Source organism: Pituophis catenifer, unplaced genomic scaffold, assembly GCF_029215685.1.
Source record: "Pituophis catenifer annectens isolate HBS135680 unplaced genomic scaffold, rPitCat1.0.hap2 SCAF_13, whole genome shotgun sequence".
NCBI lineage: Eukaryota > Metazoa > Chordata > Lepidosauria > Squamata > Colubridae > Pituophis > Pituophis catenifer.
In genome coordinates this window covers 7,139,009-7,197,350 of record NW_027256893.1, presented here as the reverse complement: position 1 = coordinate 7,197,350, position 58,342 = coordinate 7,139,009, and the positions used below count along the sequence as shown (strand labels likewise).

Below are 58,342 nucleotides of genomic sequence, written 5' to 3'. Positions count from 1 at the left end.
GCCTGTTTGTGCGGCTGGCTATACTTCTATATCTCCTTCCCGATGGTAGGAGGGTAAAGAAGGGCTGACCAGGGTGTGAGTTGTCCCTGAGGATTTTCCTCTCTCTTCTAAGGCAGCGAACCGATGCGATCTCGTCTAGTAGTATCGGGGGGGGGAGGCAGCCCACAATGTTTTGTGCTGGGCTCACCAGTGGTGAAATTCAATTTTTTTTACCTACCGGTTTCGTGGGTGTGGCTTGGTTGGCGTGGCAGGGGAAAGAATACTGCAAAATCTCCATTCCCACCCTGCTCCTGGGGGAAGGATACTGCAAAATCTCCATTCCCAGAGGACCCAGATTGTTGGCTGATTCTGTAAATCGCTTAGAGAGGGCTGTAAAACACTGTAAAGCAGTATATAAGTCTAAGAGCTATTGCTATTGCCCTTCCTTCCTTGCCTTCCTCCCTCCCTCCTATAGTGGTGCTGTTAGAATGCAGCATTGCAGGCTGACTCTGCCGACTGCCAGGGGTTCAATTCTCACCGGCTCAAGGTTGACTCAGCCTTCCATCCTTCCGAGGTCAGTAAAATGAGGATCCAAATTGTTGGGGGGCAATAGGTATGTGAAGCGGTATATAAGTCTAAGTGCTATTGCTATTGCTATAGGCTTTGGATAACCTTTACCTAAGCAGCTGAAACTGCCAATTAGCTTAGTGAAGGACCTATCTTAGATTGCTGTCAATCAAAATTCAGACGCTTGGCAAATGACTCATAGTTATGACGGTTGCAGTGTCCCAGGGTTATGTTTGTGACCTTCTGGCAAGCAAAGTTAATGGGGAAGCCAGATTCGTTTACCAATTGTGCAGCGATTCATTTAACAACAGTGGCAAGCGAAGTCATAAAATGGGGGCGGGGGGGGAATTCACTTAACTGTCTCACTTAGCAACAGAAAACTGGGGATCAATCGTGGTCATAAGTCAAGGACTATCTTGTCATCCAAGAAGCTTCTTCGGTTCTGAGCGCTATTGCTAATAAACAAGGTTTGCCTTCTAATAGATGGGTGCTTTGTGATGAGTAGCAGCCTTTAGTCCAGCTTTCCACTCCTGATTACCAGGGGGGTGGATGGGTGGGTGTTGAAGAATCTCCTCCCTCAAGATTTACACGGAGTGTGGTCCAGATGATACACCTTCTCGGTGGTGGCACCCTCTCTTTGCAACGCCTTCCCCAGGGAGAGCATTCAACCCCCACCTTTCCTGGTATCCTGCAAGCAATCAAACGGCAAGGATCCCAGCATGACTTTGGCTCTGGTTGACTGATTCTGAGCAACCATCACAGGAATTTTGAAAATGACCTTCTTTATGGCTCCGTGAACTATTTGTGTTCTGCCACCCAGAATCTATCAGGTTTGGGGGCAAATTAAATAACTGTCTTTGCCAAGTTGTGCTTGAAATGTGTCGATTCCCCCCATTCCCACCAATAAATCCATAAGTCTGATGGACTAGGCCCATGATGGCGAACCTGTGGCACGCATGCCACAGGTGGCACGTGTAGCAATATCAATGGGCACGCCAGCTCAGCTCTGGTGCACATGCGCGCACCAGCCAGCTGATTTTTGGGCCTTCTGGGCCCACCAGGGAACCAGGCTGTTTCCTGCCTCCCGAGGGCCTGGAGGGGTGGGGAAGGCCCGTTTTTTTTTCTCACCAGGCTCCAGATCCTCTCTTTGCATCTCTGTAGGAGTCTCTGGAGGCTGGGGACAGCAAAAAAGTCATTTCCTGTCCCACTGGGAATTGGGAAATGGGCCGTTTCAGGCCTCCGAGGGAGTGGGGAAGGCTGTTTTCGCCCTCCCCAGATGCATAGAGAGGATCTGGAGCCAGGTGAGAAAGAAAAACGGGCCTACCTGGCCATTGTGTGCCAGGAGCGGGGGGGGAGGGGATTGCGAGTGCATGTGCAGGGCAGGGCGCATAGAATTGTGGGTGTGGGCACGCACATGCGCGAACCTCCCCCGCCCCGCCCCCCCCCCCGGCATGCGATGGCAAAAAGGTTAGCCATCACTGGACTAGGTCTATCTTTTTTCTCTGGCTCTGAAATTGGGCAGCTTAGCTGGTCTGATTTCTCTCACACTGGCACTCAGCAGAACCCAGTCAGATCATTTTCAACAAAATCGGTCTGTCGAATGCCTTAAATCAATTCTGACTGACTTTTAAACTAAATGGCTGATGGGCAAAGGAGTTGGGAAGTTGCAATCTAAAACTCTGATGGGGCTCAAGTCGCTTACCTCAACGGTGGCCCACTTCTTGTGTTCTGACCTAGGCTTCCCCAGCAGCACGAAGCCGAGTCCTTCTCCCGATAAACCCCTTTTATTTAATTTACAGTGAATTCCTCTCCAGCAAAAGTCTTTCCTCTCCCATAGTCTTTCAAGATAGTTCACAATTACCGACCTTTATCAGGCGTGGAGAGTGGCCAGGCTGATATGTTTCAGACACCACCAATACTTGGCAAGAATGCAATAATGAGCTAATTGTCTCCTGCAAACTCCACTCCCCTTTCGCTCCTCTTTTATTCCCTCTGGGAGGGGCCCTTCATCGTCCATCTGTGGCCTTACTCCCAAGTTGACCCTTGTTCTTTAGCTGTTCCCTTCGTCTGGCAACTCTGTGCATGCACACACTGGGAACAGGCTCCAGCTGTTCGTCGGCCTCACTGATGTCTGCCTCCAAAGGCAGCTGATAACTGGCATATGGTCCTGGCCCCCCTTCTACCTCCGACGCAGACCTCTCGTCAGAGCCTTCCCCAAACTCCAGGACTGGCCCATGTTCCTCCCCAACCTCCTCACTGTCCGAACCGGCTGCCAGATCTGCTGGCGGGCCACAACATCTTGACCCCTGGAGCCCACCCCTTCAAAAAGTTGCAGATGTATTAAATCTGTCTGTGGATGTATTTATTGATCAAGCTAAAAGGGAAACAAATGTTTGTTTGTTTTTTCATATCCCAACAAGAGGCTACTATATTAAATCAAATGTTTAAAGTACATGTGAAGCTCTCCTGTCGCTGGGTTGAAGCTTACAGCGTAGGCAACTGCTGAGGCAGCACTGGCAGCAGAATTTGGTTCGAGAGCCGAATTGAAGAAATACACAGCTTGCTTGCAGTGAGGAGTCCACTGACAATAGTCCTGTACAGAGAAGAAGCGAGAACCATCAGGTGGAAAAGTAAGTGAAGGGCTCAAACATCCACAGCGGTCGTTTTTCTTCTTCTTGTGTGTCAACATTTCTTGCTTTGACAAAAGAGAGGAGTGGCTGTTTCCAGTTTGAATTCTAATGAGAATAGAATAGAATAGAATAGAATAGAATAGAATGGAATGGAATGGAATGGAATGGAATGGAATGGAATGGAATGGAATGGAATGGAATGGAATAGAATAGAAGAATAAAGAATAGAATAGAATAGAATAGAATAGAATAGAATAGAATAGAATAGAATAGAATAGAATAGAATAGAATAGAATAGAATTAGAGAATAGAAAATAGAAAATAGAAAATAGAATAAAGAATGGAATGGAATGGAATGGAATGGAATGGAATAGAATAGAGTAGAGTAGAGTAGAGTAGAGTAGAGTAGAGTAGAGTAGAGTAGAGTAGAATAGAATAGAATAGAATAGAATAGAATAACAAGAGTCGGAAGGGACCTTGGAGGTCTTCTAGTCCAACCTCCTGCTTAAGCAGGAAACCCTACACCACCATGGTTATCCAACATCTTCTTAAAAAACTTCCAGTGTTGGAGCATCCACAACTTCTGGAGGCAAGTTGTTCCACTGATTAATTGTTCTAACTGTCAGAAAATTTCTCCTTAGTTCTAAGTTGCTTCTCTCCTTGGTTAGTTTCCACCCATTGCTTCTTGTCCTGCCCTCAGGTGCTTTGGAGAATAGCTTGACTCCCTCTTCTTTGGGGCAGCCCCTGAGATATTGGAACACGGCTATCATGTCACCCCTAGTCCTTCTTTTCATTAAATTAGACATACCCAGTTCCTGCAACCGTTCTTCGTATGTTTTAGCCTCCAGTCCCCTAATCATCTAATCATTTCTGCCTTTGATCAACAGCACTGTCCGTAGAAATTCTAAAGTGGGATTCTCAATTATTTGATTATCTACAAGACTTCTAAGGACGCCGTTCTCAATTCTGAAGCAGCCAAGCCAGCACATGCATATAAAGCAGAAGGAATTCATATCTAGGGACCCGGGTTTGAATTCCAACTTATGGACGAATGTTGCCACTTCTTTAGCAAACAAGAGCTAGGAGAGAATGTTATTCGGATCTTTTTTTTTTTTTAAAAAATAAAAACTTTATTGAAAGTGGAAAATCCAACCAGGACGAGCGAATCTATTAAAGGAGAAGCAGACCTTGACTTATGACCACAGTTGAGCCCAAAACCTAGGTTGCTAAGTGAGACATTTTTGAAGGGAGGTTTTCCCCCATTTTACGACCTTTCTCGCCACCATGGTGAAGTGAATCGCTGCGGTTGTTAAGTTGGCCACATGGTCTGTTAGGTTCAGCTTGTAGCTTACTCCTAACTTGTTGGTCAGGCAATATATCTGTTTCTTTAAGAAACAACTGAGCCACGTAATCAGGGTTTGCTGAACCCTGTAATTAAGCTACAGTGCATACATAAGCAGCGCAGAGAAGCGTTCTTTGTTTCCTGATTGTTCCTGTTCCTGTTGCTTCCTGCGTCTTTCTGCTGATTCGTGTTAGACTGGATTGTTATATGGTACTGTATACCGAGAGTTACTAAAGTCTGTTTGCTTTGGTAAGGGAAGATACTTACTGGACTGATATTACTGGTTATGACCTTGGACTGTTTTACCTACACCGAGACTGCTTATTATCTTGTATATAAAGTATTTTTCTCACACGAGCTGCACGTTTATCTCCTTCCCTGTGTGTTTCTGCTCTGCTCGTTGCACAAGCAACAAATACTTTTTACACACACCCTAACATGGTCGTTAACTGAATCTGGCTTCCTCCCATTGATGTTGCTTGTCAGACGGTCGCAAAAGGGGATCAGGTGCCGCCGTCATAAATATGAGTCAGTTGCCAGGCATCTGAATTTTTGATCACGTGACCATGGGGCAACGGTCGTAAGCGTGAAAGAAGGTCATAAGTCACTCTTTTCGGTGCCGTTGTAGCTTGGAACGGTCGGTCACTAAACGAGCTGTTGTACGTTGGGGATTACCTGTACAAGACGTGGTCTAGGGTACAACTAGGAGCCTTGGTAGTACAGGGGTTTAATGCACCCTGTTATTAACACGGCTGCCTGCAACTTCTGCAGGTTCGAATCTCGCCAGGCTCAAGGTTGACTCAGCCTTCCATCCTTTCTAAGGTAGGTGAAATGAGGACCCAGTTTGTGGGGACAATAAGCTGACTTTGTATGAATATACAAAAGTATGAAGGCTATTGCTTAACACATTGTAAGCCGCCCTGAGTCTCCGGAGAAGGGCGGCATATAAAATCAAATTAAAAAAAAAAACTAGTCCTCAATTTACGATCCTAATTGGGACCAGAACGTCTACTGCTAAAGCAAGGCGGTTGCTAAGAGAGTTGCACCCAGTTTCACAGCCTTTGACCTATTTATTTATGAAATTCATTTGCCGCCATCTTGTAGCCAACGATTCTGGGTGGGTTGTCACGACTGTTAAATGGATCACTGTGAATGCGGCTTCCTTCGTTGACTTTGGCTTGTTGGGAGCCAGTTGGAAAGGTTGCAGATGGCAGTCATGAGATGTGACAACTGTTGTAAATTACAGGCCCGGTTGCCAAAGCAATGGAATTTCAAGCATGTGACTGCGGGGATGCTGCAATGTTTGTTAAGCGTGAGGACCAGTCGTAAGTCAGTAATCGTGAGCGGGATCTCGGAGTCTTAGTGGACAACCAATTAAATATGAGCCAGTAGTGTACGGCGGCAGCCATAAAAGCCAATGCAATCCTAACTTGCATTAACAGAGGGATACAATCAAGATCAACGGAGGTACTAATACCACTCTATAAAGCCTTAGTAAGACCACACCTAGAACACTGCATCCAGTTGTGGTCACCACACTATAAAAAAGATGTTGAGATTCTGGGAAAAGTGCAGAGAAGAGCAACCAAGACGATTGGGGGACTGGAGGCTAAAACATAGGATGAACGGTTGCAGGAACTGGGCCTGGCTAGTCTAGTGAAGAGAAGAACCAGGGGAGACAGGATAGCAGTCTTCCAATATTTGAGGGGCTGCCCCAGAGAGGAGGGGGGTCAAGTTGTTTTCCAAAGCACCTGAAGGCCAGACAAGGAATAATGGATGGAAGCTGATCAGGAAGAGATTCAACCTGAAAATAAGGAGGAATTTTCTGACAGTGAGAACAATCAACCCATGGAACAGAAGTTGCCTGAGCTTCATCACTGGAGGCTTTCAAGAAGAGACTGGACTGCCATTTGTTAGAAATGGTGTAGGGTCTCCTGCTTGAGCCGAGGGTTGGACTAGATGACCTACATGGTCCCTTCCAACTCTGTTAATCTGTTAAAGTCAGTTTGTTCAGTGCTGTCTTTTAGTGAACGGTGGCTAAATGAATGGTTATAGGCTGAAGACATTATGACTTGACTTGTTGACTGCAATGACGTATAACCAACATTCCAGGCTCAATTGTGTTTATATTTAAAATTCCAATGATTATATTGCAACTTACTATATTTTGCATAGCGCGTTTATAGCATAAAGGTATTTTTGGTTCACTTTAAATCCCAGAATTGCTCGTGAAGCCTCCAAGCAGTTCGATTGAAATGAGTCCCAGTTCAACTTTACGTTCCATCAACTCCAATCTACATCTGTAGTAAATCCTGTTCTCTGTTGTAGGTCCTTAGTAAGCCTGTCCATCCTAACCACACTGCACAATACGCTTTGCAGGAGCTTCCAATTGCATGCACTCCGTTTAATTATAACGGCAGATTCACCGCCATTAATTATGAAATCTGTCTCCTGCGTTATTTCCGGCAACTACTACAATTGAATCCGTTCCAAAAGTGCTCAAAATTAGGCACTGGAACGGAGTGGAATTGATGGCTTTTTTTCCCCCCTTTTCTTTTTTATACAGCAATTCAATATGATGGCTGTCCCAGCTTGCCAACTCCTTGTGCAGCAGAGTTGAAACAGAACATAACTAACCTTTTCATTGGAATCCTGCACAAGTCCTGTGCTGATGGAAATGTTAGGTGCCAGATGGTATTCCATCCACAGAACAGCTCCGTGACTCTTCGCACATCTGCAAAATTATATATTTATTTTATTTATTTTTATTAGTCCTATTTCTATGCCGCCCACTCTCCGAGGACTCTGGGCGGCTTACACCAAAGACAGTATACTAAATAGCATATTGCCCCCAACAATCTGGGTCCTCATTTTACCCACCTCGGAAGGATGGAAGGCTGAGTCAACCTTGAGCCGGTGAGATTTGATCCGCTGATCTGCTGAACTAGCAGTCAGCTGAAGGAGCTGCAGTACTGCACTCTAACCACTGCGCCACCTTGCGCAGATATCCTTAAATATCGATTTCCCGCAAACCCTGAAGAATACCGATGGACCAACACATGCATGATGTAATGTACAAACTCCTTTTGAAATATGAACAATATTTTCCTGTATCTAGAAAAACACTATTTTCTAGATAAAAGGGCAAAGATGAGCCTACTTTGAGGGCAAACACATGCTGAAAGAACCATTTAAAATGACTTATGGTTTACGGTGGCTCAATGACTAAGACGCTGAGCTTGTCGATCGAAAGGTCAGCAGTTCAGCAGTTCGAATCCCTAGTGCCGCCTAATGGGGTGAGCTCGTTACTTGTCCCAGCTTCTGCCAACCTAGCAGTTCAAAAGCAGGTAAAAAAATGCAAGTAGAAAAATAGGGACCACCTCTGGTGGGAAGGTAACAGCGTTCCGTGCGCATTTGGCACTGAGTCATGCCGGCCACATGACCATGGAGACATCTTCGGACAGCGCTGGCTCTTTGGCTTTGAAATAGAGATGAGCATCGCCCCCTAGAGTCAGGAACCACTAGCACATATGTGCGAGGGGGAATCTTTATCTTTACTATTCTTAAATATCGATTTCCTGCAAACCCTGAAAAATACTGATGGACCAACACATGCATTATGTAGTGTACAAACTCCTTTTGAAATATGAATGTTATTTTCCTTTATCAGAAATCTATATAAAAGGGCAAAGAGGAGCCTACTTTGAGGGCAAACACACGCTGAAAGAACCATTTAAAATGACTTATGGTTTACTTTCCCATTATGTGAAATGCTAAATCTTAATCAGGACCAAACACTGTATGCACTCTGCCAGAAAAACAAAACTGTCTAGTTTTCAGAACTGAAAACTAGAGTTCCAGAGAAATCTTGATGAAGGGGGAAAAACAAGCTTCTTGGATAAGAAGCGAAATATTTTTTTTAAAAAAAACCCAAGGAAGTCTAGTTGCTTTTTGGAAAAGCACGTTTGGAAAAAAACATGACCTGGATGACTGAGAATCTCCACAAGATGTTTGCATTCCTTCTACTTTGCATGAAATGCTTGGTTGTTTCCAGATAAAGTGGTTTGACTACCAAAAGGAAATTCTTCCTCGCTTGATTTCTAGGAAAAACAATCTCAAAAAAAAAAAGAATCTTAAAACGCCCAACGTTTTGCCACGATGAATTTACGGGATATTTTCTCAAAAAAAAAAGTACATTTGATGTTTAAATAAGGACCGCTCTGCAGGCAAATATTGATTTTTTACGGCATATTCTACCGTTTTACAGCTGGTGCAGCAATAACACCATAATTGGGTGCAATGATAACCCCACAGACTCTGTATATGTTTGAGAAAGAAATGTTCAGCCAGGCAACAGATGGCTGTATTTGGAAAGGAGAAATAAACATCGTTATAAATCAAATCATTCATATGGTACCAGATAATTTATACATTATTCATTAAGAACAATATGTTGCCTCATATGTGAGAGATTGTTTTCATTAAGCTATGACACTGCAAAACTACCCTATTTTTAAGGAAGAGTTCCTCTAAAGCACGGGTCTGCAACCTTAAATGCTCAAAGAGCCATTTGGATCCGTTTCCCATAGAAAAGAAAACACCGGGAGCCACAAAATCCTTCCAGTGCCTGACTATTTCTTGAGCGGCCACAAAATTAGCATATGTAGTTGAATTAAACATTCTGTTTTCTTCTGAAACTTTTCTTTTCTTAGATTTATCCATGGTTGGCCTACTGGGGGTTGAAAAGCTCAATAAATCGCGTGCCGGCAGGTGTTACACATGGGCGTTGGGATGCATATTTTGAGTGACAGGGAGCTGCAGCACAGGGGTGAAAGAGCCACATGCAGCTCCAGAGCCGCAGGTTACTGACCCCTGCTCTAAAGGCTCAACGTCCCTTTTTATTTCAGTTGCTTCACTTTAAACAGCCTGCTTTACTTTCATTTTCGTTTTCAGATAGCTTGGTTAGCACAAGAAAAAAAATCTGCTCCCAGCAATTTACCTCCTTGCAGCAAACAGCAGAGGCCTGCGCAAAACAGCTGAGAGCAAAACAGCTGACAGTCGGGAGGCCGATCCAATCAACTTGTACTAATTAGGCTGTGCTGAAGCTGTTTCTTCTTGCTGCTTGCTGCAAGGACATAAACTGCTGGGAGGCAGAGGCCAAAAGGTGGGGGCCAGTGGGTGGGCAGGGCTACATTCAGTATATAAGATGCACCTAAATTTTCACCCCATTTTAGGGGGGGGAAAGGTGCGTCTTATACGCCGAAAAATACAGTAACTTAGAGCAGGGTTTCCCAAACTGTGAAAATCCCAGCTGGCTGGACTTGCAACTCCCAGAATTCAAAGCAAAGGCCACCGTGAGTGAGAAACTCTAGGAGTTGAAGTCCACATCAGCGGAAGTCATCCCAGTTCGGAAAAAGTGTCTTGTGGAACATCCTGTAAAACATTAAATATTGCAGTTTAGTTTTCCCCCCCAGGATACTGACCGTGACACGTTTAGGATGCCTTCTTCCCTGAGAGGATGTTCTGGTAAAGCTTGTTGGAAGTCAAACGTCAGAACCGTGAGAGGATCAGAGGTGGATTTGCATGGGTATTCCCAAAGTGGATGGGGCTCAGCTTCCCTCGATTCTCGGAAGTCTAAGGAATTCTAAAAGACGTGGCGAGAAAAATTGGGTCAGCAATGCAGAATTTAGAAAGAAGCACTTCTTTGAAATTCCAAAGTATTGAGGAAGTACAATAGTGGCAAAAATTGTGGAAACCTCTTGGGAAAAGTGTATTTTTGAGATTTGATGGCCAATAACACTTTTTTTTTTTTTTTTGAGTTTCAAGATAATCATATTCTACTGCTGGAATGGCCTGGGAATAGCCCAGACCTTCACCCAATTGAAAATCTATGGAGCTGACTAAAGAAATTTGTTAGTCCCAGCAATAAAACCCAGTTAATAGAAGCCATCATTCAATCTTGGTTTCACGTTATAGCAGCTGTAGAGCTAAAAGACTTGGTTCACTCCATGGGAAGACCTTGTAAGGCCGTCATTCATGCTAAAGGTTACCCAACTAAGTATTAACTGACATGCTGATCATTTTTGTATATCTCGTTTTTTCTACGTGTTTCACTTTTCTTCTTTATACTATAACTGCTATTCTAATAGCAAATCCTTCATAAAAGTTATTGCATTACATTCTTGATTAAATTATCTTTCCATTGATATATAATTTTATGGTACTACTCCAAAAAAGAGTGGTGTTTGCCTTCAGAGGTTGTGAATGCTCCAACACTGGAAGTTTTTAAGAAGAGATTAGATAACCATTTGTCTGAAGTGGTGTAGGGTTTCCTTCCTAAGCGGGTGGTTAGACTAGAAGACCTCCAAAGTTTCGTCTCTTCTCTTCTCTTCTCTTCTCTTCTCTTCTCTTCTCTTCTCTTCTTCTCTTCTCTCCTCTATTCTAGTCTTTCTGTTCTCTATTGTTCTCTATTCTTTTCTATATTCTATTCTATTCTATTCTATTCTATTCTATTCTATTCTATTCTATTCTATTCTATTCTATTCTCTATTCAGTTCAATTAATTCTATTCTATTCTATTCTTTCTATTTTCAATTCAATTAATTCTATCCTATTCTATTCTATTATTTCTGTTCTCTATTCTGTTTTCTGTTCCGTTCCATTCCATTCCTATTCTGCATTCTATTCTATTCTATTCCTGTGAATGCCAATGGGACAGGTTGACACTACCTGCTCCTCCTCTAAAGCCAGGAAGACAAAAAAAAAGCCCATCCCGGCTGGGTTCACACATTGGGTCAGACCTCAGGGGTCAAGTGGTTTGTTTAATTTCGGCCGAATGCAAATTTAACAAAAACGTACAACCCAGGTTTGACCTAATATGCAGCCCAAGTGAACCTGTGGCATAGGCACTGGTCCAAAGCAGGGGGCATTACGAGGAAACCCGGAAAGGATTTGTCTTCATTAATCAGGGAAGGGCTCCGTGTTTGTGCCCTTTTCACAGCAGATTTTGCTACACCCTCACAGCTGCTAATGTGACTCATTAAAGCCATCATCCCAGACATTTCTAAGTAGTACTTTCCAATAACTACACATTTTTGCAATTAAGTTAATTGGCCCTATGCTCTCCAACAATGAGGGTGGAGAACTTGCAAACCCCTTATTATCACGAAAAGGATGTGGCACAAAGGTCCTTGTGGGAGTAACTCGGTATTTTAAGCAACATCGTTGAACTTTCGTTTCTTGGCTTAAGAGTTTTGGCTGCGGCAAAGATTTCGATTACCACGGCTGCTTTGTATTGTTTGCTTGGGATTGTTATACAATTGCCCCACTGCAGAGCTTCGTAATTATTTTTTAATAGATTAGTACTATTTTTTAAAGGCATGGAAGTGTTGCTGTTCTTACATTATTAGACTTTTTTCTGGTTTTTGTTGTTGAGACTCTAGAAAGAGTGCAGAGAAGAGTTAACTGCGTATGCGCAGAAGCGCGCGCTACCATTGCAAACCGGTAGTAAAGGTAAGTAGAACCCATCCCTGCCCTACATGTGATGATTCATTTGGCCTTTCACCAGGTGATAACTCACCTTTATCATGTCATCCATAATGCGCATATCAAAACCTTCACAGGTGCCACAAGGGCTTCGGATTCGCCACAAATCCTAGTGGAGGAAGAAACAAGAAGCCTTTCTCAGCATTGTAAATTCTAGTATATGATTTGACATTGCAGACTTCTTATACTGTGAACTAATTCTTGGTTCATAGCATTAGAAGTCTGCAGTGTCAAATCATATACTAGAAACTTTATATTTGGCAGACGTTCTCGGCCATAGTGTGACTAGTTATATAACTGAGAAGAGTAGGTTTGCATAAATACACTGAAAGATTTCTATAATTATACAACACATGTAAATGGAGTGAAAGTCTGTAATGAAATGACTTCAGATACTTAAGAAGAGGCAGTTTATTTAGGGGAAATTTCTGGTAAGCGAAAGAAAGGAAGGAAGGAAGGAAGGAAGAAAGCTCTCCTTAACAATGGAAATGTTGGGTTCAATTGTAGTTGTAAGTCGAGAGCTACCTATAACTTCATAGATAGATAGATGATAGATAATTGCTAGATAGATGATATAGACAGATAGATATATGATATAGAGATGATAGATACATAAATACCATAGATAGATAAATAGATAGATAGCTAGATAGATAGATAGATAGAGATAGCTAGATAGATATAGATAGAAGAGGGAGAGAGAACATAGAAGTTCATAGATATTAATTTGAGCAATAATCCTCTGCTTTCCTACCCCATAGGACAATCAAGGAGCTCAGCAAAATGTTCAGCTGGAGGTATAAAATACATTCCTCAGACAAAAGAAGTTTGAAACCAAAACAAATTATTACAGGAAATGTCCTCACCTTGAATTCCACAGTCATCAGGTGGAGAGAAGCCGATTGGGGAAGGACAGTCACATCACTGGTGAGATGACTATCCAATGCCGTCCGGGCGTACCAGAAAAACAGATTATGCCACGGCAGCAAGCTCGTAGAGAAAAAGGGCTCAGCAATTAAAAGGGATATCTCAGGGAAAGAGAAAGGGGGAAAAAAGGAGATGAATATTTGAACCTGGCCTATGTGGGTAGAAAAACCCAGAAAAACTCAATTTTCATCATCAGCCACAGCCATCTTTCAACGTGTAAATCAACTATTACTTGGTCAATCTCTTCCTACCCTGCAAAGCGGCACAATTTTAAATATTCTCCTTGTGGCTAAAAGGAAAATTGTGGCTGCAGTCTCATTCATTCATTCATTCATTCTGTCAGCATTCTGATGCTGCCATAAAAAGGAGGAGACGAGGCTTGACTTTTCACCTACTTATTTTCCCTGTAGATAATATCCCCTAGGAGATGGGATGGGAGGGGGGACATTCCTGTGGGTTGAGGTCAGAACCTGGGGAGACTGACTTGGAAGATGGCCAATGAGAAGATGGGAACTGGGGAACGGAAAGGGAAGGGTTTGGGGGTCAGAGGGTTAGTATCGGCTACGACGAAGTCGAGGCCAGATCTATTATACTCAATAAATGGAATATTTCAGCAAAGATTAATTGTTTGGGAGTGCAATTTATTTGAGATGACATCAAAACCTGACACATTCATTCATTCATTATCTTGAATTGAATTATGGCCCCTGCATTCACTTCTTCCAGAACACAGAAATGATCTTCAGGAGAAGGAAACGCAACCGGAGACTGAGATTGTAACCAATTCTCCCAGAAAGCCTCTTTGGCTCACATTTTCCAAGTCTGGGAAATCCAAATTTAGGAAAATCCCTAAATTGCTGGGCTGAAGATCAAAAGGATCCCTCCCAACCCTGGTCCCTAATGATGGAAAAGCACATCATTAGCACCTCCATTCCCCAACTGGAATTGCCTGCTCAGATGTCTTACCTTTCTGTCTTCAAAATCGGAGGGGGTTAACAATTCCGGGTGTTTCTCTAGAATTGTAATTTTATCTTCCAAACGGTTGGCCCTAAAAATCTTTAGGGGGGGAGGGAAAGAAAAACAAAAGAAAAACTGTTAATGCTCTTGTGAATAATTTTTTTTTAAAAAAGCGATGGGGGCAGGAAAAGCATTGACAGTAAATATTGACACTTATCAAATTTTGATACTGTCCATGGCACTCAAAAGATGGGGAAGAAATGGAGGTAGTGAGAGGTTTTATTTTCCTGGGCTCCAAGATCACCGCAGATGAGGACTGAAGCCAAGAAAGTAAAAGACGCTTGCTCCTGGGGAGGAAAGCCATGGCAAATCTAGGCAGCATACTAAAAAGCAGAGACATCACCCTGCCAACAAAAGTGCATACAGTCAAGGCTATGGTTTTCCCACTTGCAATGGATGGCTGTGAAAGTTGGACCATAAGGAAGGCTGAGCGCCAAAGAACTGAGGCCTTTGAACTCTGGTGCCAGAGAAGGACTCCTGCGAGTCCCTTGGACTGCAAGGCGATCCAACCGGTCAGTCCTAGAGGAGATCAACCCTGACTGCTCTTTAGAAGGCCAGATCCTGAAGAGGAAACTCAAATACTTTGGCCACCTAATGAGAAGGACGGACTCCCTGGAGAAGAGCCTAATGCTGGGAAAGATTGAGGGCAAAAGAAGAAAGGGACAGCAGAGAACGAGGTGGCTGGATGGAGTCACTGAAGCAGACTCCAGAGGATGGTAGAGGACAGGAAGGCCTGGAGGAACGCTGTCCATGAAGTCGCGATGGGCACAACTTCGTAACTAACAACGTCACTCAGTTTTGATTTTTGTAAAATATACATATCTACTATAAAATATAAGTAGATTTGATGTTTATATAAAACATAAAGACAAAACAGGAGGATTGTTCTTTTGTTCTTGTAAATCTTTTGTTCTTGTAAATCAGTAGGAGCAACAAATCATTTCCCTGGCAATGGGAGACTCTGTCACCTGGAATGCAATTTCCAATGAAAAGTGTTGCAATTTTCAGGTGATTTTTATTCTTGGAATATTACAGGAAGTCCTTAATTTACACAGCCATTTGTTTAGCAACCGTCTGAAGTTACAAAGGCACCGGAAAAGCAACTCACAGCCAGGTCCTCAAATTTATAGCTGTCCCAGCACTACAATCTCATGATCAAAAATTCAAGCGCCTGTCATCCAGTATGTATGTATGAGAGCTGCGAGGCCCTGAGCTCAAGCTTCTGACAGACAAAGTCAACGGGGAAGGCAGATTCACTTAACAGTTGTATTATTCACTTAAAGTGCTGCAGTGCCCAAAACCAGCTGCAACTCACTTAACAATCGCTTTGTTTGGCAATGGAAATTCTGATCTCCGTTGAAGTCAAAAGTCGAGGACTACCAGTATTGATTTATTTCGGGATCTGACTGTCAAGACTAACTCGAACATTCACCTTATATGCCGCTTGGCTCGCAGCTTGACAAAGAATAAGGGGTGTGTTGTGTTTTGGAATGCAAAGGTGGGGCGAACAGCCTCCCAGCATCGTTGGTTCTCGTGAGACATTGCTCCCCCCTCAAGGACACCCAGAGCAGATGCCACAGCATAATCGGCTGGTTCCCAAAACAGAATGAACTGAAGGGATTGGTGGACGTAATGGACTGTGGGTGGCCCGTGGGGAAAAGCGGGAATGATCTATGCGTGGGACCCTCACAGCCGGTTTTGCTTCTTCTGTGCCAATGTGGATTTATTCAGTAAAGTTTATACTCCCGGTAAAAATAATGTCCCAGGAGTTTCTTTTTCTGGATTCGCCAACTGGACAGTTGACATTAAACCAGCTGAGCTTTCCGTGCAAATGCACGCATAGTTAATTTCCCCTTTCGCCACGGGCCGCCCACAGTCCATTTACTCTCGATAAAATAGCAGTCCCAGGAGTTTCTTTTTCTGGATTCGCCAACTGGACAGTGGACATTTCTTACTGCTAAGAATAGCAAGAAGTTAAGCCCAGCATGGAAGATAAATATAGGCTGCTAATGTTTCATGACCAAACCATGGTGGGAAAATAATGAGTCAATGGGAGTTCACCTAGGAGAGAACAGTATGCTGTATTTTTCGGACTATAACACGCACCGGAGTATAAGACGCATCAAGATTTCGAAGAGGAAAACAAGAAGAAAAAGTTTTGGGCCTCTGTGTGTCCGGTTTTTGCCCTCCTCAGTCCCCAGGAGCACTCTGGAGGCCTCCCAAACCCTCTGCGCCAGTGGTGGGTTGCCCCCAGTTTGGACCTGTTCTACAGAACCGGTAGTAAAACCGGTGGGAGGCTCCGCCCACTGACCCTGATGTCATCAGAAGCGATCTGCGCAGGCAGATCGCACCCATCCCTGCTCTGTGTGTCCCATTTTTGCAAGAATGGGACACACAGGGCGGGGTTTCGGAAGGCCAAAAATGACCGTATTCGATGTGCAAAGTGCACTGACATTTCCACCCTCTTTTGGAGTGGGGGGAGTGCATCTTATACTCCGAAAAGTACGGTACTGAAGACACAGTGACTTTGAGAAACAACACTCTATGTTTGCAAAGTCTTGACCAAAAAAAACCCATATTACTTACTTTCTGCATGAGTGAGCGAGAAAGCGAAGAACCCTCCAGCGTAAACACCTAAAATGAAGAAGATTGTGAGGCTGGCTTCATTATTCTAAACCGGTTCAGAAGTCCTGGGATGGGGTTAGAATGCTTTGCTCAGCATCCTGGCTAGGGAATTCTGGGAGTTGAAGTCCACACATCTTAAAGCTGCCAAGTTTGAAAAAAGCCGGGTGACAGCAAATGAACTATATTGCCAACAGAAATGATTTATTCCCTTCCACATTATGGTGGGGACATTCTGAGACTCTTCCTAGCAATTTCCCGTGCTCCACCAGTCTTTTGACTGGTTGCAAAGAAGCTTCCAGCTGGCTGTGCATAGAAAAGTACCCTCAGCTGTTCTCGGGTTGGGAATCAACCATGACACAAAGTCACAGCTCTCCGGAGAACATCCTTTCAGGACATTCTGAGTCTGGCGTAGAGCAAAACGGCTGTTTGTGGGCTGGGACACATTTTCCAAGATTGCCATGTACTCTTGAGAAACCTCACAAAGAACACCAGCTGTGAGCTCACCCCATTCGGGCACAAGCATCTGCTTCACAGGAGCTGATTAATTAAACCAACAAGACTGTGTCACTGCAGAATGTAGTGGAAGATGCTCTCTTGGATAGCTGGGACTTTGTGTCATGGTTGGCACGCACGCACACACACACACGTAAAAAATATGAATATATATAGATGCGTGGGTGGGTGTATATCTACCTATCATTCTATCTATCTATCTATCATCTATCTATCTATCTATCTATCTATCTATCATCTATCTATCTAACTATCTATCTATCTATATCTATCATCTCTCTCTATCATCTCTCTCTCTTTCATCTATTAATCTATCTATCCTCTCTCTCTATCATCTCTTTCTCTCTCTCATCCATCTATATCTATCTATCATCTATCTATCTATCTATCATCTATCTATCTATCTATCTATCTATCTATCTATCTATCTATCTATCTATCTATCTATCTATCTATCTATCTCTCTATCATCTATCTATCATTTCTCTCTCTATCATCTCTCTCTCTTTCATCTATCAATCTATCTATCCTCTCTCTCTCTCTCTCATCCATCGATATCTATCTATCTATCTATCTATCTATCTATCTATCTATCTATCTATCTATCTATGATCTATATCAGAGGTCTTCAAACCAGGGGTGAAATCCAGAAGGTTCTGACGAACTGGTAGCGGACATTTTTAGTAGTTCGGAGAACCGGCAAATACCACCTCTGGCTGGCCCCAGAGTGGGGTGGGAATGGAGATTTTGCAATATCCTTCCCCCCCAGGGGTGGGGAGGGAATGGGGATTTTGCAGTATCCTTCCCCTGGAGTGGGGTGGGAATGGAGATTTTGCAGTATCCTTCCCTTGCCATGCCCACAAAGCCACACCACACCCACCAGGCCACGCCCACAGAACTGGTAGTAAAAAAATTTGGGTTTCACCACTGCTTCAAATTTGGCAGTTTTAAGACTTGTGGTCTTCAACTTCCAGAATTCTCTAGCCAACTATGCTGACTGGAAAATTCTGGGAGTTGAAGTCCACAAGTCTTAAAGCTGCCATGTTTGGGGACCCCTGATCAATATCTTTACCTCTCTCTCTCTCCCTCCCTCTAATCTATCTATAGATATATACCTATATCTGTATCCATTTATCTATCTATATCTAAGTCTGAAAAACAGTTATAACTCGCTTTTTTCAGTGCCGTTCAGTGGTGGGTTTCTACCGGTTCGGGCAAATCAGTAGTGGCGGTGGCGGGAGGCTCCGCCTACCTACCCGGATGTCATCACTGATGCGCTGCACATGTGCAGAAGGTTCTGCGCATGCGCAGAAGCACCGTGTGCGAATGAAGCAAGCACGCATACGCGCTCACAGTTCTGAACCGGTAGCGAAGGTAAGTGAAATCTATTACTGGTGCCGTTGTATCATGGAACTGTCACTAGAAGAATTGTTGTAAGTCGAGGACTACCTGTATACTATATTGATACTGTAAAAAAGGAAATGAAACAGGGTAGCTTTGTACCTTTTCTGCTCCAAGGTGATGAGCTAAGATCGGGAGAAGGCTACCGTCACTCATGCTCAAGCAGACGCTGTTCGGCTTAAGAACCTGCCAAGAAAACAGGAGCATCTTAGTAGTTTCAACCCAAGGAAAAGTCTGCAGCGTTGATGGGCATGACTACAGGTGGCTCTTATCTGATGGCTGTCTAAAGCTCTCTCATCCATCAAGCAGCACTTAAGGTATTTCAAGGAAACAAACAGATGCATTACTTACAGTAAGCAGGCAGCTTACCTGCAAGAAAAATCCATATACAGTATCTTGGGAGCCGATTTCAGAAACTTTTTATTTATTTATTTATTTTGGCTTGAGGGTTTGACCCATTAACTTTTTGCAAAACAAGATTGATTGACAATAGGGCCATTCGTTCAAACAACTTCCCCTCCCAGGTAAATAAGCAGGTAGATTTCTGAGAGGCAGAGTCAGATTGGCTTCAAGCTACCCTGTTTCCCCCCAAAATAAGAGATCCCCTGATAATAAGCCCAATTGGGCTTTTGAGCGCATGGTAATAAGGCCAAGCGCTTATTTCAGGGTTCAAAAAAATATAAGAACAGGGTCTTATTTTTGGGTAAACACGGTATCTATCTATCTATCTATCTATCTATCTATCTATCTATCTATCTATCTATCTATCTATCTATCCATCCATCCATCCATCCATCCATCCATCCATCCATCCATCCATCTCTATCATCTATCCATCTATCCAGATCTTTCTCTCTCTCTATCATCTATCGATCTATCGATCTATCATCTATCTAGAGTGCGCTTCAAGGTGTTGGTTCTCATCTTCAAAGCGCTCCATGGCTTAGGACCCGGTTATTTACGAGACCACTTTCTGCCTCCGATAACCTCCCACCGGCCAACACGCTCCCACAGAGAGGGTCTCCTCAGGGTGCCGTCTGTCAGGCAATGTCGACTGGCGACCCCCCCGGGGAAGAGCCTTCTCTGTGGGGGCACCCGCCCTCTGGAATGAGCTACCCCCAGGGATACGACTGATCCTGGACCTCCGGACCTTCCGCCGGGCCCTGAAGACTTTTTTATTTCAGCAAGCTGGGCTGGGTTAAAATTTTTAATTGGGTGAATTTTATGGGTAAGGGGTTTTAAAATTGGAGAAGCCAAAGATAATTTAATTTTGTTTTAATGTATTTTAATATTTGTATTGTGTGTTTTTAATTCTGGCTGTTCACCGCCCCTTCGGGAGTCCTTCGGGAGAGGGGGCGGTATAAAAATTTAATAAATAAATAAATAAATAAATAAATAAATAAATAAATAAATAAATAAATAAATAAATAAATAAATAAATCTATCTATCTATCTATCTATCTATCTATCTATCTATCTATCTATCTATCTATCTATCTATCTATCTATCTATCCAGATCTCTCTCTCTCTCTATCATCTATCTATCTATCTATCTATCTATCTATCTATCTATCTATCTATCTATCTATCATCTATCCATCTATCCAGATCTCTCTCTCTCTCTCTCTCTCTCTCCATCTATCCAGATCTCTCTCTCTATCATCTATCTATCTATCTATCTATCTATCTATCTATCTATCTATCTATCTATCTATCTATCTATCTATCTATCTATCATCTATCCAGATCTCTCTCTCTCTCTCTCTCAATCTATCCAGATCTCTCTCTCTCTCTATCATCTATCTATCTATCTATCTATCTATCTATCTATCTATCTATCTATCTATCCTGTTTTCCCCAAAATAAGACATCCCCTGATAATAAGGCCAATTGGGCTTTTGAGCACATGGCAATAAGGCCAAGCACTTATTTCAGGATTCAAAAAAATGTAAGACAGGGTCTTATTTTCAGGGAAACATGGTAGAAATTGGGAGACTGTGAGTTCTAGTCCTGCCTTAGGCGCAAAGCCACCTGGATGACCTTGGGCCAGTCACTCTCTCTCAGCCCTAGGAAGGTGACAATTGTTCTGACCTAGGCTTCCTTAGAAAGCATGAAGCAAAGTCTTTATTCCGGCCAAACCTCTTTTATTTACACGACTGTGAATTTCTGTCATTCACAGTCAGCAAGGCTTTGGCAAACAGTCTTTCAGAGGAATGTTTATCAACACCCACCGTATCTCACTTGGAACGCTGCCAGAGAACCAATTTCGAAATGCAGGGCAAGGCCAAACTTGGTACAGATTGTATGAGAGTCAGGAACAGAACTTTCCAATCTTGAATCGACCAAATGAACTAATTGCTTCCTGCAAAAGCCCACGTCCCGTTTGCTCCTCGTTTATATCCTATGGGAGGGGCCAATTATCTCCAAGGTGTGGCCTTACTCCCGAGTCGACCCTGCTTTCTTAATTGTTGTCTTCTGGCAGCTCTGCACATGCGCACACTGGGAACGGGTTCCAACTGTTCCTCTGCTCGCTGCTGTCTATCTCCCTCTCTGCCTCTGACTCAGAGCCCTCGTCTGAGTTTTCCCCAGCCCCCAGGACTGGCCCAAGTTCCTCCCCAACCTCCTCACTGTCCGATTCTGCTGCCAGGTCTGCTGGCCGCCGGCGGGCCACAACAACAATGGGAAACCACTTCTGAAATTTTGCCAAGAAAGTTGTAAGGACACTTCAGGCAATCTCCAGGAGTCATTACTTATTCAAAGGCACAAGAACTAAAAGATTTCTTTAAAAAATCTAGTTTTCTTCTATTTCTGGGGAATCCTACCATGAGACCCTAACAAGGAAAACTCTCTCCAGTAAGTTCTTATGTCAGTGAATATATTTTTGTTCAAATGATGCTTGATGCTTGACAAATTAGGATCATTTTTTACTGATTATACTTTCAAACTTGCAAGTTTGAAACGTTTTGTCATAAAAATATGAGATCTGCTTTTTTTTTTTTTTCACCCGCAGGAATAATAGCTTATTGTCCTAGCAAGGTAATGTGCAAAATCACAATAAATATGACTGAGTAGCAGGACTATGAAGTTGCATTAATGAGTCATCATATTTCAGACCTTCAGAAATTCAGAAATAATGTAGCCTCAGAAATATCTGAGTAAGTTTTACTTAAATCTCAGAGGTCAGGGAATACAGGTCTAAAGAGAAGACAAATCTGATTACAGTTCCTTAGTAAAAGGTGTTCCACAGAATTAGCATTACAGAATTCAATCAGAGAATTTAATCTAGCTTGTCAACATTATAGAAGTTACTGTTTTGGTTCAGACTAAACTCAACAATCATACGGTATTTAAGTATGTGTTTAATAAGGTTAGTGGTTTGCAAAACTAATTGTTGTAATAAGCATGCCAAATCATAACCTTTGATTTCTTAATTTTTATTTTACTGTATGTCAAAGGCTTTTAGCATCTGTCATATCAGCTAAAGATTCGGAAGACTGCAATCTTAATACATTTGGAAGATGCCAGCTTGGGAAACAATGTTTTACAGAGACCTAGAAAAACAAATTACTGGTATTGTTCGCAACGGAAGACTAAATAAGAGTTAATATAGGGATAATTTCCTTAGTGAACAAAGCAACCCAGACATCAAGGTAGGAAGTCGTCACAGGTGATCCTGTAAATCTTACCTTCTTCAGAGCTTGCAAATAGCACAATGTGCGGTCCCAGTCATTCTGTTCTCCAAACCGTGGCCGGTTCCATAACAGGTGAGCCTGACACACGCACACTGGCCTCTCAGTGTGTTCAGAAGTCTTTGATTCCTCATTTCTAAAACCACAGGATTGATTATTTTTTTATTTATTCATTATTAAATTTATATTGCCGCCTACTCGCCCATGGCGGTTCAATAGGATTGACTATTATTAGCAAGGTGACTCTTTTTTTTCCCGTATTTTTTTATTATTAACATATATAAAAAAAGAAATTAACATACATAACATACATGAATCATAATATATAATATATTGCAATATACAGAATACAAACAAACAAACAAGTGCTCCCCCACCTCTCGGGATCATTCCTGCTTCCAGAATCTTAAAGTTTCTTCTGGTGGTTGTATCCCTCTTCCTCCAGAAAACACATATGTTAGGAACTGTTTCCAAATTCCATTAAAATCGTTTACCTTCATTATACCCCTCCTTACTTTAATATTGCAGGTCAATTTATCATTTATGGCAACATCCCATACCTCCTTATACCATTCTTCCAAATTATAAACACCTTGTATCTTCCAATTCCTAGAAATCATTAGCCTTGCTGCGGTCAACAAATTTATTATCAATTCTTTAGTCTCTTTTTCACCTTTTATATCTTCCAATAGTGAGAGTAATGCTACCTTTGGTGCCTCTTCTACCTTTATTCCTACAATTTCTTCTATCTCCTTAAACACCATCTTCCACAATTTTTGCACAAATTTACACTCCCACCACATATGTAAATACGTTCCTTTTTCCCCACAACCTCTCCAACAGTTATTTGAATAGTGCTGATTCATATTACTTAATCTAACCGGAGTTAAGTACCACCTCCATACCATTTTGTAGTAATTCTCTTTTATTCTTACTGACATATTTCTCAACACTCTTTGTTGCCAAATTCTGTCCCAACTCTGTTGCCCTATTTGTATCTTCAAATCAGTTTCCCATACCATCTTTCCTAAATTTCCCCTCTCCTCTTCCTCCAACAATATTTTATAGATTCCGCTCATTAAGCCTTTTATCCCTTTATTTTCTTCCTTTACAGTTTGACTTTTTTCAATTAACGAGATTTGAGCAAGGTGACTCCTGCCTCTCAAATCAGCTCTTACTCGAGCCAAAATTATGGAACAAAGGAACATTTTAAGAGATGCTCAGAATTCCTAGTCCCGTGATGGCCAATCTATGGCACGTGTTCTGGAAGTGGCACGCAGAGCCATTTTTCCAGGCACGCGAGCTGTCACCCAAGTCACCTGCAGCTGCGCATGCGCGCACGCCCCGCCTGTTGTTCGGGCCTCCATGGTGCATGAGTGCAATTCAGGGGACCCAGCTGGTTTTCAGAACTTTTCTGTGCGTGCACGCGTGTTTATGCATGCACACGAGTACTGGTGTGCAGTGCACACGCATGCGCCAACGGCATTTGAGCACATGCATTGTGCGCACAAAAACCACATGCATGCGCAGATGGTGCAATTGCGTGTGCGGCGCACAGTGGAGTGTGTGCAAAAGCTGTGCGCATGCACAGATGGTGCGGTTGCACACGCAGCACACGGTGGGGGGTGTGCATGAAAGCTTCATGCATGCACAGATGATGCGGTTGCCCGCACAGCACATGGGAAGGACTCGCGCATTAGTGCGAATGGTACACAAGCGTGAGAAGCATGTACCTGTTTGACACTCAGTGAGTAAAAGGTCCGCCACCACTGCCCTACCCCAGGGGTCAGCAACCTGCGGCTCTGGAGCCGCATGTGGCTCTTTCACCCTTCTGCTGCGGCTCCCTGTCATTTAAAATATGTGTCACAATTGCCAAAGTGCGACACCCACTAGCATGCGATTTACTGAGCTTTTCAACCCCTGGTAGGCCAACTATGGATAAATCCAAGAAACAAAAAGTTTCAGAAGAAAACAGAACATTTAATTCAACTAAATATGCTAGTTTTGTGGCCGCTCAAGAAATAGTCAGGCACGGGAATGGTTTTGTGGCTCCCGGTGTTTTCTTTTCTGTGGGAAACGGGTCCAAATGGCTCTTTGAGTGTTTCAGGTTGCAGACCCCTGCCCTAGACTGTTGTCCGATGTTCCCTAATAATCTCCCAGCTTTCAGAGATAAAGAAAATAAAGACTTTCCTGTCTAACACACTTCATTTGGTCAACGGCTCCCATTTCCGTTCCACATCTTGAGTTACCTGCTTTTTTGAAGCTTATACCACATAGAGTAATCATCATGGAAAGACGTCAAGTCCACGCTCCGGCCTTGGGTCACAGGTTCCTCATTTGGAAGGAAATAAACACACTGCATCCAGTGGTCTCTCCACTGAAAACAAGGGGATAAAAGAGCAATTTGAAAAAGCAGAGGAGAATTAATTGGCAATTAACTTCAGCAATGTCGCAAAAGGCTTTCGTTGGGGGGGGGGGGGGAATTGAGCAAAAAACATGGAACTCCAGCAGCAAACAGCAAGATTATTCTTTTTTTAAAAAAAACAAATGTGTATTTATAACACAACACAATATAACAAACACAAAACACATATGTTCCCTTTTTTCAACTCTTTCATAACGGTAATCTTCTAATATTTACATATTACCCCAATTCCCCTTATACTATTCATTTCCTTCTTGTCCCATTCTCTCTTATTTACACTATAATTCCTAACATTCATGATACTAAGTTTATACATTTTATACATTGTCCTATAAACATTTTACATTTATGATTTCTCACCTTTCATTATTGTTCACTATTTCTAATCTCCAGCCAGTTGTACCATTTGTTTCATATTACATAGTATTCCGTATCTTCCTTTGCTTTAAGTTCTTTTGTTAATTTGTCCATCTTGGCACACTCTAAAAAATTTTTATCAATTCTTCCTCTGTTGGTGTATTTTTCCCCCCCAATTTTGTGGATATGATATTTGTGCGGCTGTTATGATATGTAAAATTAAGTATTTTATTTCTTTAATATATTTTCTAGTGAATATTCCTAACAAAAATGTCTCTGGTTTCCAATCAATAGAGAGGAGCTTGCCCCGTTACGCGGCACTAGGGATTTGTACCGCTGAACTGCCGACCTTTTGATCGACAAGCTGAACGTCTTAGCCACTGAGCCACCGCGTCCCTCATGTTGGTATCCTTATTATCATGAAATTCTTGGTAAGGCAACAAAGTGTTAGAAAGCTTACCGGGTTCTCTTCAAAAGTGCTTTGTACCCAGTATGGGGCCAACGAGCATTTGATGGACCCAGCAGGATCCATGTCAATCTCCCACCAGGAAAGGACCACTTGGGCTTTGCCAGACTTGATGGGTTTCAGCTTCACTGTGTAGGACGCAGAAGCTCTGCTGACCGGCTTACTGAAATCTATACTGTGGAAAACAGCAAAGTGAAATCAGCTCCTTTTAAATGGCAGCTTTTCACCTGGGTGGTTAAATGTTAAGCAGCATTTATAGAATAGAATAGAATAGAATAGAATAGAATAGAATAGAATAGAATAGAATAGAATAGAATAGAATAGAATAGAATAGAATAGAATAGAATAGAATAGAACAGAACAGAACAGAATAGAATTCTTTATCGGCCAAGTGTGATTGGACACACAAGGACACACACGCTCTCAGTATACATAAAAGAAAAGATACATTCATCAAGAATCATAAGGTACAACACTTAATGATTGTCATAGGGAACAAATAAGCAATCAAATCATATTAGGAAACAGTCAATATAAATCTTAAGGATACCAGCAACAAGGTTACAGTCATACAGTCTTAAGTAGGAGGAGATGGGTGATAGGAACAATGAGAAGATTAACAGTAATGCATTCTTAGTAACTAGTTTGACAGTGTTGAGGGAATTATTTGTTTAGCAGAGCGATGGTGTTTGGGAAAAAACTGTCCTTGTGTCTAGTTGTTCTGGTGTGCAGTGCTCTATAGCGTCGTTTTGAGGGTAGGAGTTGAAACAGTTTATGTCCAGGATGTGAGGGGTCTGTAAATATTTTCACAGCCCTCTTTTTGACTCGTGCAGTATACAGGTCCTCATTGGAAGGCAGGTTGATAGTCATTGTTTTTATAATGTACTCAGACACACAAAATAAACATACAAGATATACAGGTAGTCCTCAACTTACAACAGTTCATTTAGTGACCATTCACTAAATTCACTGAGAAGCCTCGGTGGTGCGGTGGTTAAGAGTGCAGCACTGCACGCTACTTCTGCTGACTGCCAGCTGCCTGCAATTTTGCAGTTCGAATCCCATCAGACTCAAGGTTGACTCAGCCTTCCATCCTTCCGAGGTGGGTAAAATGAGGACCCAAATTGTTGGGGACAAGAGGCTGACTCTGTAAGCCGCTTAGAGAGGGCTGTAAAGCACTGTGAAGCGGTATATAAGTCTAAGTGCGGTTGCTATTCAAAGTTACAACAGCACTGAAAAAAAGTGACTTATGACCCTTTTTCACTCTGATGACTGTTGCAGCATCCCCATGATCATGTGATTTGCATTCGAATGCTTGACAACTGGTTCATACTTATGATGGTTGCAGTGTCCCGAGGTCATGTGATCATCTTTTGCAACCCTTCTGACAAGCAAAATCAATGGGGAAGCCAGATTCACTTAACAACTGGGTAATTGTTGTGGTCCGCCCGCAGTCTGCGGAGCTGGCAGCGGAGTCGGACAGTGAGGAGGCTGAGGAAGAACATGGGCCAGTCCTGGAGGCTGGGGAAGGCCTGGATGAGGGCTCTGCGTCGGAGGCAGAGATGGAGCCAGGGCCATTGGTGATGTGCGGACTTTGGAGCCTCCAGAGGCTGACAGTAGAGAGGCAGAGGAACAGGAGGAGCCTGTTCCTAGTGCATGCATGAGAAGAGCTGCCAGACGGCAGGAGCAGCTAAAGCAAAAAGGACAACTCAGGAGTAAGGCCAAGAGATGATTGGCCCTTCCCATAAGGCTTAAAAGACCAGCAACGGCTCTTGGGCTCTTTGCCGGAAAACAACGTTGAGAGATTTGCTTCTTGTTTCACTGTATTCATTTCTTGTCGGCGTCTTCTGCTTCTGAACATTTGCCAAGGAAAGCTTTTGGCAGTTTGCCTAAATATCCCAAGGTCGGTGATAAACTGAGGAATGGTGTTTTGAAGAATTTGCTTTCATTTAGTTTGGACTACGCTGAGAATGAGTTAATTCTCAGCTGTTCTAATAAAGTCTGTTTGTTTTCGAACTGTTTGCATTTAATACAAACTACTTGGGCCTGGGTCACAAGAGTTATTAATTTAACAATCTGCAGCCATTCACTTAACAAATGTGGCAAGGAAAGTCATAAAACGGGGCAAAACCTGCGTCACGAATTTCCCTTAGCAACATAAATTTTGGTCACCATTGCGGTTGTAAGTTGAGCATTATCTGTATCAGGAAAAACGCACACATCCCTAAAAACAGCACCACAAGATAGACCTCACCTGAACATAGGGATGACTTCACTGAGTGGCACGAAGTCACGCGTGGGCACCTGATTCAGTTGGATGTCACAGACGGAAGGTGCACCAGGGCAAATGTTCATTTCTGGTGGGAAGACAATGGTCTTCTGGACACCTTCTGCTTGGATATGAATGGGAGACAGCTTGTTCCACGACCACATGCGTTTGGACTCCACCAACTGGGCATAAATGGTGGCTCTGTGAGGCACTGCCTCACATCCCTCCTGCTCATTGAAGGATGAATAGGAAAGAAATCAAATACGGTTCATGTGCTTTGGGGAGAAAAAGAAACAATGACACGCAATAGCACTTATATACCGCTTCACAGCTCTCGCTCTCTCTAAGCGGTTTACAAAGTCAGCCTATTTCCCCCAACAATCTGGCTCCTCATTTTACCGATCTTGGAAGGATGGTAGGCTGAATCAACCTTGAGCTGGTCAGGATCGAACTGCTGGCAGTGGGCAGAGTCAGCCTGCAATACTGATTCTAACCATTGCACCACCATGGATGGGAGGGAGGGAGGGAGGGAGGGAGGAAGGGAGGGAGGGAGGGAGGGAGGGAGGGAGGGAGGAAGGAAGGAAGGAAGGAAGGAAGGAAGGAAGGAAGGAAGGAAGGAAGGAAGGGCAATAGCTCTTAGACTTATATACCGCTTCACTGTTCTTTTACAGCCCTCTTTGAGCGGTTTACAGAGTCAGCCTATTGTCCCCCAACAAACTGGCTCCTCATTTTACCCATCTTGGAAGGATGGAAGGCTGAGTCAACCTTGAGCCGGTCAGGATTGAACTGCTGGCAGTGGGCAGAGTCAGCCTGCAATATTGATTATAACCACTGCACCACCATGGGAGGGAGGGAGGGAGGGAGGGAGGGAGGGAGGGAGGAAGGAAGGAAGGAAGGAAGGAAGGAAGGAAGGAAGGAAGGAAGGAAGGAAGGAAGGAAAGGCAATAGCTCTTAGACTTATATACCACTTAATAGTACTTTACAGCCCCCTCTAAGCGGTTTACAGAAGCAGCCTCTTACCCCCAACAATCTGGCTCCTCATTTTTCCGATCTTGGAAGGATGGAAGGCTGAGTCAACCTTGAGCCTGGTGAGATTCAAACTGCCAAATTTCAGGCAGCCGGCAGTCAGCAGACGTAGCTTGCAGGACTGCACTCTAACCACTGCGCCACCATGGCGCTATCTTAAAAATAACAGCTAGACCAAAAAAAACTTACTTTCAGGGATTTGAGAATCAGGTCTAGGACAACTCGCTGGGGCTACCTTACTACGGCCATTTCGTTGCGGCCAACTCATCCCAACCATCCTGCCACCAGCCAACCCAGCACAGGAATTTTGCCGTGGCCATCTTGCCGCAGCCAACTCGCCACAGGACAATCCATGTGGGATAACTCGGCGCGACAAATGTTATCCTCCAATGTTTCTTCAACATTATCTCCATTTTTGTCCATGGAAATAATGTCAAAAGAACAATGGTGGATAATATTTATTGCATTGAGTTATCCCGTGTGAAATTGTCCCGCAGTGAGATGGCCACAAGAAGTTGTCCCATTCCATTTGGAATCTTCTAGAACAGGGGTCCTCAAACTACGGCCCATGGGCTGGATATGGCCCGCCAAAACCATTAATCTGGCCTGCACGGGACGAGGCTGCCCCGCCCACATCGCCCCATCTACCTGCCAGCCCCCACCCATCTTCTGGAGGCCGAGGCGGCTAAAAACGGGCCCCAGAAAGAGGGAGAGGGAGGGAGGGAGAGAGAACACACACACACACACACACACACACACACACACACACACACACACAGAAACAGAAGTCCCTCACACACACTCCAAGGCAGCCACATCCCTTCACTAACCTGCTTTCCACCCCCAGGAGCAAAACAAAGTTTAATTTGTGTGTATTGTTTAATGGACTGCTAAATTGGCCACACCCACCCAGTCACATGACCACCTAGCCACACCCACCCAGTCACATGATCACCTAGCCACGCCCACCCAGCCGGTCCGGCCCCCTCAACAGTCTGAAGGACCATGAATTGGCCCCGTTTAAAAAGTTTAGAGGACCCCTGTTCTAGAATCTCAAACATTCCTCAACAAATCTCTTGGAAATTGTTAAGCTGTTTTATCCCAGGAAACCGAACGTTCTCAGAAAACGTCTCCGTGTATCTCTTCTAAATATTCATCAAATTCCTGTGCTGCTCTCTAAAAGCATTTTCTCAAAAGCTCATTAAATGTAAAGCACAGGTCACATTAATGAGAGGCCAAAATCCGTTTCATCGTTTTGAGAGTTGCAAGCTAGTGAACAAAACTGATCAGCTAGGAATCGGGAAATGTTTCATCGTGAGAAATCTGGAGGTTGACTGTCTTTCTACCCACCAAAGAACACAGGTGAATTTATCTTCTCTGCCCTAGTTCACTCCTTACCTGTACGAGATGCCTGTGAGCGTGTTCGTAAGAGGGCAAGGCCCCTTCCCCGATCAGTTCGGTGTCAAACAGCTCCGTGATCAAGATGTTTGCACGGGATTCCATGTCTCCATCTGAAAAGCATCATACAAAACCGACATTTGACCAGTGACTCTGGAATTCAGTTTGGACTGTTCCCAAATAAACTTGTTTTAGACTTTTCTACTAAATGCGTTTGGTCTCAAACACATACAGGTAGTCCTCGACTTAAAACAACCATGCAAAGTTATGGCACACTCTGAAAACGGGACTTTTTAAGTCCAAGGTTTAAAATTTTGAAGTCTGCCCACCTCTCCAGAGAGTCAAGTAACCACTTTCAGGCTCTCAGAATACAGCCCACTTTTGCAGCTGTGCCCCGTGTGATTTACAATATTTTTGCTGGAAATTGGTCTTTACTTCCAATTTCCACCCCATAGCAAAGAATGGGTTTGCTTAATGACTGCAACATTCGCTTAACTGCTGTAAAAAAACTTTTTTAAAAAATCAAGCAGCCAGTCACATGCCGACCCACATTATGAGTGTCATGATTTACACTCGAAATTGTGGGCTCAGTTGTAAGTTGAGGACTACCTGTATGGGCAGCATTTTCTTTTTAAGCTATCTAACCAACTGTCTCCCTGCCATAAGAAATAGGGTTAGGAAAAGAAGATGCAATGAGAATTATTTATTTTATCTTTCATGAAATTGTCTCCTGTTTCTTTTCCATTCCCCTTCTCTGGCCAACCTTTCGACTTTGACCACTAGCTTCTGTGGCTGGCCCAAAGGGAAGAATAAATGGTTGCAGGAAATTAGGTGTGCCTAGTCTAATGAAGGGATGCGGTGGCTCAGTGGCTAAGATGCTGAGCTTGTCGATCAAAAGGTCGGCAGTTCAGTGGTTTGAATCCCTAGTGCTGTGTAATGGGGTGAGTTCCCGTTACTTGTCCCAGCTTCTGCCAACCTAGCAGTTCGAAAGGGCGTAAAAAATGCAAGTGGAAAAATAGGGACCACATTTGGTGGGAAGGTAACAGCGTTCCGTGCACCTTTGGCATTTAGTCATGCTGGCCACATGACCATGGAGACGTCTTCAGACAGCGCTGGCTCTTCGGCTTTGAAACAGAGATGAGCACCGTCCCCTAGAGTCGGGAATGACTAGCACATATGTGCGAGGGAACATTTACCTTTTAGTCTAGTGAAAAGAAGGACTAGGGGAGAGATGATGGCAGTCTTCCACTGTTTGAGGGGCTGCCACAAAAAAGAGGGGGTCAATCTATTCTCCAAAACATCAGAAGGCAAGAAAAGAAACAATGGATGGAAACTAATCAAGGACAAGAGCCTGGATAGCTCAGCAGACTAACGCATTGTAATTTAACTCCAGCTGTCTGCAATTAGTAAGTTCGAATCTTGCCAGGCTCAAGGTTGACTCAGCCTTCCATCCTTTCTAAGGTAGGTAAATGGAGGACCCAGTTTGTGGGGGGCAATAAGCTGACTTTGTATAAATATACAAAAGTATGAAGGCTATCACTTAACGCATTGTAAGCCGCCCTGAGTCTCCGGAGAAGGGCGGCATAGAAATCAAATTTAAAAAAAAAAAAAAAAGGACAGAAGCAACCTAGAACTAATGCAAACAGTACATAATGTCGCAAAACACCTCCTGTGCTGTTGTTCGACTGTACTATACAGTTCAGTATGGGTTATTTTCAAAGCAGAGACATCTCCGAATAGGTATCCCAACTTTCCATGTGAAGGCAGGACATAAGAAGTTCTGGCATTGTTGAAGGCCTTGAGAAATCTGGTAAAGAAAAATCTTTCAACCGGGCATGGGTTGTCTAGTACTAAGAACTAGAACTAAGGAGAAATTTCCTGACGGTGAGAACAATCAACCAATGGAACAACTTGCCTTCAGAGGTTGTGGGTGCCCCATCACTGGAGGCTTTCAAGAAGAGACTGGATAGCCATTTGTCTGAAGTTGAGCCAGGCTAAGATTCGATATTGGGATAAAACTCAAATATTAGAAATCCAAATCTTTGGTTAAGACAGAAGTGCCTCTTCCGTGCCAAGGTGCTGAATTGACAAACGGTATTTGACGTAGGTACAGAATTGTAAAAGGGCAAACTGACCCTAAACAGATACATCTGGTGTTTAATGTTTATTGCACCCCAAATGTCATGTAGATTTCAGAGAGAAAATACTGTTTCCCTTACTGTCCTCTTTACTGCTTGTGAGGCGTCTTCTAGCCTCTTATCTCCTTTTGTTATGTCTTGAGCTCCGGAGCTGAAAGCCTGAGCCTGTGGGAACAGGGCTGTTATGTCTTTCCTAGAGATAGATTAAAGGGTAGCTTCTACGTGTGAAATGCATCACTCTCTGTAATACTTTTGTCTTTAAACTGTATAAATACATGGCCAGAAGAAGCCATCGGCGTTCAGACTTTTTCGTGGTCTTCGGACTGTTTGAACCTTGCGCAAATAAAAACTCTTTCCTGCACTGAAGAGCTTGTCCTAGTCCGTCATTTTTCCTGCAACAAAGTGGTATAAGTGCTTGAGCAGGGATTTGGTCACTAGACGACTTTCAAACTCCCTTCCAACTCTGTGATTGTTATGACTAAGCCACAAGGTCCTCACTGCACATACAGCATGACACAAAAACTTAATATTGGATTGGGGAGAAGGAAAGATCCAGTTTCCCCAACATATTGTGCAATCTCTCCAAAGAGTAAACACAGGCTGGACAAGCTATTAAACTGTAATGTGGTTAGTCTGTTTTTTACTTAGCTACACTGACTGAAATCTAGCCAATTTTAGCATCTTCATGGTGAAACGAGCCACGGTATATGAGCCTAGCCTAAATGTTATAGCACAGATCAGGTATAATATAAGCATGGTAATAATTCTCCCTGTTGATACAGAGGGGCTCTAGCGTAACTTTTTCCAATGAGCCTATTTGTTTTTCACAGAATTTGCAATTTTACAAGAAGTTGTCTTTTTGTTCCTGGTTGATATTAGGAAGGCTCGGGGTGGGGGTGGGGACAGATGACAAACTGGTAGGGGAAAATATTCCTCTTCCCCAAAATACACAAGGATATGTTTCAAAATGGAAAAAGCTGTTCTAAGTATATCACTAAATGGTACTTTTCAGCAGAACTTGTTTAAGTGTAGAGCTAAAAAGCAGCTAAACTTCTTCGCAAATGAGCAAGAGCAAAGGTGGAACTAAGCAGAACTGTGAATATTCTATCCACTCACAACAAAATTCCACACCTCAAATAAACCATGGTGTAATAAAATTGTTTTTGCATGGGATGTTTGTAAACATCAGAATCAAAGCTTTTTCAAGATAGATGGATGAATGGAGAGAGGGAGAGAGAGAGAAAGAGAAAAGCACACAGGTTTTGGAGCACACAGCAATAAAGAAACCACAACTTGATTAACTTTGTTGAGAAGTTTCCTAAGCAGAAAATGCTTTGCTTGGAAAAAGGCTATGAAATGCTAAACTAAAATCCTGTAACATCCTCTTCTTAATCTCCTTTGGACAAATTTGAAAACTTTCCTTCACAGCTACCAGTTTATGAGCTGAAATGCAGACGCAACGTAATGTCGTGCCTTTTTGCAGCAGAAGGCCCAGAAAAAAAAAAGATGCAATTCTATCGATCAGCAACTGGCAATCAGAAAGAGAGAGAGAAATGTAAAATATTCCTTAGGTATGGCACTCGGCTGAGGTGCACTGTGCCAACACAGCAATCTGATTAGTGCTAGGATGAGAGATTTATCTTCCCCCTGAACATTTCGATTAAGTAGTCCTCTAATTTAGTTGCATTTTTAAAAAATATTTTCTTGGATTGTAGTTTGACATTTGGATAATTACATTCTGCTTTATGCGCATGTCCTGGGGAAGGGGAGGTGTCACATGATCCTCCTTTTGCAACCTTCTGACAAGCAAAGTCAAGGGGAAAACCAGATTCACTCAACAACCGGGTTACAATCTTAACAACTGCAGCGAATCACTTAACATTTGTGGCGAAAAAGGTCGTAAACTGGAGCAAAAACTCACTTATCAACTGTCTTGCTTAGCAAGGAAAATCTTGGGCTCAATTTGTAGTTGTGCGCTGAGGATTACCAGTATATAAAAAAATATTCTGTTTCTCCATAAATCAAGGCAGTAACCTTACCTGATCCCACGGTAACTTCAGTAGAATGCTTGTTAATTATCTTTATTTTGTCACCAAAGCCATTCTTTTCCACTATCTTCACAGCTGTATTGGCCATTGGTTTAAAGACCTGCAACATAATCATCCTTGGTATTTATACAGTGTATTTCAACGGTTCAAAACACTATTTATTTAAATCTGTAAAGGCCGCCCCCTCCAGTAGACTCTGGGCGCCCATAATACATTTAAATATGCCATCTATATAACCTCATTAATTTTTAAAAGCTCTCCAGTGTAGAGCTGTCATTTGGAGTCGAGTTGTCTGTGACAAAAATTGAGGGTGGGAGGAAGCTGTTTTTATCATGTAAATTCCCGAGTTTTGAGACAAGGACAGAATTTTGCTGCTTGCCTTTCTGTGAACACCTTAGAAGTTCATTGCCGTAATGCAGGGGTCTCCGCCAACTTTAAGACTTGTAGACTTCAAGAATTCTGGAAGTTGAAGTCCACAACTCTTAAAGTTGCCAAGTTTGAAGAACCCAGCTCTAATGCAATTGCTTTTCATTTCTAGCTTCCAAGTGTCAACTCGCAAAGCACCCCTGGCCTGCTCTCGAGTTGCCATAGGCAAGGGGGATGGGAAACCAACGAAGCATATGGCAGCCAAAAACAAAAGCACATTCCAGACATCTCTCTCTCAAGGTTGTCTCCCAGGGTTAACCACAGTGGCCAGAGGGGAGTGATCTCTACAACCCTTGAAATTGCTCCTTTACGAATGTGAATGATGACATACCCTGGGGGTAGGGAGGAAACAGGGTCATGATTGGGGCATAAATTACTTGGGGTCAGAGTTGGCTTCACTTGGAACGTGCCAACATGAAGCTCCTAATAAATAACTGGATTTCTTTTGAAGCTTGGCTTGAGGCTCATGAGTTAATTAGGGCATCCTTCGGAACCCTGACACTGAGCTTCACTTCAGCCTGTCTCATTCCTGGATCAGATTACAACTCCTGGATTCCTCCAGGCCACTAAAGACCAAGCTAGATGAGGATTTGAGAGCTGTACAGAGGTCCAATAAATCTGGAGGGTATCCAGTTGGAAAAGGCTGAGCTGGATGGACAGGAAGTTGCCTATCTAGCCCCAGTACTTAGATGTCTTACAGTATTTTCACTACTTTCATTCTTGGGGGTATGCAAAGAGGAAGGAGACACTGGGGAAACTGCATTTGATTGGTTTGACCATAAAGTTTTGATCCAAGTAGAAATTCGATGATTTTTTTTTTTTTTTTTACATTCCTTATTACGGAAGAACCATAACTGAACAGAATAGGATCTTGGTTGGCTGAGAAAAGTGGGTGAATTTCTGCTTTTAAGAACATCTTACAAATTCGCTGCTCAGAATTGAACCAGAATCTTCTTTGACACGGTTCCCATTATATACCCATGTCGTTATACTAGGATCTCCAAATTCAGCAACTTTTAAGACGTGTAGATTTCAACTCCCAGAATTCCTCAGTCAGACAGCCTGGCTGGGGAATTCTGGGAGCTGAGGTCCACAAGTCTTATAGTTGCCAAGTTTGGAGACCCCTTGCACTATTCCAAACTCTCCCCCAAAAAAGAAGTCAATAGGATCTACTTTCCGAGTTCAAAATACTATCAGAAAATTACTACAGCCAGTTTTGAACATCACTTATTGCAAAGCAACATCGCTAAGCCCAAACAGTGTACAACTTCCAATAAACACCCAGCTTTTCCAAAGTAGCTTCGTGCCACTTTAACAACAAATCATTCTACATATTCTTCTTTTTTACAGTACATTGGAAAGGGTTGATCAGTTATTCCTCTTTGCCAACCGGCAAACCTGGGTTAAATTTTTGCATTGACCTGAGCAGTCAAAAACAAGGCAAATTATAACAACTTAGCAAAGTGTTCTGACTTTGTATTCTCAAGGCCACAAAGCTTCTGTTTATATTAAAACATGCATCTAATTAATGAATGAATCCTGACAAAAATGAAATGCCTGCCACATTCCAAGCTGTCAAAATTGCTTTCTTTCCTGCCAAAATGTAAATGCGAAATTAAAAGTTGAGGAACACAGATGGCTAAAGATCACTGCCGGCCAAAAAGTCTTTCATTAGTCAATGGTTTAATATAAAAACTAACCCAACCTAACTTTGTCCCTATCTCCTCAAAATACAAAATTTCCTACCTAATCAGAGCCTTATTGTTATTTCAGAGTCAACAAAACACAGGGGTTTTCTTGGAAGCTACCCAAGCAGAAACTAAGTGTCTGCATGCTAATAGGCAGCCTCTAAAGTGAGAAAACAATTTGTACAGTTTCAGGCATCTGCGGACAAATCCACTTTTTGAAACTCTATAGTTTTTTTTATATAAAGAAGGAAGAAATTGGTATTCCACAACACACACCTATTATAAAGTTTACAATCCATTCTCTTGGATGCAAATACAGATTTCTTACACATACAAATATGTCTTTGTTAACTTACAAGACAAAGCAAGCTCTGCATAGGAGGTTGAGCTAAATACATGCGATTATCAGCTGTAAAAACCGAGGATCTTTTGAGATACTGAAGTTCACGCACAAAAAGTCTTAATTTATAGATAGTCTCTGATCCCATTGTGCAAACTTTGGCATAAAAACCCTGGCATGGATTTTGTAAAAGAAATTATGCATACCTTTGGATAAAGATCGCTCGAGAAAATATTTGGAAAAAGTGCTTTCTATTTTTAACCCCTCTATCTCCTTAGTTAAGGAGTTTATCTCCTTAAGTAGTTGCTCTCCTGCTTAAAAATGGGTCCTTATGTGACATCTTCCCTCTGGGCAATGGTAAGGGATGCAAGTTACCGTGTTTCCCCGAAAATAAGACCCCGTCTTCTATTTTTTTGAACCCCAAAATAAGCGCTTGGCCTTATTTTCAGGGAGGTCTTGTTATTTTGGGGAGCGTGGAGCAAGATGGGGCTTCTCTTGCCGTCTTATCTGATTTCCAGCTCTGCATTTAAATATTTTCGGGGAGGGCTTATTTTTGGGGGAAGGCTTATTTTAGCACATGCGCTCAAAAGCCCTATTGGGCTTATTATCAGGGGATGTCTTATTTTCGGGGAAACAGGGTAGGTGAAATGCTTAAATCAACTTCTCGAAAATAAAATAACTGAACCTATTGGTGGCACAGTGGTTAGAATGCAGTGTTGCAAGCTGACTCTGCCCACTGTGAGCAGTTTGATCATGACTGGCTCAAGGTTGACTCAGCCTTCCATCCTTCCGAGGTTGGTAAAATGATTGTTTGGGGCAAGAGGCTGATGCTGTAAACTGCTTAGAGAGTGTTGTAAAGCACTATGAAGCAATATATAAGTCTAAGTGTTATTGTTATTATTATTTTAAAATAGGAGCAGTAAGCAAAGCAGAATGAGATCTTTGAAAAACCTGGGGCTTAGCCATCCAATGGAACCACCAGATTATTATTTTTAAAGAATAAGGAATTATTATTGCATGACTAGAAAGTAATCTTTTTTTTTTAAACAGAGTTGGAAGGAACCTTGTAGGTCATCAACCCCCCATCAAGCAGGTGACCTTACACCAAAGAAACTAGAAGCTACAACAGCTTTCACTATCCTACATATTTCTTTTATATCCTGATTGGCAAGAGCTCCTGAACAGTAGGTCTTTCACATCTAACTGCAGAGACTCTCCAACACTGTCTCCTCTTTACTGTTTGCAAAGGTAGCATATTTGATGAATCACTTTTTTCAGACTATAATGTGATTCTCTTTCTTCAAAAGTTGGTATACATGCATGGCACAACATTCTGCCTTTCAAGTTTGAAAATCAATTCACATCCGAAGTGAGAACTGCCCTAGTCAAGGACTTCAAGAAAATAAATTAAAATGCTGGAATTCACAAAGAATGCTCTGGAGAAGAGAGCATTAAGAAAGCATCTTCAGGACCTTGGAGAGCTCAAAGTTATAGATTGGGTATTTCAGCATCTGTTGGAATCAGCTGGGTTTTTTTGAAAGCTGTCAGGAACAGTAGATGATTTTAGCTTAGTCCTTTCCGGCTACATTATTTACATATATTTATACACACATACATACTACCATTGGACTAGAAAAAATGTCATTAAATTGTCATTAATCGCGGAGTGCGATAGTTCAGAAGATGATGCTCCTATACAGATAGTCTCGTTTTATGACTATCAACTAATGGAAAGGCTACAATCTGAGGCTTGAATGGCAGGGAGAGGGGGGGGAGAGAGAGAGAGAGAATTAGAGTTAAGAGTTCAACATGCTCAGAATTTGCAGGGGTTTTGCTCAACATGGCAAACATGGCAAAGTATTCTCAAGCACTATACTAGCAACAATAAAGCAGGGATGTGAACTCAGTTAACAATCATACTTAAAAAACATTCTGGAATATGGAATAGAACCTTTCTGAACTTAATATGGAACAGGATAGAACATTTTTTTTTCATTCACAGACTCAAGAACTGTCTCCTACTCAATTGATCCGCATGTGTTACTCACAGACAAGGGAAAAAGATGCTCACCTCAATGCCATAGCAGAAGTCAGCCCCTGCTGTCACTGCCATCATGGACAAGAGTCCAGTGCCAGTCCCAATGTCCAGGACAATGGCTTTTTCCCCTCTCTCTTTCACTCTGCTAACTGCAGCACGAATACCTTGAAAATACTTGGTGTTCTGTTAAAACAAAGAAGGAGCCATTTTATTTCACTGTATTCCTATTTCTTAGGCCTGGACAAATGTACCCTACCACCAGGGTTTTGGGATCTGTGAGCATTTGCAAAACAATGGATTAAAACAGGGGTGGGCAACTGTGGCCCTTTTACAACCTGTGGACTTCAACTCCCAGAATTCTTGAGACAGCTTGTCTCAGAAATTCTGGGAGTTGAAGTCCACAGGTTGTAAAAGGGCCACAGTTGCCCACCCCTGGATTAAAAGGTAAACTTTCTGAAAGATGCTCTGTATAATTCTAGATGTGGCTGTACCAGGCCTACAGCACAAAAACTACCCCAAAACATTTGAAATTCAAAGTTACTAATAACTGCAAATAAAAATAAGGCAAAAAACAAATACTCAATACTTTTTTATTAGAAATTATAAATGTCATCTAGACAATTTGTTTTTTTTGCCTCACAATTTAAGGCACTACAGAGTGGGAGTTCATGGAGCTACATAAGGAATTTCAACACCTAATAAAACATGGCTAAAACGAATAAATAACTTACTCGGTCCTTGTCATTCAACATGTCTGCATAGCAGGACCTGTAAATAAAATTCAGTTTTCAGATCAAACACAGTACAGAATCAGAAAGTTGCCAAGGAGTGCCAACATTAACAGAAAAGAGCTAAATAAATGACAGGATGAACAATTCCTATTATGGCATATATATGAATGCGCCGATTATGAATGCACAATGATTACACTGCTATTTATAAAAGGACAGGGGAAAATATCACATTTATGCACAGAATCCTGTGTAGTAGTGCACAGGAAATGGTACTCGTACTCAAAAAGGAAGCAAAATTGGATCAAAATCAAGAGTGGGAGAGGATGTACCCTTAGATAACCTGCTTCAGAGTTAGGAGGCCTCAACAAGCACTCTGAATTGCACCTACAAGAAAACTAGTAACTCATACGGTTCCCAAACAGGGGATCACCCACTATCATTCAGATGTACCCATCACTGTCTCTAGAGCAGGGATCTCAAACCTTGGCAACTTTAAGACTTGTGGACTTCAACTCCCAGAGTTCCTCAGCCAGCAAAGCTGGCTCTTTAAAAGAGGCTTTTAAAAGCATTTTTTTAATAACCTCTTTGGCCGAAGAGGTTGTAGAAAAAATATTTTTAAAAGAAAAAAAAAAGCCTCTGATGATCAGGCAACTTAGCTGGGATCGTCAGAGGCTTTTAAAAGCATTTTTTTTTACAACCTCTTCAGCCAAAGAAGTTGTAGAAAAAATGGTTTTAAAAGTAAAAAAAAAAAAAAAAGTTGGCCACGCCCACCCAGTCACATTACCCCCACCACAACCAAGCCACGCCCACAGAACCGGTAGTAACAAAATTTTACATTTCACCACTGGCCACAGACCTTGCTATTTCCTGGTGGTAATCATAATTCTCGTCTTCCTCTAACCACTCCATGGCTCCAGTAGTCGGATTGGCTCTTCCACAGAAAACCTTCATCACCGTCTGTCTTGTTTTGTTATTTGTGAGAAAAGTTCTGTTTAACGCAACATCCTATCTTTGGACACATAAGCTCAAACCTATTGCAACAGAAAAGAAAGTGCAGTTTAGCAAATGATGTGACCAGCGTAGTGCCCTTGTCACGTCATAACAAAGCCTTGCTAATCTTGAGATGAGATTTAGCCCAAGAACGGAAAAGAATGATCCGGCAGCCACATATACACGTATATGGTGGGGCTACCTTTTACAGGTACCTTTTGCCTCGACTTACAACAGTCCATTTAGCGGCTGTTGGAAGTTACAGCGGCACTGGAAAAAGTCATATGATGTTCTGTCCCCAACCCCACGCACACACACCAACAGACGTTCAGGAGTTAAAGACCAAACCAGCCGGCAAAATCCTTTTCCTTATGATAACGGAACTTGGCAACAACCTAGTGGCTGCCTGCCAAGAGTTTATTATTTACGAAGAGGAGAGATAACTTCTCCCCACTCCTGATACATCAAAAGAAACAGCTCAATAATTACGGAGTCAATCAAGTCCAGAGATAATCCAGCAAAAGTCCGGCAATGCAGAATGGCGTGGAAGCTTTCAGCTTTGTTCGTCACAAGGTTTGACTGGCCACCACGCTCCCTTTTATATCCTGTGGGGTGTGGTCCAGTGACTCAGCCTAATCTCGGGCCCGCCCTTTTTTCTGTTGCGCGCGCTTATCTCTGCAACGCTGGCGTGGATCCAGCCAAGACTCATTACCCTCATCACTGTCCATCTGTGGCTGCATGGACGTACTTGGCGCTGGCCCTATCTCTTACTCTTTGGCGGACACCGAAGGCACTGCCAGAGAGGAGGGTCCTGGAGAGGGAGGCCTTGCCAACTCCTCCCCTTCACTCTCGGAGTCCTCTTCTGCCGATGACACAGGCTCCGGTAACGGAGCCACAACACATATGACCATTTTTCACATGACCATTGTGGCATCCCCATGGTCACGGGATCACGAATGATGCATCTTAAACACATGAAATGGGCGGCTATATCAATTTGATAAATGAATAAAAAAGAAAACAAAACTTGGGTCGATTTGATCATCAGACAGAAATCCCCTCCCCTGGAACACAGATAGTCCTCAACGTACGATCATAAGTGAGACCAATTTGTTGCTAAGTGAGACACTTGTTGAGTTTTGCCCCATTTGACAACTTTTCTTGCCACAGTTGTTAATTGAGTCATTGCAGTTGTTAAATTAATAAACGGGTCGTTAAGTGAATCTGACTTCCCCCGTTGACTTTGCTTGTCAAAAGCTCACAAAAGGGGATTGCGTGATTCCAGGTGACCCTGCAGCCATCATAAATATGAACCAGTTGCCAAGCATCCAAATCTTGGTCATGTGACCATGAGGAGGCTGCAATGGTCATAAGTGTGACAAATGGTCATAAGTCACTTTTGTCAGTGACGTTGTAACTTCGAATGGTCACTAAATGAACTGTTGTAAGTCAAGGACAATCTGTATTTGTTTATTTAATATCCTATTCCAGTGATGGCGAACCTTTTTACCATCGCGTGCCAGGAGCAGTGGGGGGGAGGGGGGGAGATTGCATATGCACCCCACCCCTGTGCATGTGCGCACAATCCCCCCTCTGCCCCACTCCTGGCACGCGATGGCCCGTTTTTCTCTCTCTCCAAGCTCCAGAGCCTTTCTAGGAGCTTGGGGAGGGCGAACACCCCCCCCCACGGCCCTCCGGAGACAGGAAATGTATACACACACACACACACACACATACACACACATTGGGAGACTTAGTCTCCCAATGGGCAGCAGAGTGTTTGCTGGCTGCCAGGAAAAAAAACAGCCTAGAAACGAGTGGATTGGGATTTCACTGAACTAGGGCTGCATAAAAATCTTGGTTTACGTAGGAAGAACCTGGCTAAAGAGAAATACATATATACATATATATACACACACATACATATATACATACATACATACATATATATATATACACACACACACACACATATATATACATATATACACATACATACATTCATATATATAAACATATATACATATATACACATACATATGTCTTCTCAAGTTTTCGCGGGTGTGTGTATGTAAAAAGTTAAAATCTCGGATGTTTTACATACATACATACATACATATATATATACATACATATACACATACATATATACAGACATACATTCATATATATAAACATGCATACATATAAACATACATATATATCTATATATATACATATACATATACATACATATATATATATACATACATACATTCATATATATAAACATATATACACACATACATTCATATATATATATATAAACATACATAAACATACACACATATCTACATATATATACACATACATATACATACATACATATATACATACATACATATACATAGATACACACATATATAAAAACATATACATACATTCATATATATATATATATAAACGTACATAGATATAAACATACATATCTACATATATATGCACATACATATACATACATACATATATACATACATACATATACATAGATACATACATATATAAAAACATATACATACATACATATAAACATACATATCTACATATATATACACATACATATACATACATACATATATATACGTACATACACACACACACATCAGAGAAACCAAACTTTACAGGTTCGGTAGTTTCATTTCAGCTCGTTTGAGGGTGAGGAACTCTGCCCATGCCCATGAACCCTGTTTTCCTGGGTCAGGGAGGGAACCTGACGAATGAACTCCACACATGCTCAGAGGCACGGGGGGGGCGGGGTAAGCAACAGTGGGGCAGGCGTACCGAGCTTCCTCCTCATCCCCTGGGGAACCGAAACCGTTAACTGCCCTGCCCGGGGCGGGGGGGGGAGAAGGGGGAGTAACATTTCCCACGGGGGACACCCCCCCTCCCACTCGTCCGACCCACGAGCTCAACCGGCCGCGCTTCGACTCACCGGGCGCCGCCATCTTCCCAGGATGCAACGCGCGGAGCTTCCTTTCCCTGGTTGGGAGACCAATCTCCTGGAGAGTTGTGGGACCAAAGAGGTGCGGAACGACACCATTCCAGTCACACTTCCGGTTAGAGGTGGACCTCTGTCCAAGCAGGGCAAGAGGAGTGGAAATCGTGGCACAGTGGCCTTCCTGTTGTTGCTGATGCTCTGGAAGGGAAGGGGATCGTCAGCATCCCTTCAAGTACAGAGATTTAGAAATCGGCTTAAAGCCGGAGAATAAAGTACAGGAGTCTGGTTGCAAAGAATAACAGAATAACAGAGTTGGAAGGGGAACAATAACTTTACAAGAATATAGTACGATTGACTTGTGGGGCGGCCGCGATAAGCAAGCAAGCAAGCAAGCAAGCAAGCAATAAATTAAATTAAAATAAAATAAAATAAAATAAAATAAAATAAAATAAAATAAAATAAAATAAAATAAAATAAAATAAAATAAATGGTGCAGTAAGGATTGTGTGTTTGTTAGTAGGATTCACTGGGTAAAGGATTTTCTTTTCTTTTTTTCCCCCTGTCTTTCACTGTGAGTTGTATTGGGTTGGGGGGGGTGCACAAAGGGATGCTCAGCCAATCTCATTGTACACAGGTTGTACTCTTGACAATCAAGGTTAGAATTGAATTGAATTGAGTTGAGTTGAATTGAATTGAATTGAATTGACCCTGGAGGTCTTCTAGTTCAGGGGTCACCAACCTTTCAGACCTCAGGGACCACTAAATTCATAATTTTAAATCCCATGGACCACTAACTGGCGCCTGGAGGCTCAGCACGCTGAGATGGTCAGCCAGTTCCAGGCCATGATGCAAACCCACTGGAACAAGGTCCTCCAGCTCTTCGCCACCAGCGGCGCTTCCCTCCAGCCTTCGCCCAAAGCCCCGCACCAGGAGGCTGAAGCAAACCCGAAGTCAAAATTTTTGCCCCGCTTTTGACCCTCACAAAAAGACCCCAAAGGGGGAGAATCTCTGCAACAACACAAACGTTCATTGCATGTATCCAGCCCAGGGGCCGTAGTTTGAGGACCCCTGATTTAGTTTGCAAATAATTTCTCTGCGGACCACCAAAATTTTCTCGCGGACCACCAGTTGGAGACCGCTGTTCTAATTCAACCCCTCTGCTCAGGCAGGAAGCCCTATAGTACCATTTCAGACAAATTAGTTATCCAATCTCTTCTTAAAAGCTTCCAGTGATAGAGCACCCACATTTCTGAAGTCAAACTGTCAGGGTGGATTTGATTTAAATCGAGTCGATTTAAATCATGATTTAAATCACTAGTAAAAAGACTTGATTTAAATCAACTCGATTTAAATCATAATTTTTAAAGAGCAACTGTCATCTCTGCTACTCCTTTGACCCACTGTTGACTCACCGATAGTCCCAGTGTTGCAGAATATACAGCCTCATGCGACATAACTCAGCTCCATTTCAGGCTGAATAAACTAAATTATTTATGTATCTTAAATAGAAAACTATCTTACGATAGATTTTTACCCCAAAAGTTTTTTATTAAAATAAATTCAATAAAAAAAAATCCGATTTAAATCAAAAAAATCCAATTTAAATAAAAAAAATCTGATTTTTTTGATTTTTTTTTAAAAAATCATTGATTTTTATCCACCCTGCAAGCTGTCCCACTGATGGATTGTTCTCACTGTCATGAAATTTCTCCTTAGTTCTACGTTGCTTCTCTCCTTGATTAGTTTCCATTTAAGTTGCTTCTTGCCCTGCTTTAGGATCCTTTGGAGAATAGGTTGACCCCCTCTTCTTTGTGACAGCCCCTAAAAGTTCTCATCGCCTTCTTCTGGAATGCTTTTCAGCTTTTCCTTCTCGTCTTCAGTGCTGGGATTTTCTGCTGGTCTCCCTTTTACTAACCAGAACTGATCCTGCTTGGCTTCCAAGGGTAGACAAAAAGGGGCCAACAGGTTTTTTGTTTTGTTTTGTTTTGTTTCTTCATAACTGATAAGGGTTATTATTATTTTTTATTTTTCTTGTTAACTGCATCAAAGTCCTTCAAGAAGGCAGGGCAAAGCCCTGTTGAAATTAATAATATTGAAATTATTTTATTAATTAATTAATTAATTTTATTAATTATATTTTATTGTAATAATTTTTATATAATTGATATATATATACACACTGCTCAAAAAAATAAAGGGAACACAAGGAGAAGAGATCCGAGATCTGAATGAATGATATAGCCTTATTAAATACTTTGTCCGTTACATGCAGTAGTTTTGTGTTCCCTTTAGTTGTTTGAGCAGTGTATAAACTACTGTACGTAAAGAACAAAGTATTTCATAAGGCTATTTCATTCATTCAGATCTCGGATGTCTTCTGCTTGTGTTCCCTTTATTTTTTTTGAGCAGTGTATATTCCATTCCTCAACCATCCAGTCAGAGATGAAAAAGCTTCTTGGATGAGAAGCGAAACGTCTTCAAAAGAGAAAAAAAAACCAAGAAGGTCCAGTTGCCTCCTGAAAAAAGCACCTTTTGGGACAACCACGACCTGGATGACTGAGAATCTCTACAGACTTTTAGGAGGACTGACGTTTGCAATGCTGGGATTTCCTTGTGGTGTCCCATCCAAGTTCTTAGAGTGATCTTAGTTCTTAACAGATCTTTAATATACACTGCTCAAAAAAAAATAAAGGGAACACAAGCAGAAGAGATCCGAGATCTGAATGAATGAAATAGCCTTATGAAATACTTTGTTCGTTACATGCAGTAGTTTTGTGTTCCCTTTAGTTGTTTGAGCAGTGTATAAAACTACTGTATGTAACGAACAAAGTATTTAATAAGGCTATTTCATCCATTCAGATCTCGGATCTCTTCTGCTTGTGTTCCCTTTATTTTTTTGAGCAGTATGTGTATGTATGTAGATAGATAGATAGATAGAGATAGATAGATAGATAGATAGATAGATAGATAGATAGATAGATAGAGAAATAGAGATAGATATATATAAAAAATTGTTATTAATTATTTATTTATTAAGTTGAATATTATTTATTAAGTTGACATTTATCATATTTAAAACTATCGTTTCCCTGGGAAGAACCGGATATCGTGCTAAGGAATCCATTTAGACCTCAGCCCCTTCGAGGAAACGGCGATGGCGTCATCAAAAGGGGCCGCGGAGCTGCGAATAACGCGAGGGACATGGCCGGGAGGCGAGGCGAGAGAAATTCCCATGGTCCCTTGCGCGCCAGAGCGGCCTAGTCCGGTTGCCATGGAGACAGCTGCCGTGCTGCGCGTGAAGAGAAAGCGCGGAGGGTCTTTGCCGGCCGAAGCGCTGGTCCTTGCCTGCAAGCGCTTCCGAAGGGAGGGTGGGGCTGCCGCCGAGGCCTCCTCCTCCTCCTCCTCGCCCGGAGAGGGCGAGGTGGAGAAGACTCTCTTCAAGTTGGTAGCCACCGTAAACTCGGAGGTGAGGCTTCGTGTGTGTTTTGGCTGGGATCGTTAAATTAAATTATCCATTTAATTATCGTTAGTTAATACGCGATGTGTTTAAGCGCGCCTGGCTGGGGGATTCTGGGAGTTGGAAGTCCACAGCATCTTCAAAGGTCGAAGGTTAACAGATTAACAGAGTTGGAAGGGACCTTGGAGGTCATCTAGTCCAACCCCCCCCCAGCCCAAGCAGGAGCCCCTGCACCATTTCTGACAGAGGGCAGTCCAGTCTCTTCTGGAAAGCTTCCAGTGATGAAGCTCCCACAACGTCTGAATTACAGAACATTGATCTAAACACAGGTAGTCCTCAGTTTACAACGGTTCATTTAGTGACCATTCGAACTTTCCACGGCACTGGAAAAAAGTGACTTCCGGATGACCGTTTTTTTTCCACATTTGCGACCGTTGCAGCATTTCCCCCATGGTCACGTGATCCAAATTCTCACATTTATGACGGTTGCAGCGTCATTGGATCCCCTTTTGTGTCCTCCTGATAAGCAAAAGTCAAGGGGGGGAGGGGAAGCCAGATTCACTTAACAACGCTGTTATTAATTCAACAACTGCAATGATTCACTTAACAAAGGTGGCAAGAAAGGTGGTTAAAAAGGGGGGGGGCAAAGCTCGCTTCACAAATTTCTCCGCGGCATAAATTTTGGGCTCAATGGTGGGTCATAAATCGAGGACTAATCTTGTACTGTGAACAGTTTTGATTCTTGTAATTTTTCACTGGGCGAAACGGTGCATCGTAGGGTAACAATTTTGGAACCAAAGGGACCTCAAATGGATGAACTTACAGAATGTGTCCAAAATCTGGGACCTATGACTCCGCTGGAATTGACATTTTGCAAATTGTGTAAAACAAGTGTATCATCATCCTCTTTTAACGACCCCATAATCCTTTGCAGGGTGGAGTCTGGGCAACTGAATGGAGCCGAGTGTTTACGGGCCTATCGCCAATGCGGAGGGTGTTTTTTTTTTTTTCAGCAGATATATTCTCAGCGTGCCCAGAGAGAGAAATATCTGCCTCTCCCTAGTATAAAACAGTGTATGACATAAACATCACCATAAAGCAGGGTGTGACATAATACAAAATGTCATAAAAGATCTCTTGTGCTGTTGTTTGGCTGCAATATAAATTTCAACACGGGCTACTTCCAAGGAAGATTAACATCTCTGGATGTATCTCAACTTCTCCAGTGAAGGAAGGACATCAGGAGTTCTATCATTGTTAAAAGGAAATATTGCTGAATGCATTTCTGCACCTGAGGGCAGGATAAGAGGCAACGGATGGAAGATTATCAAAGAGAGATCCAACCTAGAACTAAGGAGAAACTTCCTGACTGTGAGGACAATTAATCAATAGAACGTCTTGCCTCAGTCTAGAAATTGTGGGTGCTCCATCACTGGAGGTTTATAAGGAGAGATTGGACAACCATTTGTCTGAAATGTTAAAGAGTTTCCTGCTTGGGCAGAGGGTTGGATTAGAAGACCTCCAAGGTCCCTTCTAACCCAATTATTCTATGTTCTATGCTGGTTTTGCACAAAGTTGGACTGTGGAGCATCCTGTCCCATTTGGGGGGGAAGGTCATTAGAGTATCTTGGACTGCATTTAAACATCCTGCTTTGTTTTAGGGCAAAAAGTAGGTTTGGTGCACCAAATATATTGTAGATTAGAACATTCAGATCCAGAATGTTCTTGTTCTGACCTAGGCTTCCTGAGACAGTAAAAAGCACACGATTAGTCCCAAAAACCCTCTTTTTATTTTAACGGCTGTGAATTATGCTCATTCACAACCCCTAATGAGTCACAAATAGTTTGTAAAGAGGCCGACAGAAGTCTGCCTCAGTCCTTGGGGATAAGGCTGATAAGCACCCACCTTTATCTCTCTTGACACGCTGCCAAAGACCTAATTGGCAATTAGCTTTACAAAGCCACACGGAACACAGAGTCAAAACGGAGCTTCAGAATTTAAACCGACCAGAATGAACAAAGTTGCTTCCTGCAAAGGCTCATGTGCCTTTGCTCCTCCTTTATGGCTTATGGGAGGGGCCAATCATCTCCAAGCCCTACTCCTGAATCTTCCCTTCTGTTTTAACTGTTCTTGCCTTCTGGCAACTCTGCACATGCGCACACTAGGAACAGGCTCCCCCTGTTCCTCTGCCTCACTGAGGTCCGACTCTGGAGGCAGCACATAACTCCCAGATGGCCTTGGCCCCATCTCTGCCTCTGACGTAGAGCCCTCGTCCAAGCCTTCCCCAGACTCCAGGACTGGCCCATGTTCCTCCCCAACTTCCTCACTGTCCAACTCTGCTGCCAGCTCTCCTGGCCGCAGGCGGGCCACAACAGTTCTCAGCAACCTGCAAGGATCTTGCCCTGGGACACCTGCCCCATTCCAAATACACATACCGTATTTTGTGGAATATAAGACGCACCTACCTTTTTTGGTGAGGAAAAGAAGAAATCTCCCTCTGCCTCTGAGCAATTTTGCCTAGTTGCAGCAAACAGCCTGCTTTACTTTCATTTTCGTTTTCAGCATAGCTTGATTAGTACAAGGAGAAAAAAAAATCTGCTCCAGCAATTTACCTCTTTACAGCAAGCAGCAGAGCCTGCGCAAAACAGCCGAGAGCAAATCAGCTGAGAGTCGAGAGACCAATCCAATCAATTTGTGCTAATTAGACTGTGCTGAAGCTGAAAGGAGCTGTTTCTTTTTTGCTGTTTGCTGCAAGGAGGTAAGTGCTGGGAGGCAGAGGCCAAAGGGTGGGGGCCAGTGGGTGGGCGGGGCTACATTCGGTGTATAAGACGCACCTAAATTTTCACTCCCTTTTGGGGGGGGAGGTGTGTCTTATACTCCAAAAAATACGGTATTTTGCACATCCTGGAATTATGTGTCAAGATTTAATATATTTTTTTTATTTTGAATAGATGTATTTTTCTATTGGAAAACCCTAAAGGGGAGAAAGAGGAGAGGTTATGCTGAGTGGGGGAATTCTGTGAATTGAAGTCCGCACACCTGTAAATCGGCCAGGTTGAGAGAAACACTGCTGTGATCCCAGGTGCTAATTGAACTTCTTTAAAATGTCTTTCAGGCCGAACCTGTTGACAAATACATACAAGAAGCTTTTACCCAACAGAAAGGGGGCCAGATCCTGCGACCTGCTCTAGGGAGCGCTCAAAGAATAATTCAGGATCTTCGTTCTTCAAAGCAAGCCAAAAGGCAGGAAAGCCGCTACCGCCTGATCACTAGCCTCCGCCCAAATATCAGCGATGGAGGAAATGCTGCTCTCCGAGCAAATGAGAAAGGATCTGATGAAAAGAAACAGTCTTCCATGTCTGAGAAAGACAAAAATGACGGCACCTCAGGCTGCTGTAGAGACTTTCAGTTCTTTGATATTATACAGGAGGAGGAGGTGGAAAGTGAGACACCTGCTTCCCATTTACAGGTTAGTACTAAGTCACGGACCATCAAAAACCTGTAATAAAATGGGACTAGAGCCAGTGATGCAAACAGAGTGACACGATCCCAACCACAAGCTGCCCCATAATGTATCTTAGGTTTAGAATAATGTTTTTCACTAGGGCCTCTTCAGGGGTGTTAATGTCCATTCCCAGGGCTTTTTTTTTTTTTTAAATTTGATTTATATGCCGCCCTTCTCCGGAGACTCAGGGCGGCTTTTAGGTCCCTTTTGCAGATATCCTTATATCGCAGCTGTGGTCTCCCTCTGAGGGGCTGCACTAATTCTCCAGACAGGAGATCTTTCGGAATCCGACCATCAGCCATTCTCACGACATGCCCCAGCCAGCGTAGACGTCACTGTTTCAATAGTGTATATATGCTAGAAATTCCAGTGGACCGATAACAAAATCGGGTTAGGGATTCCATTGTTTTATATATGCATGTATGTATTCTATTCCTTCCTTTCTGTTTGTTTATGCCTTCTTAAACATTTTAAAGTTATTCCATTACTTTAAAATGTATTAATGTATTAATAATATTTTAAGTGTTCCTTTAATTGCATTCTATTTTAACTGCATTTGATAAGCTTTCCTGAGCTGTTCAGGGAGTGGATACTATACAAATATTATCAATGAATAATATGGTTTGTTTGGTTTGTTTGGCTCCATTGTGAATCCGGCTGTTACAAAAGTCACAGGTAATATTTCCCGTAACTGATCGGTAAAAGAGGTTTTCCATAGGTTGTCCACATTTCCAGTCACAACAAGGTCAGACTTTATGGTTTAGAAGCAAGTTCTAAAAACAGCAAGAGTAACCCAGAACAAAGTGCAGGCATTGATTGTATTGCAACACAATCAACTGCCCTTTGAGTTCAGATAGCCCTGGGCTAAAATTCCTTTTGACATTATGCCACCTTTACGATGTGCGGCCTTCCTCCAGCCACAATAGCCTCTTCAGCAACTTGGAAAAGCAAGCAAGGGACAGTTCCACGTTATCTAGAGAGCATCAACATAGGGAAAACCCGGCTAAAATTCTGCGGTGTCTGTGGACTCATTTCTGTTCATGCGATGACCTCAAGGAGAAAGAAGCTGTTATAATGGTGACATTAATTTAGATGTCGTCCACGACATCTAAATTAATGGCATTTAAACTTTCTAAACCATAGAGTTGGACCCCAATGTGCCTGTTAATTCGGACAAGATGTGGCAACTTTTCATTGATCAATTACTCAAAATGTTACCTCTGTGTTCTGTTTTTTAAAAGGACGATTTACCGAGTGTAATTAAAAGATCAAATACTGTAGTTAGTGGACACCTGATTGTTGGTCCTTAAAATTATGTGCTTCCAGCCTTACATGTCACTAAATAATAGCAGTCAAATAGAGCAAATAAATTTTATAAAAAGGCTCCTTCTCGGCAAGTTCATATTTGAAAATGACAAAAATATAATAAATATGAGATCAAAAAATCAAGTAATACAAGGATTGCAGCTTTTGGTATCACAGGTTCCACCCCCACTCTGCTCCCCCCCCCCCCAAATGCTTGTGAATTGCAAACTGTACCTATTTTGGCATTAAATCTAACATTAAAAATGAAGCCTTGTGTTCTCTTGGGTCCTTTTATCAAAATTGGCTTCACTTAACACAAAATGGTAACAAGTGAATTAATTCTTGAGAACTCAGGAGAACATTGAACTTTGTAACTTTTTGTTAAGAGTTTAGGTGACAAGAAAGAAACTGTGTTGCCCAATTAAGCAGCGTTCTATTAAATATTTGCTCATAAATAGGGAAAGAAACAAATAGTTTATTTTTAATGTTGCCTTTTGTCCAACTTAGTTTTAAGTCAAGAAATGTAGTGTACTTTAAACATTCAATATTTAAACACTCTTTTCTGCAATTAAGTGAAAAGGCTAATTTGGAGGAAAGGATTTAATAATTTGGAAACCTTGTATTAACAGGGTTGATGTTGTATGTATGATTCCATATACAGTGTGTGTATATATATGAGAGAGAGAGAGAGAGAGAGAGAGAGAGAGAGAGAGATGGAACAGGAGGGGGAGTTAACAGGCTGAGATATTGGATAAGGTATGCATGCCATTGTGAGTTGACCAAAAATAAAGGCAAGATCACATTCTAATAATAAGTTCTCTATTGGCTAAAAAAAAAATGTAACTCTTAACAGAAGTCACATCCAGATGTGATTCTTTGCAATGCCGTAGAGATGATTCGTGAACGTTTAACAGTATCCGACAACAGTAAAGAAGCAGAGGATGGCTTAAATAAAGAAGAATACGTCTATGATATCTACTGTACAGAAACTGCTGCTCCGGGGTGGATTGAGAACATTCTCTCTGTACAACCTTACACCCAGGAGTTTGACTTGGTAAGTAAATCAAAAATAGCATCTTCTAAAGGGATATCAAACATAGCGAGGCTTGTTTCTTTCCCCCTTGTAAAACGTGCTGTATTTCGTAACTTAGAAGTGATTCAACCTATAACAGTGATGGCGAACCTTTTAGACACCGAATGCCCAAACTGCGCGCGCGTGCTATGCCCAAAGTGAAAGGTGCAAGCGTGCGCATACAGGATGTGTGCATGCATGGACATGTGCACGCATGCGCAGCAGAGACCTGAAGACCGGTGGGAGGCAGGGCATCCCAACATCGGCAGCTCAGCAAAAGGTAAGATCTTTTTCTTTCGTGAGCTTCTGTTTTGTTGTTTGCAGAGAAACAGAAGCTCATGGAAGAAACGCCATGGAGATCTGACCTGGGGTGATGGCACTCGTGCCAGCAGAGGGCTCTGCGTGCCACCTCTGGCACGGGTGCCATAGGTTCGCCATCACGGATCTATAAAATACAAGTGGTTCTTGTATCTCATTGCCTTACAAGCTTAAATTGCATGTTTTTCTCACTCTTAAGCCTCTACCTTCAAGATTACTGATGCTAATTGCTTTCCCCTCATATATCCTATTTTTCATTCGGTCAGGCTGATCCAGGTTAGGTGCTTGCAGTGTGTTTTTTTTTCCTCAGTGACAGTAGAATTGTGTGTTGACATGCAGATGGATGAAGAGCATTTCGCCGAAGAAACCTACGAAGATGAAGATGATGAGAATAACGAGAACAACTGGCGTAATGACTATCCAGATGAAGACGAATTTCTTGACGAAGGTGAAGGCGGTATTTGTCGATAATCATATTTGTACACAGGTAGTCCTTGACTTAGAACTATTTGTTTAGTGACAGTTCGAAGTTACAACTGCACTGAAACAAAGGACTTGCAACCAGTTCTCATTCTTAAAACCACTGCATCATCTCGAGTCACGTTATCAAAATTTGTATGCTTGCCAACCAACAAAGGTGGCAGCATCCTCATCACCTGATCTCCAGCTTCCGGCAAAGAAATTTGAATGAGGGAAGCTCCTTTGTAACATGCCAGAAATGGTAATGTATGGCCCAGTTTTATCTCAGTGGTGTTTTATCTATGGAACAGTCAGTAGGAAAAACTTGAATCATCATCATCATCCTCCTCTTTTAACAACCCCACAATCCCTTGCGGGGTGGAATCTGGGCAACCGAATGGAGCTGAGTGTTTACTGGTCGGATGCCCTTCCTGTCACCAGTGCGGAGTTTCTTTCAGCAGATATATTCTGCATGCCCAGAAAGAGAAATATCTGCCTCTACTTAATATCGAACTCACAGCCTCCTGATTGTGAGGCGAGAACACCATCTCTAGGCCACCGCACCCCTCGAAAGTAGGAAAAACTTGAATCGATCCAAGAAAATCTGTTAAGGGCCCAGGGCATTTGTCCTTTCCCAGTTTTAATTTCTGCCATCAGTCATTCTACGGGAAGGTAAAAAAAAAAAGATCCTTAAAATAAGTGAAACAGTAATAAACTTAATCTTTTAAATTGCTTTGGAGCAAGTAGAAGAAAGGATTTGAGATACCGCGTTAAAGAGATGTCAATAAATAACCAGGAAAAAAAAGACCTCCAAAATCATTCCAGCATCTGGCATCAATGTGCTTTTGTGTTTTCTTCCAGGATCAGAAAAAAACAGCGGGGACACCAGTGATGAAGATTGTGGATATATCAGGCGATCATGGGAGAAGTATGAATCTGAAGTCCTGCAGGAGTTTGAATATGATGGAGTCAAGGAACTGGATTCCGAGTAGCTTGCAGGATCTTTCGTATTCAAGAGACCCCCCCGTGTATGATGTGGCCTTAGCAAATCGTGGCACTGCACTACCCTCGCTTGTCATGCTGTTTTGTCCAGAGCATCTTCAAATCAAGAGAAAGCAGGTTGCCTTAGCGTGCACCGTCTTCTAAAATGAAATGATCCAAGTGACATTTGCCATTTTTGGATCTCAACCATGGCATTTGTGCAAGAAAAGCCTGAAACTGACAGATAGATTAGGCCATTTTGGGATGCCTAAAAAGATCACCTTTACTACAAGATTGGAATTGTTGTTGTTACCTTATTGAAGTAAATAGTTTGTTCTTTTGCAAGTATTGTTGGATCACTGCCTGTAGATAGATCAGTACTTGAAAAGGATTGTTCAGATTGAAAATCTCCGCACCTTAATATTCCTAGTTGCCGCGTATATATAGTTGATAAACGTTACGTAAGAAAAACAGTAATTTATCCCTTTTTTATTGTTGTATACCTTCATTAAGATATCAGCCTTGACATGTCCCTTTAGGAATTAATGATCTATCATTCTTGTTTCTCTTTGCATCCTTTACAAATGTAGTAGCTCAAATATATAGAATTTGAAGTTTGCCTGACCTTGTTTTCCCTGTAGAGGTTCTGTGAAGGAAAATATTCTTTTTCTAGTGTTTCTTGCTTGAGAAGGGGGTTGGACTAGAAGACCTCCAAGATCCCCTCCAATCCTATTATTCTATGTTCTATGAGTTTATCAAATTAGCCAATTAATTCTGAGTGAAGTGCTTAACAGTTCATAGATAAATATCTCTTCCTAATCCACCCCCTTGTACTAATCCTATATGGGGAGAAAATGGAAAACCATAGCTTTTGCTCCATTATACAGAAAAGGGCAATGCCAACAAAAAAAGTACCTTTAATGACATAAGGATTATTTTAATATAAACTATCAAGCATAGTATATTGATTATCTCCATCCCTTTGTTTTGCAAAACCTAATTGTGGGATCTTTGGTATTCTCCGAGCTTGGTTGTTTTCTTGCAGACCTTTCATTACCTAGCTAGATAACATCATCAATGCTAGTAGGAAGTGGGGTTTACTCTCATTGCCCTGTCAATGTTGGTGGGCACGGTGTTGATAGTTCTTTCATTGAATTATTGTTTACCTAATTCTAATGATCTGGACCAGGGGTGAAATCCAGCAGGTTCTGACAGATTCTGGCGAACCGGTAGCGGAAATTTCGAGTAGTTCGGAGAACCGGCAAATATCACCTCTGGCTGGCCCCAGAGTGGGGAGGGAATGGGGATTTTACAATATCCTTCCCCCAGGAGTAGGGTGGGAATGGAGATTTTGCAATATCCTTCCCCCAGGAGTGGGGAGGGAATGGAGATTTTGCAGTATCCTTCCCCTGCCACGCCCACCAAGCCACGCCCACAGAACCAGTAGTAAAAAAAATTGGTTTTCACCACTGATCTAGACCTAGGGCCTTACCCCATTCCACTGCGGCACCCCTACGCTCCTTACTCTCGCCACTTCTCACTTAGCCCACGTCTTGGAGTCACAACTGGGACTGCAGAGATTGTTGTCGCTATGCTATGCAATCACATGGCCTTGTAACCCAAGAACTAGCTATAACTATCATCTTCGCTTCAACAGTTTAACTGGCATTTTTGCAGAAGCTAACCAGAGAAGCTGATCTGTGCCAGCCCCTAGTTGAAAACTGATGGCTTTAGCGTTACAGAATTATGGGTCCAAACTCTACAATATCTCTAACAGAATGGCACTTGGACTCTGCAATTATTGGCTGCAGGAAAAGCAGTGGAGATGCTCTACTCTCTTTCAATTTGAGTTTACCTTGGATGACCTGGATACATCTGTGCAATTTTCTTACAAGATTGCTTAGCTTACAAATAAGGTCAGAGTCTCACACATTAATGAAATACAAGGTTTCCTTCACAAGCTGATTCATGTTCTCCTTTTTATTTCCACATGGTGGAATTTTAATTTTCCCCCTTCAAAGTTCTTGTACATACAGGAACTACAAAATTTGCTGTTGTGACAACTAACTGATCTGGTCAGGAGATAAACAGTTCAGTCCTTCTATAAAACAAAATGCATTTTAACAGCAGAATGGAGTATAAAAACAATCCAGGGTATAGTTTAAAATTTTAATGCCATCCTGTTAAACTAAATAAAAACATTTATCGGCCACATTTCTATTGCACTATGAGACTGAAACGTAATTAAAAAGCACCAAGATAAATGGATGTAGTACATTTTCAAGACATTTTTGATCTAATGCGGTGGATTCAAATCATTTGGTTTTCATTAAGACTGAGAAACAAAGCTTCAAACTGTTGCTTTCCGGGTTCTTCACCCAATACAATAAATAGGACACCTCTTTCTAGACAGACAGAGTTGATTATAACTGGATTCAAATCTCAAAGCAAATCCAATTTTTGTTTGAATTTTTAAAAAAAGAATAATTTCATGTATAGATCTGTAATTTTTTTTTAACTACCTTCCATTTATAACATTATGGATTTAAGAACACAGTACCAATGATTTTGACAATTAAGCTCTGGAAATTTACATATGCACATAGACTAGATAATTAAAAGTGAGCAAAACTCACAACTGATTAAAGGAGCCTCTTCTCAGATGTAATCCATTGTGAGAGTACTTACATTTTTATTCTTTAGCACCCATCAGTTTATCAAATTGCACACAAAGGAGAAACAGAGGGACATTTCTACCATTTTGCCTCTTTGCAAGGTCTGTCTGTCACTCTAGAAACAACCAAGAGCCACAGAAAGACACATGACAACACTTTTGAAGAGACAGTCTGCTTGGGAGGTAAACAAGATGCGCGTTCAGAATTGAAGGTGCTTTTCCTTAATAAGGCCCAAGCAACCTTTTCTAATAAAAAAAAAAAAATCGATATTACTTTGCAGCTGATAATGGTGGAAACTTGGTCCCAGAGTGAGAAGATATAAATAGACTATCAAGACAACTGATAAACTCAAGCGGACTGTCAGACTGCATTGGGCCTGTTCCCTTGTTTATACTAAAAACTAGCATAATCAAGTGAGAAACTCTATTTGCCCCCAAAAATAGCTTCATGGTTTCTCCCTATACCACTTTACACAAACTTTTTCCTACTTGCATTAAAGAAAGTGCCTTGGAAATGTGCATTTTTAACCCTATGAACTCAGTAATAACGTTTTGATAGATCATCAGGCCAAGTCCAACTATTACACTAAAAATGGTTCTGTATAAAAATCCTTAAAATATCAGAGAGCTGAAGCAGCATGAATTTGACGTGCCCAATGCCCAATGTTGAGAGAAAGCCAAATGAACAATTGTGTGGTGCTTATTATGCTCAACTGTTAAAAATGTTGGCTTCGAAGCCCTAGACTTAGTACCCTACTGTGTTGAGTTGACTCCAATTTGACCCACTCAAAGTACACTTCTATCTAAACCTCTATTTTGATCAAAGCAATTGAAGCCGAGAAGAGATCATCCAACAGCTTCTGAACGTCTTGATATTTACGTAGATGAAGGATGGAGATAAACTACTTCTAAAGATCAGAAGGCAGATAACCTCCCTAGCATATTCAATCACTTGAGTGGAATAGCTGGCCCCAATCATTAGTGCAGAATTAAACAACTGATTGAAGTTAAATA

General features: G+C 42.2%; 2 protein-coding genes across 2 annotated transcripts; one reads left to right on the top strand and one right to left on the bottom strand.

Moving 5' to 3' along the window:
• Positions 1-2,904: 2,904 nt before the first annotated feature.
• Positions 2,905-43,580, bottom strand: PRMT7 (protein arginine methyltransferase 7). Its single transcript, XM_070952675.1, has 18 exons — positions 43,551-43,580; positions 40,446-40,620; positions 39,587-39,623; positions 38,889-39,038; positions 34,355-34,463; positions 30,178-30,290; positions 27,739-27,980; positions 25,479-25,659; positions 24,486-24,613; positions 22,234-22,372; positions 18,649-18,732; positions 16,594-16,641; positions 13,957-14,046; positions 12,930-13,091; positions 12,098-12,172; positions 10,002-10,162; positions 7,156-7,252; positions 2,905-3,139 (listed from the first exon to the last, which is right to left on the bottom strand). The coding sequence occupies exons 2-18, from the start codon at positions 40,538-40,540 to the stop codon at positions 2,978-2,980; spliced, it is 2,073 nt and encodes a 690-aa protein (XP_070808776.1). The 5' UTR covers positions 40,541-40,620; positions 43,551-43,580; the 3' UTR covers positions 2,905-2,977.
• Positions 43,581-46,788: 3,208 nt separating this feature from the next.
• Positions 46,789-55,273, top strand: SLC7A6OS (solute carrier family 7 member 6 opposite strand). The gene is made up of 5 exons (XM_070952848.1): positions 46,789-47,022; positions 50,130-50,483; positions 52,678-52,878; positions 53,554-53,662; positions 54,535-55,273. The coding sequence occupies exons 1-5, from the start codon at positions 46,789-46,791 to the stop codon at positions 54,663-54,665; spliced, it is 1,029 nt and encodes a 342-aa protein (XP_070808949.1). The 3' UTR covers positions 54,666-55,273.
• The last annotated feature ends 3,069 nt before the right edge of the window (positions 55,274-58,342 follow it).

What these genes read in the sequence shown, in the direction of transcription:
- PRMT7 (XM_070952675.1), bottom strand. Translation starts at nt 40,540, where the DNA reads ATGAAGGTTTTCTGTGGAAGAGCCAATCCGACTACTGGAGCCATGGAG. An exon ending in TGTTGAATGACAAGGACCGA is followed by an intron (nt 39,039 to 39,586) that starts GTAAGTTATTTA and finishes TTGTTTTAACAG; the next exon opens with AACACCAAGTATTTTCAAGG. An exon ending in CCGATTTTGAAGACAGAAAG is followed by an intron (nt 13,092 to 13,956) that starts GTAAGACATCTG and finishes TCTTTCCCTGAG; the next exon opens with ATATCCCTTTTAATTGCTGA.
- SLC7A6OS (XM_070952848.1), top strand. Translation starts at nt 46,789, where the DNA reads ATGGTCCCTTGCGCGCCAGAGCGGCCTAGTCCGGTTGCCATGGAGACA. An exon ending in TAGCCACCGTAAACTCGGAG is followed by an intron (nt 47,023 to 50,129) that starts GTGAGGCTTCGT and finishes AATGTCTTTCAG; the next exon opens with GCCGAACCTGTTGACAAATA. An exon ending in CACCTGCTTCCCATTTACAG is followed by an intron (nt 50,484 to 52,677) that starts GTTAGTACTAAG and finishes AACTCTTAACAG; the next exon opens with AAGTCACATCCAGATGTGAT.